At 41.9% G+C, this 65,587-nt stretch overlaps 1 protein-coding gene across 1 annotated transcript; it reads left to right on the top strand.

Moving 5' to 3' along the window:
• Nucleotides 1-5,754: 5,754 nt before the first annotated feature.
• On the top strand, nucleotides 5,755-57,336 carry LOC118378659 (protein eyes shut homolog; the record flags this gene model as incomplete). The annotated part of the gene is made up of 11 exons (XM_052502873.1): nucleotides 5,755-5,910; nucleotides 34,273-34,444; nucleotides 34,908-34,986; nucleotides 35,937-36,136; nucleotides 40,267-40,391; nucleotides 44,334-44,458; nucleotides 45,202-45,418; nucleotides 55,950-56,062; nucleotides 56,348-56,506; nucleotides 56,560-56,667; nucleotides 57,142-57,336. Coding segments are annotated over exons 1-11 (1,602 nt in total), but the record flags the coding sequence as incomplete, so codon positions are not given.
• Between the last annotated feature and the right edge of the window lie 8,251 nt (nucleotides 57,337-65,587).

The raw sequence follows: 65,587 nt of genomic DNA, 5'->3' as shown, positions 1-65,587 counted from the left end.
TCATCCTATGGGTGTTGTGATTGGTCATCCTATGGGTGTTGTGTTTGGTCATCCTATGGGTGTTGTGATTGGTCATCCTATGGGTGTTGTGATTGGTCATCCTATGGGTGATGTGGTCATCCTATGGGTGTTGTGTTTGGTCATCCTATGGGTGTTGTGTTTGGTCATCCTATGGGTGTTGTGATTGGTCATCCTATCCCTATGGGTGTTGTTGATTGGTCATCCTATGGGTGTTGTGTTTGGTCATTGGTCATCCTATGGGTGTTGTGTTTGGTCATCCTATGGGGTTGTGTTTGGTCATCCTATGGGGGTGTGTTGTGATTGGTCATCCTATGGGCGTTGTGATTGGTCATCCTATGGGTTGTGTTTGTTGTGTTTGGTCATCCCTATGGGTGTTGTGATTGGTCATCCTATGGGTGTTGTGATTGGTCATCCTATGGGTGTTGTGATTGGTCATCCTATGGGTGTTGTGATTGGTCATCCTATGGGTGTTGTGTTTGGTCATCCTATGGGTGTTGTGATTGGTCATCCTATGGGGGTTGTGTTTGGTCATCCTATGGGGGTTGTGTTTGGTCATCCTATGGGTGTTGTGATTGGTCATCCTATGGGTGTTGTGATTGGTCATCCTATGGGTGTTGTGATTGGTCATCCTATGGGGGTTGTGTTTGGTCATCCTATGGGTGTTGTGTTTGGTCATCCTATGGGGGTTGTGTTTGGTCATCCTATGGGGGTTGTGATTGGTCATCCTATGGGTGTTGTGTGTCATCCTATTGGGGTTGTGATTGGTCATCCTATGGGTGTTGTGTTTGGTCATCCTATGGGTGTTGTGATTGGTCATCCTATGGGGGTTGTGATTGGTCATCCTATGGGTGTTGTTTGGTCATCCTATGGGTGTTGTGATTGGTCATCCTATGGGTGTTGTGTTTGGTCATCCTATGGGTGTTGTGTTTGGTCATCCTATGGGTGTTGTGATTGGTCATCCTATGGGTGTTGTGATTGGTCATCCTATGGGTGTTGTGTTTGGTCATCCTATGGGGGGGTGTTGTGTTTGGTCATCCTATGGGTCATCCTATGTTGTGATTGGTCATCCTATGGGTGTTGTGATTGGTCATCCTATGGGTGTTGTGTTTGGTCATCCTATGGGTGTTGTGTTTGGTCATCCTATGGGGTTGTGTTTGGTCATCCTATGGGTGTTGTGATTGGTCATCCTATGGGTGTTGTCATCCTATGGGGGTTGTGTTTGGTCATCCTATGGGTGTTGTGTTTGGTCATCCTATGGGTGTTGTGATTGGTCATCCTATGGGTGTTGTGATTGGTCATCCTATGGGTGTTGTGATTGGTCATCCTATGGGTGTTGTGATTGGTCATCCTATGGGTGTTGTGATTGGTCATCCTATGGGTGTTGTGTTTGGTCATCCTATGGGTGTTGTGATTGGTCATCCTATGGGTGTTGTGATTGGTCATCCTATGGGTGTTGTGTTTGGTCATCCTATGGGTGTTGTGATTGGTCATCCTATGGGTGTTGTGATTGGTCATCCTATGGGTGTTGTGATTGGTCATCCTATGGGTGTTGTGATTGGTCATCCTATGGGTGTTGTGTTTGGTCATCCTATGGGTGTTGTGTTTGGTCATCCTATGGGTGTTGTGATTGGTCATCCTATGGGTGTTGTGATTGGTCATCCTATGGGTGTTGTGATTGGTCATCCTATGGGCGTCCTATGGGTGTTGTGATTGGTCATCCTATGGGTGTTGTGATTGGTCATCCTATGGGTGTTGTGTTTGGTCATCCTATGGGTGTTGTGTTTGGTCATCCTATGGGTGTTGTGTTTGGTCATCCTATGGGTGTTGTGATTGGTCATCCTATGGGGGTGTTTGTGATTGGTCATCCTATGGGTGTTGTGTTTGGTCATCCTATGGGTGTTGTGTTCCTGGTCATCATCCTATGGGTGTTGTGTTTGGTCATCCTATGGGTGTTGTGTTTGGTCATCCTATGGGTGTTGTGTTTGGTCATCCTATGGGGGTTGTGATTGGTCATCCTATGGGGGTGTGTTGTGTTTGGTCATCCTATGGGTGTTGTGTTTGGTCATCCTATGGGTGTTGTGTTTGGTCATCCTATGGGTGTTGTGATTGGTCATCCTATGGGTGTTGTGTTTGGTCATCCTATGGGGTTGTGTTTGGTCATCCTATGGGTGTTGTGTTTGGTCATCCTATGGGTCATCCTATGGGGGTTGTGTTTGGTCATCCTATGGGTGTTGTGTTTGGTCATCCTATGGGTGTTGTGTTTGGTCATCCTATGGGTGTTGTGATTGGTCATCCTATGGGTGTTGTGATTGGTCATCCTATGGGTGTTGTGTTTGGTCATCCTATGGGTGTTGTGTTTGGTCATCCTATGGGTGTTGTGTTTGGTCATCCTATGGGGTGTTGTGTTTGGTCATCCTATGGGTGTTGTGTTTGGTCATCCTATGGGTGTTGTGTTTGGTCATCCTATGGGTGTTGTGTTTGGTCATCCTATGGGTGTTGTGTTTGGTCATCCTATGGGTGTTGTGATTGGTCATCCTATGGGGTGTTGTGATTGGTCATCCTATGGGTGTTGTGTTGTCATCCTGATTGGTCATCCTATGGGTGTTGTGTTTGGTCATCCTATGGGTGTTGTGTTTGGTCATCCTATGGGTGTTGTGTTTGGTCATCCTATGGGTGTTGTGATTGGTCATCCTATGGGTGTTGTGATTGGTCATCCTATGGGTTGGTCATCCTATGTGTTGTGGTCATCCTATGGGTGTTGTGTTTGGTCATCCTATGGGTGTTGTGTTTGGTCATCCTATGGGTGTTGTTTGGTCATCCTATGATTGGTCATCCTATGGGTGTTGTGATTGGTCATCCTATGGGTGTTGTGTTTGGTCATCCTATGGGTGTTGTGTTTGGTCATCCTATGGGTGTTGTGTTTGGTCATCCTATGGGGGTTGTGTTTGGTCATCCTATGGGTGTTGTGATTGGTCATCCTATGGGTGTTGTGATTGGTCATCCTATGGGTGTTGTGATTGGTCATCCTATGGGTGTTGTGATTGGTCATCCTATGGGTGTTGTGATTGGTCATCCTATGGGTGTTGTGATTGGTCATCCTATGGGTGTTGTGATTGGTCATCCTATGGGTGTTGTGATTGGTCATCCTATGGGTGTTGTGATTGGTCATCCTATGGGTGTTGTGATTGGTCATCCTATGGGTGTTGTGATTGGTCATCCTATGGGTGTTGTGATTGGTCATCCTATGGGTGTTGTGATTGGTCATCCTATGGGTGTTGTGATTGGTCATCCTATGGGTGTGATTGGTCATCCTATGGGTGTTGTGATTGGTCATCCTATGGGTGTTGTGTTTGGTCATCCTATGGGTGTTGTGTTTGGTCATCCTATGGGTGTTGTGTTTGGTCATCCTATGGGTGTTGTGATTGGTCATCCTATGGGTGTTGTGATTGGTCATCCTATGGGTGTTGTGATTGGTCATCCTATGGGTGTTGTGTTTGGTCATCCTATGGGTGTTGTGTTTGGTCATCCTATGGGTGTTGTGTTTGGTCATCCTATGGGTGTTGTGATTGGTCATCCTATGGGTGTTGTGATTGGTCATCCTATGGGTGTTGTGTTTGGTCATCCTATGGGTGTTGTGTTTGGTCATCCTATGGGTGTTGTGTTTGGTCATCCTATGGGTGTTGTGATTGGTCATCCTATGGGTGTTGTGTTTGGTCATCCTATGGGTGTTGTGTTTGGTCATCCTATGGGTGTTGTGGTCATTGGTCATCCTATGGGTGTTGTGATTGGTCATCCTATGGGTGTTGTGATTGGTCATCCTATGGGTGTTGTGTTGGTCATCCTATGGGTGTTGTGTTTGGTCATCCTATGGGTGTTTGTGTTGTGGTCATCCTATGGGTGTTGTGATTGGTCATCCTATGGGGTTGTGATTGGTCATCCTGTGGGTGTTGTGTTTGGTCATCCTATGGGTGTTGTGTTTGGTCATCCTATGGGTGTTGTGTTTGGTCATCCTATGGGTGTTGTGTTTGGTCATCCTATGGGTGTTGTGATTGGTCATCCTATGGGGGTTGTGATTGGTCATCCTGTGGGTGTTGTGTTTGGTCATCCTATGGGTGTTGTGTTTGGTCATCCTATGGGTGTTGTGTTTGGTCATCCTATGGGTGTTGTGATTGGTCATCCTATTGGGGTTGTGATTGGTCATCCTGTGGGTGTTGTGTTTGGTCATCCTATGGGGGTTGTGTTTGGTCATCCTATGGGGGTTGTGTTTGGTCATCCTATGGGGGTGTGTTGTGATTGGTCATCCTATGGGGGTGTGTTGTGATTGGTCATCCTATGGGTGTTGTGTTTGGTCATCCTATGGGGGTTGTGTTTGGTCATCCTATGGGGGTTGTTTTTGGTCATCCTATGGGTGTTGTGATTGGTCATCCTATGGGTGTTGTGATTGGTCATCCTATGGGTGTTGTGATTGGTCATCCTATGGGTGTTGTGATTGGTCATCCTATGGGTGTTGTGTTTGGTCATCCTATGGGTGTTGTGTTTGGTCATCCTATGGGTGTTGTGATTGGTCATCCTATGGGTGTTGTGATTGGTCATCCTATGGGTGTTGTGATTGGTCATCCTATGGGTGTTGTGTTTGGTCATCCTATGGGTGTTGTGATTGGTCATCCTATGGGTGTTGTGATTGGTCATCCTATGGGTGTTGTGATTGGTCATCCTATGGGTGTTGTGATTGGTCATCCTATGGGTGTTGTGATTGGTCATCCTATGGGTGTTGTGATTGGTCATCCTATGGGGTTGTGTTTGGTCATCCTATGGGTGTTGTGATTGGTCATCCTATGGGTGTTGTGTTTGGTCATCCTATGGGTGTTATGTTTGGTCATCCTATGGGGGTGTGTTGTGATTGGTCATCCTATGGGGGTGTGATTGGTCATCCTATGGGTGTTGTGATTGGTCATCCTATGGGGGTTGTGTTTGGTCATCCTGTGGGGGTGTGTTGTGATTGGTCATCCTATGGGGGTGTGTTGTGATTGGTCATCCTATGGGGGTGTGTTGTGATTGGTCATCCTATAGGCGTTGTGTTTGGTCATCCTATGGGCGTTGTGTTTGGTCACCCTATGGGTGTTGTGATTGGTCATCCTATGGGGGTTGTGTTTGGTCATCCTGTGGGGGTGTGTTGTGATTGGTCATCCTATGGGGGTGTGTTGTGATTGGTCATCCTATGGGGGTGTGTTGTGATTGGTCATCCTATGGGGGTGTGTTGTGATTGGTCATCCTATGGGTGTTGTGATTGGTCATCCTATGGGGGTTGTGATTGGTCATCCTATGGGGGTTGTGTTTGGTCATCTTATGGGTGTTGTGATTGGTCATCCTATGGGTGTTGTGATTGGTCATCCTATGGGGGTTGTGATTGGTCATCCTATGGGTGTTGTGATTGGTCATCCTATGGGTGTTGTGATTGGTCATCCTATGGGTGTTGTGATTGGTCATCCTATGGGTGTTGTGATTGGTCATCCTATGGGTGTTGTGTTTGGTCATCCTATGGGTGTTGTGATTGGTCATCCTATGGGTGTTGTGATTGGTCATCCTATGGGTGTTGTGTTCCTGTGAATACAGTTAAATACAGTAGTATAATATTGTCCTTCCACCTCTAAATGTTGTTGTTCTTTTTAATACTGCCTGAACTATTCAGCTTCCTATAATCATTGTCATCCCATCACTAATAGTTGTTCTTGTTACTGTCTAGGTTCCACTGTAATTGCCCAGATGGATATTTTGGCACCATGTGTGACCTGGATATTAATGAGTGTGAAGTTTCACCTTGCCTTCACGAGGCCGTCTGTATCAACAAACCTGGAGGCTTCAAGTGTGTCTGTCGCCCTGGAAACGCAGGTAAAGATTATTTCAGTTTAACCCATTTTAACCCAAATTCTAAAAGCTACTTTCCCCGTTAGGGCCACCGTAGGACTCCTTTACCCCTCGGTGACAAAGAGATCAATGTGAGAGGGCTACAACTTATCAGGACCGTGGTGTGTCTAGATGGCTGCTTCATGATATCAGGACTGTGGTGTGTCTAGATGGCTGCTTCATGATATCAGGACCATAGAAGATCTAGCTGGCTGCTTCATGATATCAGGACCATGGTGGGTCTAGATGGCTGCTTCATGATATCAGGACCATAGTGTGTCTAGATGGCTGCTTCATGATATCAGGACCATAGAAGATCTAGCTGGCTGCTTCATGATATCAGGACCATAGTGTGTCTAGCTGGATGCTTCATGATATCAGGACTGTGGTGGGTCTAGATGGCTGCTTCATGATATCAGGACTGTGGTGTGTATAATCAAATCAAATCAAATCAAATTTATTTATATAGCCCTTCGTACATCAGCTGATATCTCAAAGTGCTGTACAGAAACCCAGCCTAAAACCCCAAACAGCAAACAATGCAGGTGTAAAAGCACCAAAGTCTAGATGGCTGCTTCATGATATCAGGACCATGGTGGGTCTAGATGGCTGCTTCATGATATCAGGACTGTGGTGGGTCTAGATGGCTGCTTCATGATATCAGGACCGTATTGGGTCTAGATGGCTGCTTCATGATATCAGGACCATGGTGGGTCTAGATGGCTGCTTCATGATATCAGGACTGTGGTGGGTCTAGATGGCTGCTTCATGATATCAGGACCGTATTGGGTCTAGATGGCTGCTTCATGATATCAGGACCATGGCGGGTCTAGCTTGCTGCTTCATGATATCAGGACCATAGTGGGTCTAGATGGCTGCTTCATGATATCAGGACCATGGTGGGTCTAGATGGCTGCTTCATGATATCAGGACCATAGTGGGTCTAGCTGGCTGCTTCATGATATCAGGACTGTGGTGGGTCTAGATGGCTGCTTCATGATATCAGGACCATAGTGGGTCTAGATGGCTGCTTCATGATATCAGGACAATAGTGGGTCTAGATGGCTGCTTCATGATATCAGGACTGTGGTGTGTCTAGATGGCTGCTTCATGATATCAGGACCATGGTGGGTCTAGATGGCTGCTTCATGATATCAGGACTGTGGTGGGTCTAGATGGCTGCTTCATGATATCAGGACTGTGGTGGGTCTAGATGGCTGCTTCATGATATCAGGACAATGGTGGGTCTAGATGGCTGCTTCATGATATCAGGACCATGGTGGGTCTAGATGGCTGCTTCATGATATCAGGACTGTGGTGGGTCTAGATGGCTGCTTCATGATATCAGGACTGTGGTGGGTCTAGATGGCTGCTTCATGATATCAGGACTGTGGTGGGTCTAGATGGCTGCTTCGTGATATCAGGACCATAGTGGGTCTAGATGGCTGCTTCATGATATCAGGACTGTGGTGGGTCTAGATGGCTGCTTCATGATATCAGGACTGTGGTGGGTCTAGATGGCTGCTTCATGATATCAGGACTGTGGTGGGTCTAGATGGCTGCTTCATGATATCAGGACTGTGGTGGGACTAGCTGGCTGCTTCATGATATCAGGACTGTGGTGGGACTAGCTGGCTGCTTCATGATATCAGGACTGTGGTGGGACTAGCTGGCTGCTTCGGGATTGTCTGATGCTGGAACTGGCTAAAACAAACCTTAAAAAGAAACTGTCTGCTACACAATGGGTGATCATTTTAATTAATAGTATTGTACACACAGCACAGTTCCCTTTGATATAATGTTTCAAGAGTGGTAACAGGAGATAAATCCACAGTACTTGTTTTAATCTGTCTTCAACTGTGTCTACATTCTTTTGGTCTGTTATTTCATTAGGCTCTTTAGTTTCACCACTTCATTCTGTTATTTCATTGGGCTCTTTAGTTTCACCACTTCATTCTGTTGGTCTGTTATTTCATTAGGCTCTTTAGTTTCACCACTACATTCTGTTGGTCTGTTATTTCATTAGGCTCTTTAGTTTCACCACTGCATTCTGTTATTTCATTAGGCTCTTTAGTTTCACCACTACATTTACATTTACATTTAAGTCATTTAGCAGACGCTCTTATCCAGAGCGACTTACAAATTGGTGCATACACCTTATGACATTCAGTGGAACAGCCACTTTACAATAGTGCATCTAAATCTTTTTAGGGGGGGGGGGGTGAGAAGGATTACTTACCCTATCCTAGGTATTCCTTGAAGAGGTGGGGTTTCAGGTGTCTCCGGAAGGTGGTGATTGACTCCGCTGTCCTGGCGTCGTGAGGGAGTTTGTTCCACCATTGGAACACACACACCACATTCTGTTATTTCATTAGGCTCTTTAGTTTCACCACTGCATTCTGTTATTTCATTAGGCTCTTTAGTTTCACCACTACATTCTGTTATTTCATTAGGCTCTTTAGTTTCACCACTTCATTCTGTTATTTCATTAGGCTCTTTAGTTTCACCACTTCATTCTGTTATTTCATTAGGCTCTTTAGTTTCACCACTTCATTCTGTTATTTCATTAGGCTCTTTAGTTTCACCACTTCATTCTGTTATTTCATTAGGCTCTTTAGTTTCACCACTACATTCTGTTGGTCTGTTATTTCATTAGGCTCTTTAGTTTCACCACTACATTCGGTTGGTCTGTTATTTCATTAGGCTCTTTAGTTTCACCACTTCATTATGTTGGTCTGTTATTTCATTAGGCTCTTTAGTTTCACCACTTCATTCTGTTGGTCTTTTATTTCATTAGGCTCTTTAGTTTCACCACTTCATTCTGTTGGTCTGTTATTTCATTAGGCTCTTTAGTTTCACCACTTCATTCTGTTATTTCATTAGGCTCTTTAGTTTCACCACTACATTCTGTTATTTCATTAGGCTCTTTAGTTTCACCACTACATTCTGTTATTTCATTAGGCTCTTTAGTTTCACCACTACATTCTGTTATTTCATTAGGCTCTTTAGTTTCACCACTTCATTCTGTTATTTCATTAGGCTCTTTAGTTTCACCACTTCATTCTGTTATTTCATTAGGCTCTTTAGTTTCACCACTTCATTCTGTTATTTCATTAGGCTCTTTAGTTTCACCACTTCATTCTGTTATTTCATTAGGCTCTTTAGTTTCACCACTTCATTCTGTTATTTCATTAGGCTCTTTAGTTTCACCACTACATTCTGTTGGTCTGTTATTTCATTAGGCTCTTTAGTTTCACCACTACATTCTGTTATTTCATTAGGCTCTTTAGTTTCACCACTTCATTCTGTTATTTCATTAGGCTCTTTAGTTTCACCACTACATTCTGTTGGTCTGTTATTTCATTAGGCTCTTTAATTTCACCACTACATTCTGTTGGTCTGTTGTTTCATTTGGGCTCTTTCGTTTCACCACTACATTCTGTTATTTCATTAGGGCTCTTTCGTTTCACCACTACATTCTGTTATTTCATTTGGGCTCTTTAGTTTCACCACTACATTCTGTTGGTCTGTTATTTCATTAGGCTCTTTAGTTGCACCACTTCATTCTGTTATTTCATTAGGCTCTTTAGTTTCACCACTTCATTCTGTTATTTCATTAGGCTCTTTAGTTTCACCACTTCATTCTGTTATTTCATTAGGCTCTTTAGTTTCACCACTTCATTCTGTTATTTCATTAGGCTCTTTAGTTTCACCACTTCATTCTGTTATTTCATTAGGCTCTTTAGTTTCACCACTTCATTCTGTTATTTCATTAGGTCTGTTTCATTTCATTAGGCTCTTTAGTTTCACCACTACATTCTGTTGGTCTGTTATTTCATTAGGCTCTTTAGTTTCACCACTTCATTCTGTTATTTCATTAGGCTCTTTAGTTTCACCACTTCATTCTGTTATTTCATTAGGCTCTTTAATTTCACCACTACATTCTGTTGGTCTGTTGTTTCATTTGGGCTCTTTCACCACTACATTCTGTTATTTCATTAGGCTCTTTAGTTTCACCACTTCATTCTGTTATTTCATTAGGCTCTTTAGTTTCACCACTACATTATGTTGGTCTGTTATTTCATTAGGCTCTTTAGTTTCACCACTTCATTCTGTTATTTCATTAGGCTCTTTAGTTTCACCATTTCATTCTGTTATTTCATTAGGCTCTTTAGTTTCACCACTTCATTCTGTTATTTCATTAGGCTCTTTAGTTTCACCACTTCATTCTGTTATTTCATTAGGCTCTTTAGTTTCACCACTACATTCTGTTGGTCTGTTATTTCATTAGGCTCTTTAATTTCACCACTACATTCTGTTGGTCTGTTGTTTCATTTGGGCTCTTTCGTTTCACCACTACATTCTGTTATTTCATTAGGGCTCTTTAGTTTCACCACTACATTCTGTTGGTCTGTTATTTCATTAGGCTCTTTAGTTTCACCACTTCATTCTGTTATTTCATTAGGCTCTTTAGTTTCACCACTTCATTCTGTTATTTCATTAGGCTCTTTAGTTTCACCACTTCATTCTGTTATTTCATTAGGCTCTTTAGTTTCACCACTTCATTCTGTTATTTCATTAGGCTCTTTAGTTTCACCACTACATTCTGTTATTTCATTAGGCTCTTTAGTTTCACCACTTCATTCTGTTATTTCATTAGGCTCTTTAGTTTCACCACTTCATTCTGTTATTTCATTAGGCTCTTTAGTTTCACCACTTCATTCTGTTATTTCATTAGGCTCTTTAGTTTCACCACTACATTCTGTTGGTCTGTTATTTCATTAGGCTCTTTAGTTTCACCACTACATTCTGTTGGTCTGTTATTTCATTAGGCTCTTTAGTTTCACCACTTCATTCTGTTATTTCATTAGGTCTTTAGTTTCATTTCATTTCATTAGGCTCTTTAGTTTCACCACTACATTCTGTTATTTCATTAGGCTCTTTAGTTTCACCACTACATTCTGTTATTTCATTAGGCTCTTTAGTTTCACCACTACATTCTGTTATTTCATTAGGCTCTTTAGTTTCACCACTACATTCTGTTGGTCTGTTATTTCATTAGGCTCTTTAGTTTCACCACTTCATTCTGTTATTTCATTTCTGGCTCTTTAGTTTCACCACTACATTTCTTTGTTTTAGTTTCACCACTACATTCTGTTATTTCATTAGGGTCTGTTATTTCATTAGGCTCTTTAGTTTCACCACTTCATTCTGTTATTTCATTAGGCTCTTTAGTTTCACCACTTCATTCTGTTATTTCATTAGGCTCTTTAGTTTCACCACTTCATTCTGTTATTTCATTAGGCTCTTTAGTTTCACCACTTCATTCTGTTATTTCATTAGGCTCTTTAGTTTCACCACTACATTCTGTTATTTCATTAGGCTCTTTAGTTTCACCACTTCATTCTGTTATTTCATTAGGCTCTTTAGTTTCACCACTTCATTCTGTTATTTCATTAGGCTCTTTAGTTTCACCACTTCATTCTGTTATTTCATTAGGCTCTTTAGTTTCACCACTACATTCTGTTGGTCTGTTATTTCATTAGGCTCTTTAGTTTCACCACTTCATTCTGTTATTTCATTAGGCTCTTTAGTTTCACCACTTCATTCTGTTATTTCATTAGGCTCTTTAGTTTCACCACTACATTCTGTTATTTCATTAGGCTCTTTAGTTTCACCACTACATTCTGTTGGTCTGTTATTTCATTAGGCTCTTTAGTTTCACCACTTCATTCTGTTATTTCATTAGGCTCTTTAGTTTCACCACTACATTCTGTTATTTCATTAGGCTCTTTAGTTTCACCACTACATTCTGTTGGTCTGTTATTTCATTAGGCTCTTTAGTTTCACCACTTCATTCTGTTATTTCATTAGGCTCTTTAGTTTCACCACTACATTCTGTTATTTCATTAGGCTCTTTAGTTTCACCACTACATTCTGTTATTTCATTAGGCTCTTTAGTTTCACCACTACATTCTGTTATTTCATTAGGCTCTTTATTTTCACCACTACATTCTGTTATTTCATTAGGCTCTTTAGTTTCACCACTACATTCTGTTATTTCATTAGGCTCTTTAGTTTCACCACTACATTCTGTTATTTCATTAGGCTCTTTAGTTTCACCACTACATTCTGTTGGTCTGTTATTTCATTAGGCTCTTTAATTTCACCACTTCATTCTGTTATTTCATTAGGCTCTTTAGTTTCACCACTTCATTCTGTTATTTAATTAGGCTCTTTCGTTTCACCACTACATTCTGTTATTTCATTAGGCTCTTTAGTTTCACCACTACATTGTGTTATTTCATTAGGCTCTTTAGTTTCACCACAATATTGTTGTTTTGCTCCGCTACCATCCATTTAGGACATGTTTTACACACAAGACACCGATATTGAGCTTTTTTTTGTTGTTGTTAGAGGACCAATCTAATCCTGCTTCCTGTCAGCTGGTTGGAAGATTAATTTCATTTGTCTTCTTCACTGTATCATCAATTTATCCTTTTCCATTGGAAACAGGGGAGGGTGGAACTCTCGGAGGTATTGCCACTCTGGAGAGAAACAGAAGAGCCTGACACGCATGGCCCAATTCCCAACTGAAGATGCTTCTTTTATTCTTAGACCCCTATGCGCTCAGCCTCGGCTGCTTCCCAAATAACACTGTATTCCCTGTACGGTGCACTACTTTTGACCAGGGCCCTGGTCCAAAGTATTACACTATATAGGGAATAGGGTGCCATTTTGGATGCAACCATTGTACAAGTCATTACTTTCTCCCCTTCCCTCTAAGCTGGTCTGAGGAAACAGATAGTGTCTGCCCCAGGGAGCAGGGCCAGAGGATATATTTTGGATTGGTTCAACCAACCGACTTCAGCTTCCAAAGAAATATTTGCTCTAATAAGACATGTAACAGAACTTTTTCAAGAGAAGAAAGGCAACAAAAAAGTGTGTGTGTAAAAAAGAGAGAAAAGAGGGAAAGAATGGAAGAAAAATAGGAGATGAAAGAGTGGAAGGAAAACGAGAAGGATTTGGCAAAACATTAATATGGCTTCGGTCTAGTGGTTGAATTGGCTGCTCGGGGGCTTGATCTAGGCACATAATGATTTGTAAATTGAAAATGTGTTTTTATGCAGCTGCTATAGTGTGTCATCTGCTCCCGCCAGTGAAATACTGTAACTCATTGTGTCACTTTGATGCTATTATCAAATTTATTCTCATATTGCTTCGCTTCATCCATCAGGGAAGGCAAAGCCCCTCTCCAAATGGGATGTCAACATTCATTCCAACTCGTTTCAATGGTTGACGTGAAAATATAGTCGTCAGGTGTTATAGCGAGGGGCTTTTACATTCATTTGAATACAGATTTATGGGAGAATAAATGGTGAAGTTTTCAGAATACATGCAAGCGTCAGAAATGTGTTGATGTAATGAATTTGGTTATCAGTAGGAAATTGCACATATGAGCAATATCATGCTCAAACTAAAACACATTTGGAATCTTATTTAGGTGAATCATCTACAGTGTGAGAAATATGCAACAAGGGATCTTAGATTTGGTATGCTATTTGTTTTATTTTGTCAAAAGGTAAAAAGTGAATTTCTGTCACATAAAACTAATACAGAAGTCTGATTTAAAACACTATTCAATGTCTGGTTGGTAATTATGGCCCCATGCAATCTCCAAAACATTCCTGCATGGAGTATTTTACCACCAGCACTGATGAAATAGTTATTTGGTTGTGCAAACCACAATTTGTCCAGGTGGCTGGTCTCAGATGATGCCGGATGTGGAGGTCCTGGGCTGGTGTGATTACTGGTGGTCTGTGGTTGTGAGGTCAGTTGGACATACTACCATATTCTCTAAAATGAAGTTGGAGGCAGCTTATGGTAGAGAAATTAACATTAAATTCTCTGGCAAAAGCATGCCAATTGCGCACTCCCTCAAAATTGAGGCATCTGTGGCACTGTGTTGTGTGACCACTGCACATTTAGGAGTGGCCTTTTATTGTCCTTAGCGCAAGGTGCAATGATCATGCTGTTTACTCAGCTTATTGATTGTCTTGGCAAATTAGGGATTTCCCATAGACAAATGTCAACAACTTTTAGTGTGTATGGAACATTTCTGGGATCTTTCATTTCATCTCATGAAACATGGGACCAACACTTTACATGTTGCGTTTATATTTTTGTTTAGTATATACAGTACCAGTCAAAAGTTGACACCTACTCAATCCAGGGTTTTTATTTTTACTATTTTCTACATTGTAGAACAATAGTGAAGACATCAAAACTATTATGCACACAAGCACACTACCATAAAACACAGCCTGATTATGTCAACATGTATGGAATTGTTCCAAACGTATATTAACTATACATTTGTAATCATATTATATAAAGAGCCTCAGCCTGTACTTCCTTAACAGGGGTCTAGGGAGAAGATGATTAATACATCTTGACACCTGGCTTTGTGAAAAAGTAAGAGCAATACAGGAGACAGATTTAAAAGCTGTTAGGATTCATCCCAATGTTAACCTTCTTAAAGGCTCATACAGGAGAATCCATCTGAGAGAAACAAAAGAGAGACATTAAATAATAATTGTCCAGCTTCTATCCTCAATTACCTCTCGCAGCTGGAACTTTTCAAATCCACTTAATTGTTCTATTCAGAGAGAGAAGGAAATAGGTTGTGAATGCCTGCTGAGAACAGGAGGATGGAGGATTACATGTACAGTAGTGTGCAAATTAATACATACCTACAGGAGAAAATGTACTTCCTCAAATAATACATACCTACAGGAGAAAATGTACTTCCTCAAGTTAATACATACCTACAGGAGAAAATGTACTTCAAGTTAATACATACCTACAGGAGAAAATGTACTTCAAGTTAATACATACCTACAGGAGAAAATGTACTTCCTCAAGTTAATACATACATACCTACAGGAGAAAATGTACTTCCTCAAGTTAATACATACATACCTACAGGAGAAAATGTACTTCCTCAAGTTAATACATACCTACAGGAGAAAATGTACTTCCTCAAGTTAATACATACCTACAGGAGAAAATGTACTTCCTCAAGTTAATACATACCTACAGGAGAAAATGTACTTCCTCAAGTTAATACATACCTACAGGAGAAAATGTACTTCCTCAAGTTAATACATACCTACAGGAGAAAATGTACTTCCTCAAATGATGCATACCTACAGGAGAAAATGTACTTCCTCAAATGATGCATACCTACAGGAGAAAATGTACTTCCTCAAATGATGCATACCTACAGGAGAAAATGTACTTCCTCAAATACATACATACAGGAGAAAAGGTACTTCCTCAAATGATGCATACCTACAGGAGAAAAAGTACTTCCTCAAATGATGCATACCTACAGGAGAAAATGTACTTCCTCAAGTTAATACATACCTACAGGAGAAAATGTACTTCCTCAAGTTAATACATACCTACAGGAGAAAATGTACTTCCTCAAGTTAATACATACCTACAGGAGAAAATGTACTTCCTCAAGTTAATACATACATACAGGAGAAAATGTACTTCCTCAAGTTAATACATACCTACAGGAGAAAATGTACTTCCTCAAGTTAATACATACATACAGGAGAAAATGTACTTCCTCAAGTTAATACATACCTACAGGAGAAAATGTACTTCCTCAAATTGTAAAATAACATAACTACAGACTGGTCTATTGTGTAGTAGAACTGTCCTTATTATTAGACCTACTGATAAAACTGAAATTAAATGTATTGTTACATTCCCCAGCAAGAAAACAAAATAATGTCACTCAAACAGAAGGCATAACTAACAAAGTCACTGACAACAACCAAAAGGAAACAGGTGGGGTTTTAGGAGGGGTTCTGAAAGACACTCAATGGGGAACTCCACTGAAAGTTGACTAGCAACAACAACTGGACTGTAACAGACAGCCACCATGAGTGCCCACTAAATTTGCCTAAGAAGAGGCAAACAAAAGAAAAACCCACACCAAACTTAAAGACAGGAAGCAAACCAAAAAGGTGGCGCGAAACAAAATCAGGGAAATCAGACAGACTAGGACGAGCCAACAAAAGGTGTTAACCATCTGCATCTATTAAGACAACTGGAGCACTGGGCCAGACCTTAAATAGCACCTGGGCCAGCACAGGTGTCACACATACTGACTAACGAGGTAACACCAATCGGTGCGCCCTACGTGCTAACGAACTATACGTGCTAAAGTCCAACCACAAAACATAAATGGAAAAACCAAAACCTGTAACAGTATACTGAACAAAAATATTAATGCAACATGTAAAGTGTTTGTCCCATGTTTCATGAGATGAAATAAAAGATCCCTGACATTTTCCACACGTTGAAATAAAAGATTACAGAAATATTCCATACGCACAAAAAGCTTATGTCTCTCAAATTTTGTGCACAAATTTGTTTACATCCCTGTTAGGCAGTATTTACTCTTTGCCAAGATAATCCATCCACCTGATAGGTGTGGCATATCGAGAATCTGATTAAACACCATGATCATTGCACATTCCTTGTGCTTGGAACAATAAAGGGACACTCTAAAATGTGCAGTTTTGCACACGACACAATGCCACAAATGACTCAAGTTTTGAGGGAGCGTGCAATTGGCATGCTGACTGCAGGAATGTCCACCAGAGATGTTTCCAGAGATTTGAATGTTGATTTCTCTACCATAAGCCGCCTCAAGTCATTTAAGAGAATTTGGCAGTATGTCCAACCGGCCTCACAACCACAGACCACGTGTAACCACGCCAGCCCAGGACCTCCACATCTGGCTTCCCCACCTGCGGGATCATCTGAGACCAGCCCCCTGGAAAGCTGATGAAACTGTGGGTTTGCACAACCAAAGAATTTCTGCACAAACTGTTAGAAAAAAGTCTCAGGAAAGCTCATCTGCATGCTCGTCATACTCACCAAGGTCTTGACCTGACTGCAGTTCGGTGTCGTGACTGACTTGAGTGGGCAAATGCTCACCTTCTAATGCCCATTGTCATGCCATTCATCCGCTGCCATCACCTCATGTTTCAGCATGATAATGCATGGCTCCATGTTGCAAGGATATGTACACAATTCCTGGAACTGAACATGTCCCAGTTTTCCATGGCCTGCATACTCACCAGACATGTCACCCATTGAGCATGTTTGGAATGCTCTGGATTGACGGGTACGACAGGGTGTTCCAGTTCCCACCAATATCCTGCAACTTTTCACAGTCATTAAAGAGGAGTGGGACAACATTTCACAGGCCACAACCAACAGCCTGATCAACTCTATGTGAAAGAGATATGGCATGGTGAATGAGGCGGTCACACTGGTTTTCTGATCCACACCCCTACTTTTTTTAAAGGTAAAGTATCTGTGACCAGCATATGCATATCTGTATTCCCAATCATGTGAAATGCCTAGATTAGTGCCTACATGTATTTAATGTATTTGAGTATGGAAATAGCCTAACTGTAGTACATTTATCATATAAGGATATTGACTGATTTCCTTATATGAACTGTGACTCAGTCAAATCTTTGAAATTGTTGCATGTTGCATTTATATTTCAGTGTATGTATTGCTTTCATTGTATAGTTGACTATAATTATAAGACCATCATGTTTGGATTGATTCTTAAATGGAATTTAAGGAGGAAATTGTTGTTCCTGGATTTGTTCAATACACAATCACCCAGTCATTAACATGTCAATACATCTAACAAAACAAGGGTGAACCTACAAATACCCTCTGACTTTTATTTACTGTAGCAGCTCATTTACTGTAAAGCTTGTTTTTAATTTACAATAACATATTTTCAGCTGTAATTTGATTTAAAACACAAGTTGTATGCGTGGTCAGTAAAGTAGCAGGAATATCTCGTTGTGTTTATAGAAGGCTTGCGGAAGCAGAAATAAAGGACTCGTCCAAAATGTCATGTTATTCCCTATATAGTACACTACTTTTTAAGAAGTGCACTATATAGGGAATAGTGTGCCATTTTGGGATGCAGTCGAAGTCATTAAGACTGAACTAGCAGGTCAATATGGAGGGAATTGTCACTGGCTGCTCTGAATGAGCATATTGAGACTGTTTAATTACAACATGTTAATTATCTACATTGTTCACATTCATTCATTTGTTAATTTATTAATTTATGTAGGCCGTCTGCAAAAGACAAACAAAATAGATTTAGGCAGCAAGACAGAGCTGTTAGGTTATTCATAAGAACAGTTTTCTAACAGAAGGTAATAGGGAGCATTTCTCCAGCCCCATCCTTCAGCTTTTAACCGACACTGGGGCAAGGAGACGTTTTGTTATTGTTTCAACTGCGGATTGGCCCTTTAAGCGTGGACTAATTTGACCAGAGCCAGATGACACTCTATTCCTTATTTAGTAGGGTTGGGCCATGTCAACAGCAGTGACTGTCTGACCAGGAACAGGCTGTCTTAACGTAGTGAGCTAGTTTGTAGGACTACATCATGATGAGGAACAGGCTGTCTTAACGTAGTGAGCTAGGTTATAGGACTACATCATGATGAGGAACAGGCTGTCTTACTGTAGTGAGCTAGGTTATAGGACTACATCATGATGAGGAACAGGCTGTCTTACTGTAGTGAGCTAGGTTATAGGACTACATCATGATGAGGAACAGGCTGTCTTAACGTAGTGAGCTAGTTTGTAGGACTACATCATGATGAGGAACAGGCTGTCTTAACTGTAGTGAGCTAGGTTATAGGACTACATCATGATGAGGAACAGGCTGTCTTAACGTAGTGAGCTAGGTTATAGGACTACATCATGATGAGGAACAGGCTGTCTTAACTGTAGTGAGCTAGGTTATAGGACTACATCATGATGAGGAACAGGCTGTCTTAACTAGTTAGTGAGCTAGGTTAGGTTAGGACTACATCATGATGAGGAACAGGCTGTCTTACTGCAGTTAGCTAGGTTAAAGGAGTACATCATGATGAGAAACAGGCTGTCTTAACGTAGTGAGCTTGGTTATAGGACTACATCATGATGAGGAACAGGCTGTCTTACTGTAGTGAGCTAGGTTATAGGACTACATCATGATGAGGAAAGGGCTGTCTTAACATAGTGAGCTAGTTTGTAGGACTACATCATGATGAGGAACAGGCTGTCTTGCTGTTGTGAGCTAGGTTATAGGACTACATCATGATGAGGAACAGGCTGTCTTAACATAGTGAGCTAGGTTATAGGACTACATCATGATGAGGAACAGAACAGGCTGTCTACATCATGATGAGGAACAGGCTGTCTTAACGTAGTGAGCTAGTTTATAGGACTACATCATGATGAGGAACAGGCTGTCTTAACGTAGTGAGCTAGGTTATAGGACTACATCATGATGAGGAACAGGCTGTCTTAACGTAGTGAGCTAGGTTATAGGACTACATCATGATGAGGAACAGGCTGTCTTAAAGTAGTGAGCTAGGTTATAGGACTACATCATGATGAGGAACAGGCTGTCTTACTGTAGTTAGCTAGGTTATAGGACTACATCATGATGAGGAACAGGCTGTCTTAACGTAGTGAGCTAGGTTATAGGACTACATCATGATGAGGAACAGGCTGTCTTAACGTAGTGAGCTAGGTTATAGGACTACATCATGATGAGGAACAGGCTGTCTTAACGTAGTGAGCTAGGTTATAGGACTACATCATGATGAGGAACATGCTGTCTTAACGTAGTGAGCTAGGTTATATGACTACATCACGGGCTGGATGAAAGCAGTCTACTGCTTTAAGAACTGGATAATAATATTGTTTGTTCTATCTCTTATAAAACTGTGATGGAGAATATCCTATGCCTAGGCTTAGGGCTGGGGTAGGTAACTAGATTCAGTCGCTGGCTTAGGCTATACACTTTCAGTCGGGTTATTTTTGAAGCCCCAACATCTTTAGGACAACACCTTCGTGAACTAGAATATTTGGGAAATTAGCTGCTGCTCATAACTTGAACATGTGTTAAAGTTTTTATGATAGACCTAGTAGAAGGATAGGTTATAGACCATCTGTTATGATAGACCTAGTAGAAGGATAGGTTATTGACCATCTGTTATGATAGACCTAGTAGAAGGATAGGTTATTGACCATCTGTTATGATAGACCTAGTAGAAGGATAGGTTATAGACCATCTGTTATGATAGACCTAGTAGAAGGATAGGTTATAGACCATCTGTTATGATAGACCTAGTAGAAGGATAGGTTATAGACCATCTGTTATGATAGACCTAGTAGAAGGATAGGTTATTGACCATCTGTTATGATAGACCTAGTAGAAGGATAGGTTATTGACCATCTGTTATGATAGACCTAGTAGAAGGATAGGTTATTGACCATCTGTTATGATAGACCTAGTAGAAGGATAGGTTATAGACCATCTGTTATGATAGACCATCTGTTATGATAGTAGAAGGATAGGTTATTGACCATCTGTTATGATAGACCTAGTAGAAGGATAGGTTATTGACCATCTGTTATGATAGACCTAGTAGAAGGATAGGTTATTGACCATCTGTTATGATAGACCTAGTAGAAGGATAGGTTATAGACCATCTGTTATGATAGACCTAGTAGAAGGATAGGTTATTGACCATCTGTTATGATAGACCTAGTAGAAGGATAGGTTATTGACCATCTGTTATGATAGACCTAGTAGAAGGATAGGTTATAGACCATCTGTTATGATAGACCTAGTAGAAGGATAGGTTATAGACCATCTGTTAGTGATAGGTTATAGACCATCTGTTATGATAGACCTAGTAGAAGGATAGGTTATTGACCATCTGTTATGATAGACCATAGAAGGATAGGTTATTGACCATCTGTTATGATAGACCTAGTAGAAGGATAGGTTATAGACCATCTGTTATGATAGACCTAGTAGAAGGATAGGTTATAGACCATCTGTTATGATAGACCTAGTAGAAGGATAGGTTATTGACCATCTGTTATGATAGACCTAGTAGAAGGATAGGTTATAGACCATCTGTTATGATAGACCTAGTAGAAGGATAGGTTATTGACCATCTGTTATGATAGACCTAGTAGAAGGATAGGTTATTGACCATCTGTTATGATAGACCTAGTAGAAGGATAGGTTATTGACCATCTGTTATGATAGACCTAGTAGAAGGATAGGTTATTGACCATCTGTTATGATAGACCTAGTAGAAGGATAGGTTATTGACCATCTGTTATGATAGACCTAGTAGAAGGATAGGTTATTGACCATCTGTTATGATAGACCTAGTAGAAGGATAGGTTATTGACCATCTGTTATGATAGACCTAGTAGAAGGATAGGTTATAGACCATCTGTTATGATAGACCTAGTAGAAGGATAGGTTATTGACCATCTGTTATGATAGACCTAGTAGAAGGATAGGTTATTGACCATCTGTTATGATAGACCTAGTAGAAGGATAGGTTATAGACCATCTGTTATGATAGACCTAGTAGAAGGATAGGTTATTGACCATCTGTTATGATAGACCTAGTAGAAGGATAGGTTATTGACCATCTGTTATGATAGACCTAGTAGAAGGATAGGTTATTGACCATCTGTTATGATAGACCTAGTAGAAGGATAGGTTATTATTGACCATCTGTTATGATAGACCTAGTAGAAGGATAGGTTATTGACCATCTGTTATGATAGACCTAGTAGAAGGATAGGTTATTGACCATCTGTTATGATAGACCTAGTAGAAGGATAGGTTATTGACCATCTGTTATGATAGACCTAGTAGAAGGATAGGTTATTGACCATCTGTTATGATAGACCTAGTAGAAGGATAGGTTATTGACCATCTGTTATGATAGACCTAGTAGAAGGATAGGTTATTGACCATCTGTTATGATAGACCTAGTAGAAGGATAGGTTATTAGACCATCTGTTATGATAGACCTAGTAGAAGGATAGGTTATTGACCATCTGTTATGATAGACCTAGTAGAAGGATAGGTTATTGACCATCTGTTATGATAGACCTAGTAGAAGGATAGGTTATTGACCATCTGTTATGATAGTTAAAGTGACACATCTGTTATGAAGACTAGTAGAAGGATAGTTATTGACCATCTGTTATGATAGACCTAGTAGAAGGATAGGTTATTGACCATCTGTTATAGACCTAGTAGAATTTTATTGACATCTAATGATAGACTAGTAGAAGGATAGGTTATTGACCATCTGTTATATAGACCTAAAAGGATATTATAACCATCTGTTATTAGACCTAGTAGAAGGATAGGTTATTGACCATCTGTTATGATAGACCTAGTAGAAGGATAGGTTATTGACCATCTGTTATGATAGACCTAGTAAAACATAGGTTATTGACCATCTGTTATGATAGACCTAGTAGAAGGATAGGCCTAAAACCATCTGTTATGGGCATTAGGCTACAGTAAAATAGGTTATTGACCATCTGTTATGATAGACCTAAAACATAGTTATTTATATCTGTTATAATAGACCTAGTAGAAGGATAGGTTATTGACCATCTGTTATGATAGACCTAGTAGAAGGATAGGTTATGACCATCTGTTATGTAGACCTGTCCTGAAGGATAGGTTATTGACCATCTGTTATGATAGACCTAGTAGAAGGATAGGTTATTACTGACCATCTGTTATGATAGACTAGTAGAAGGATAGGTTATACTGTCCTGTTGTTATGATAGACCTAGTAGAAGGATAGGTTATAGACCATCTGTTATGATGTCCTAGTACTGAAGGATGTGTTATTGACCATCTGTTATGATAGACCTAGTAGAAGGATAGGTTATTGACCATCTGTTATGATAGACCTAGTAGAAGGATAGGTTATTGACCATCTGTTATGATAGACCTGTGAAGGTTTTGTTACTGACCATCTGTTATGATAGACCTAGTAGAAGGATAGGTTACTGACCATCTGTTATGATAGACCTAGTAGACTGTCATAGGTTATAGACCATCTGTTATGATAGACCTGTAGAAGGATATGGTTATTGACCATCTGTTATGATAGACCTAGTGTGAAGGATGTGTTCTGGTTATTGATGTGTCTGTTATGATAGACCTAGTAGAAGGATAGGTTATTGACCATCTGTTATGATAGACCTAGTAGAAGGATAGGTTATGACCATCTGTTATGATAGACTGTAGAAGGATAGGTTATTGACCATCTGTTATGATAGACCTAGTAGAAGGATAGGTTATTGACCATCTGTTATGATAGACCTAGTAGAAGGATAGGTTATAGACCATCTGTTATGATAGACCTAGTAGAAGGATAGGTTATTGACCATCTGTTATGATAGACCTAGTAGAAGGATGGTTATTGACCATCTGTTATGATAGACCTAGTAGAAGGATAGGTTATGTCCATCTGTTATGATAGACCTAGTAGAAGGATAGGTTATTGACCATCTGTTATGATAGACCTAGTAGAATGATAGGTTATTGACCATCTGTTATGATAGACCTAGTAGAAGGATAGGTTATTGACCATCTGTTATGATAGACCTAGTAGAATGTAGGTTATTGACCATCTGTTATGATAGACCCTGAAGTGTACTAGTCCTGTTGTGTACTGTCCTGTTGTGTACCATCTGTTATGATAGACCTAGTAGAAGGATAGGTTATTGACCATCTGTTATGATAGACCTAGTAGAAGGATCCTGTTATTGACCATCTGTTATGATAGACCTAGTAGAAGGATAGGTTATTGACCATCTGTTATGATAGACCTAGTAGAAGGATAGGTTTTGACCATCTGTTATGATAGACCTAGTAGAAGTTATTGACCTCTGTTAGGTACTGTCCTGAAGGACCATCTGTTATGATAGACCTAGTCCTGGATAGGTTATTGACCATCTGTTATGATAGACCTAGTAGAAGTAGGTTATTGACCATCTGTTATGATAGACCTAGTAGAAGGATAGGTTATTGACCATCTGTTATGATAGACCTAGTAGAAGGATAGGTTATTGACCCTGTTATGATGACCTAGTAGAAGGATGGTTATCCTCTGTTATGATAGACCTAGTAGAAGGATAGGTTATTGACCATCTGTTATGATAGACCTAGTAGAAGGATAGGTTATATACCATCTGTTATGATAGACCTAGTAGAAGGATAGGTTATTGACCATCTGTTATGATAGACCTAGTAGAAGTTGTGTACTGTCCTGTTGTGACTAGTCCTAGTAGAATGATAGGTTATTGACCATCTGTTATGATAGACCTAGTAGAAGGATAGGTTATTGACCATCTGTTATGATAGACCTAGTAGAATGATAGGTTATAGACCATCTGTTATGATAGACCTAGTAGAAGTAGGTACTGACCATCTGTTATGATAGACCTAGTAGTGGATACTTGACCATCTGTTATGATAGACCTAGTAGTGGACTAGGTTATAGACCATCCTGTTATGATAGACCTAGTAGAAGGATAGGTTACTGACCATCTGTTATGATAGACCTAGTAGAAGGATAGGTTATAGACCATCTGTTATGATAGACCTAGTAGAAGGATAGGTTGTTGACCATCTGTTATGATAGACCTAGTAGAAGGATAGGTTGTTGACCATCTGTTATGATAGACCTAGTAGAAGGATAGTTATGTGTCCATCTGTTATGATAGACCTGTAGTGTACTGACCTGTTATGTACTGTCCTAGTAGAAGGATAGGTTATTGACCATCTGTTATGTCCTGCTAGTGTACTGTCCTGTAGTGGTTATTGACCATCTGTTATGATAGACCTAGTAGAAGGATAGGTTGTTGTCCATCTGTTATGATGTCCTGTTGTGTTACTGTCTGTTATGATAGACTAGTAGAAGGTAGGTTATTGACCTCTGTTATGATAGACCTAGTAGAAGGATAGGTTATTGACCATCTGTTATGATAGACCTGCTAGAAGTCCTAGGTTATGACCATCTGTTATGATAGACCTAGTAGAAGGATCCTGTTATTACCATCTGTTATGATAGACCTGCTAGTAGAAGGATCCTGTTATGTGACCATCTGTTATGATAGACCTGTGAAGGATAGGTTATTGACCATCTGTTATGTAGACTAGTAGAAGGATAGGTTATTGACCATCTGTTATGATAGACTGTAGAAGGATAGGTTATTGACCATCTGTTATGATAGACCTAGTAGAAGGATAGGTTATAGACCATCTGTTATGATAGACCTAGTAGAAGGATAGGTTATTGACCATCTGTTATGACTGTCCTGTTGTAGTAGGTTATGACCATCTGTTGTGTAGTCCTGTAGTGTTCTGTCTGTTATGTAGACTGTAGAAGGATGGTTATGACCATCTGTTATGATAGACCTAGTAGTAGGTTATTGACCATCTGTTATGTACTAGACCTGTAGAAGGATAGGTTATTGACCATCTGTTATGATAGACCTAGTAGAAGGATAGGTTATTGACCTCTGTTATGTACTAGACCTAGTAGAAGGATAGGTTATTGACCATCTGTTATGATAGACCTAGTAGAAGGATAGGTTATGACCATCTGTTATGTAGACCTAGTAGTGTATAGTCCTGTATGTGACCATCTGTTATGATAGACCTGTAGAAGGATAGGTTATGACCATCTGTTATGATAGACCTGTAGTGTCCTAGGTTATTGACCATCTGTTATGATAGACCTAGTAGAAGGATAGGTTACTGACCTCTGTTATGATAGACCTAGTAGAAGTCCTAGGTTGTTGACCATCTGTTATGATGACCTGTTGTGTATGGTTATTGACCATCTGTTATGATAGACCTGTAGAATGATAGGTTATTGTCTGTTATTGTCCTGTTGTGTATACTGTCCTGTTGTGTACTGTCCTGTTACTGTCCTGTTGTGTCCTGTTGTGTTCTGTAGACCTAGTAGAAGTATGGTCCTGGCTTGTCCTGTTGTGTTCTGTCCTGTTGTGTACTGTCCTGCTGTGTACTGTCCTGTTGTGTACTGCCTAAAACATTGTGTTAGGCTACAGCCTAAAACATTGTCCATTAGGCTACAGCCTGTTGTGTCCTTAGGCTACAGCCTAAAACTGTCCTTAGGCTACAGCCTAAAACTGTCCTGTTAGGCTACTGCATCCTGGGCATTAGTGTACTAAAACTGGCTACAGCCTAAAACATTGTGCTACAGCCTAAAACATTGGGCATTAGGCTACAGCCTGTTGTGTTGGTCCTGTAGGCTACAGCATAAAACTTGTCCATTAGTGCTACAGTCCTGTTGTGTACTGGGCATTAGTGCTACAGCATAAAACATTAGGCATTGTGTACTGTCCTGTTGTGTATTGTCCTGTTGTGTAAAACTGTCCTGTAGGTACTGCCTGTTGGTTCTGCTACAGCCTAAACTGTCCATGTAGTGTACAGCCTAAAACATGTGTATTGGCCAGCCTAAAACATTGTCCTGTTGTGCTACAGCCTAAAACCTGTTGGCATTAGTCCTGCCTGTGTACATGTCCTGGTGTACTGTCCTGCTGTGTACTGTCCTTTGTGTACAGCATAAAACTTGGGCATTAGGCTACAGCCTAAAACCTGTTAGGTACAGCCTAAAACATGTCCTGTAGTGCTACTGTCCTGTTGTGTACTGCCTGTTGTGTACTGGCTGCCTGTCCTGTGTACTGTCCTGCTGTGTAAAACATTGTCCATTGGTACAGTCATAAAACTTGTTTAGTCCTGTTACTGTCCTGTTGTTAGTACTACCTGTCCTGTTGTGTACTGTCCTGTTGTGTACTGTCCTGCTGTGTACTGTCCTGTAGTGTACTGTCCTGTTGTGTACTGTTGGTGTACTGTCCTGTTGTGGCCTGTAGTGTACTGTCCTGTTGTGTACTGTCCTGTTGTGTCCTACCTGCCTGTTGTGTGCTGTCCTGTTGTGTACTGTCCTGTGTGTTGGTGCTGTCCTGTGTCCTGTGTACTGTCCTGTTGTGTACTGTCCTGTGTTTTACACTCCTGTTGTGTTCTGTCCTGTTGTGTTCTGTCCTGATGTGTGTGTACTGTCCTGCTGTGTACTGTCCTGCTGTGTACTGTCCTGCTGTGTACTGTCCTGTTGTGTACTGTCCTGCTGTGTTGTGTACTGTCCTGCTGTGTTGTGTACTGTCCTGTTGTGTACTGTCCTGTTGTGTACTGTCCTGTTGTGTACTGTCCTGTGTGTACTGTCCTGTTGTGTACTGTCCTGCTGTGTTGTGTGCTGTCCTGTTGTGTACTGTCCTGCTGTGTTGTGTACTGTCCTGTTGTGTACTGTCCTGCTGTGTACTGTCCTGTTGTGTACTGTCCTGTTGTGTACTGTCCTGTTGTGTTGTGTACTGTCCTGCTGTGTTCTGCTGTCCTGTTGTGTGCTGTCCTGTTGTGTACTGTCCTGTTGTGTACTGTCCTGTTGTGTACTGTCCTGTTGTGTACTGTCCTGTTGTGTACTGTCCTGTTGTGTACTGTCCTGTCCTGTCCTGTTGTGTACTGTCCTGTTGTGTACTGTCCTGTTGTGTGCTGTCCTGTTGTGTGCTGTCCTGTTGTGTGCTGTCCTGTTGTGTACTGTCCTGTTGTGTACTGTCCTGTTGTGTACTGTCCTGTTGTGTGCTGTCCTGTCCTGTTGTGTGCTGTCCTGTTGTGTACTGTCCTGTTGTGTACTGTCCTGTTGTGTACTGTCCTGTTGTGTGCTGTCTGTCCTGTTGTGTGCTGTCCTGTTGTGTACTGTCCTGTTGTGTACTGTCCTGTTGTGTACTGTCCTGTTGTGTACTGTCCTGTTGTGTACTGTCCTGTTGTGTGCTGTCCTGTTGTGTACTGTCCTGTTGTGTGCTGTCCTGTTGTGTACTGTCCTGTTGTGTTGTGTACTGTCCTGTTGTGTTGTGTACTGTCCTGTTGTGTACTGTCCTGTTGTGTACTGTCCTGTTGTGTACTGTCCTGTTGTGTACTGTCCTGTTGTGTACTGTCCTGTTGTGTGCTGTCCTGCTGTGCGTTGTGGGACTTTACTAGTCATGTTCAAATAGACTAAACCATTGTTTGTCACATCATGATGTCGTCACCGTCGACGATGCCTGTCAATAATCGTCAATATATGATGCTATAGTATCGTAATATCACCCAATCATACTGCAGTGCCTTCAGGAAGTATTCACACCCCTTGACTGACTTGTTGTAGTGTTACAGCCTGAACTTAATATTGATTATTGAGATTTCTTGTCGCTGGCCTAAATAACAATACCCGGAAATGTCAAAGTGGAATTATGTTTGATTTTTTTTTTTTTTAACAATTTAATTAATGAAAAATGAAAAAATGAAATCTCTTGAGTCAATATGTTTTCAGGAGTAAATATTTGCTTAACAAGTCACATAATAAGTTGCTTGGACTCTGTGTGCAATAATAGTGTTTAACATGAGTTTTGAGTGACTACCTCATCTCTGTACCCTACACATATAATTATCTGTAAGGTCCCTCAGTCGAGCAGTGAATTTCAAACACAGATTCAACTACAAAAACCAGTGAGGTTTTCCAATGCCTCACAAAGAAGGGTACCTATTGGTAGATGTGTAAATAAAAGCAGAAATTAAATATCCCTTTGAACATGGTGAAGTTATTATACACTTTGGATGGTTTATCATTACACCCAGTCACTACAAAGATACAGGCGTCCTTCCTAACTCAGTTGCAGGACAGGAACGAATCCCCTCAGGGATTTCACCATGAAGTCAATGGTAACTTTTGAAAACAGTTACAGCATTTAATGGCTGTGACAGGTGAAAACTGTGGGTTTACTAACCTAATTGACAGAGTGGAAAGAAGGAAGCCTGTACAGATTAAAAATATTCCAAAACATGCATCCTGTTTGCAACAAGGCACTAAAGTAATACTGCAAGAAATATGGCAAAGCAATTTACATTTTGTCCTAAATACAAATGTTTGGGTCAAATCAATACAACCCATTACTGAGTACCACGCTCCATATGTTCAAGCATACTGGTGGCTGCATCATGTTATGGGTAAACTTGTAATCGTTAAGGACTGGGGAGTTGTTCAGGATAAAAAATAAATGGAATGGAGCTAAGCACAGGCAAAATCCTAGAGTAAAACCTGTTTCAGTCTAGTGAGTCATTCAGGTCCTAGGTTAGCCCAGTGAGTCATTCAGTTCCTAGATTAGCCTAGTGAGTCATTCAGGTCCTAGATTAGCCCAGTGAGCCATTCAGGTCCTAGATAAGCATAGTGAGTTATTCAGGTCCTAGATTAGCCCAGTGAGCCATTCAGGTCCTAGATAAGCATAGTGAGTTATTCAGGTCCTAGATTAGCCCAGTGAGTCATTCGGGTCCTAGATTAGCCTCGTGAGTCATTCAGGTCCTAGATTAGCCTCGTGAGTCATTCAGGTCCTAGATTAGCCCAGTGAGTCATTCAGGTAATAGATAATCCATCTATAGGGACCATTGTTATTTACTACAGACCAGGGACCCCTTGATAATCCATCTATAGAGACTGTTGTTATTTACTACAGACCAGGGACCTCCTTGATAATCCATCTATAGAGACCGTTGTTATCTAATACAGACCAGGGACCCCCTTGATAATCCATCTATAAAGACCGTTGTTATCTAATACAGACCAGGGACCCCCTTGATAATCCATCTATAGAGACCGTTGTTATCTAATACAGACCAGGGACCCCCTTGATAATCCATCTATAGAGACTGTTGTTATTTACTACAGACCAGGGACCCCTTGATAATCCATCTATAGAGACCGTTGTTATCTAATACAGACCAGGGACCCCCTTGATAATCCATCTATAGAGACTGTTGTTATTTACTACAGACCAGGGACCTCCTTGATAATCCATCTATAGAGACCGTTGTAATTTACTACAGACCAGAGACCCCCTTTGATAATCCATCTATAGAGACTGTTGTTATTTACGACAGACCAAAGAATTCCTTGATAATCCATCTATAGAGACCGTTGTTATTTACTACAGACCAGGGACCCCCTTGATCATCCATCTATAGAGACCGTTGTTATCTAATACAGACCAGGGACCCCCTTGATAATCCATCTATAGAGACCGTTGTTATCTAATACAGACCAGGGACCCCCTTGATAATCCATCTATAGAGACCGTTGTTATTTACTACAGACCAGGGAGCCCCTTGATAATCCATCTATAGAGACCGTTGTTATCTAATACAGACCAGGGACTCCCTTGATAATCCATCTATAGAGACTGTTGTTATTTACTACAGACCAGGGACTCCCTTGATAATCCATCTATAGAGACTGTTGTTATTTACTACAGACCAGGGACCCCCTTGATAATCCATCTATAGAGACTGCTGTTATTTACTACAGACCAGGGACCCCCTTGATAATCCATCTATAGAGACTGTTGTTATTTACTACAGACCAGGGACCCCCTTGATAATCCATCTATAGAGACCGTTGTTATCTAATACAGACCAGGGACCCCCTTGATAATCCATCTATAGAGACCGTTGTTATTTACTACAGACCAGGGACCTCCTTGATAATCCATCTATAGAGACCGTTGTTATCTAATACAGACCAGGGACCCCCTTGATAATCCATCTATAGAGACCGTTGTTATCTAATACAGACCAGGGACCCCCTTGATAATCCATCTATAGAGACCGTTGTTATCTAATACAGACCAGGGACCCCTTGATAATCCATCTATAGAGACCGTTGTTATTTACTACAGACCAGGGACCCCCTTGATAATCCATCTATAGAGACCGTTATATCTAATACAGACCAGGGACCCCCTTGATAATCCATCTATAGAGACTGTTGTTATTTACTACAGACCAGGAACCCCCTTGATAATCCATCTATAGAGACCGTTGTTATCTAATACAGACCAGGGACCCCCTTGATAATCCATCTATAGAGACCGTTGTTATCTAATACAGACCAGGGACCCCCTTGATAATCCATCTATAGAGACCGTTATATCTAATACAGACCAGGGACCCCCTTGATAATCCATCTATAGAGACCGTTGTTATCTAATACAGACCAGGGACCCCCTTGATAATCCATCTATAGAGACTGTTGTTATTTACTACAGACCAGGGACCCCCTTGATAATCCATCTATAGAGACCGTTGTTATCTAATACAGACCAGGGACCCCCTTGATAATCCATCTATAGAGACTGTTGTTATTTACTACAGACCAGGGACCCCCTTGATAATCCATCTATAGAGACCGTTGTTATCTAATACAGACCAGGGACCCCCTTGATAATCCATCTATAGAGACCGTTGTTATCTAATACAGACCAGGGACCCCCTTGATAATCCATCTATAGAGACCGTTGTTATCTAATACAGACCAGGGACCCCCTTGATAATCCATCAAATTGCAAAAATCGCTGAAGTTGGAGACTTTTATCTCCCTCACCAACTTCAAACATCTGCTATCTGAGCAGCTAAATGATCGCTGCAGCTGTACATAGTCTATTGGTAAATAGCCCACCCATTTTCACCTACCTCATCCCCATACTGTTTTTATTTATTTACTTTTCTGCTCTTTTGCACACCAATATCTCTACCTGTACATGACCATCTGATCATTTATCACTCCAGTGTTAATCTGCAAAATTGTAATTATTCGCCTACCTCCTCATGCCTTTTGCACACAATGTATATAGACTCCCCTTTTTTTCTACTGTGTTATTGACTTGTTAATTGTTTACTCCATGTGTAACTCTGTGTTGTCTGTTCACACTGCTATGCTTTATCTTGGCCAGGTCGCAGTTGCAAATGAGAACTTGTTCTCAACTAGCCTACCTGGTTAAATAAAGGTGAAATAAAATAATATAAATAAAATCTATAGAGACTGTTGTTATTTGGGTCAACATACCGTTTATTCACCCATCGTTAGTAGCATGCTGCCTGGGTGATAATATAGATGACATCAGCACAATGCTACAGTATAGATTCCCTAGTCAGCAGCACATTGTTGAATGGTGATCTATATTCTGCACCTCTTGCTAGAGTAAAACAGGGCTATACGTTTTCCTTATATACTGGACATACCTGGGTTCAAATACTACTTGAAGTCTTTCAAATACTTATAGTGTTCCGGGAATGCCAGGTGGGCGGGGTTTGGGAGTGCCGGATGGGCAGGGTTTGGGAGTGCCGGATGGGCAGGGTTTGGGAGTGCCGGATGGGCTGGGTTTGGGAGTGCCGGATGGGCTGGGTTTGGGAGTGCCGGATGGGCTGGGTTTGGGAGTGCCGGATGGGCAGGGTTTGGGAGTGCCGGATGGGCAGGGTTTGGGAGTGCCGGATGGGCAGGGTTTGGGAGTGCCGGATGGGCTGGGTTTGGGAGTGCCGGATGGGCTGGGTTTGGGAGTGCCGGATGGGCTGGGTTTGGGAGTGCCGGATGGGCAGGGTTTGGGAGTGCCAGATGGGCAGGGTTTGGGAGTGCCAGATGGGCAGGGTTTGGAAGTGCCGGATGGGCAGGGTTTGGGAGTGCCGGGTGGGCAGGGTTTGGGAGTGCCAGATGGGCAGGGTTTGGGAGTGCCGGATGGGCAGGGTTTGGGAGTGCCGGATGGGCAGGGTTTGGGAGTGCCGGATGGGCAGGGTTTGGGAGTGCCGGATGGGCAGGGTTTGGGAGTGCCGGATGGGCAGGGTTTGGGAGTGCCAGATGGGCAGGGTTTGGGAGTGCCAGATGGGCAGGGTTTGGGAGTGCCGGATGGGCAGGGTTCGGGAGTGCCGGATGGGCAGGGTTTGGGAGTGCCGGATGGGCAGGGTTTGGGAGTGCCAGATGGGCAGGGTTTGCAGTTTTGCGGTTATGATATTAGTTTTGTTGCGCCAGGCAAGCTCAATCAAATCAAAACGTATTTGTCACATGCTTTGTTAACAACAGGTGGACGAACAGTAAAATACTTACTTACAGGCCCATCCCAACAATACAGAGAGAAAGACAGGAGAGAAATAATAGAAAAGTAAAACACGTAATAATAAATAACTATCGTGCACAGATAATGTATTTAACAATATTTCAAATAGTATTTGATCCCAGGTGTGGTACTGAATGGCTGTGTGCAGTTGTTAACGGGATTTCCACGTGACAGCAACTGTATTAGACAGTGATAATGTGTTTTCACAATTAGATTCATCCAAGTGAAGACAGGTGGTGAGGACTGTTCCTCTGACTGTCTGATCAGGTGATGAGGACTGTTCCTCTGACTGTCTGATCAGGTGATGGTAACAGTGTGGAGGAAGATGTATTATTGCAGGGGTGAAAACACCTATAGACCTGTGGTTATACAGTGACTGGTGCCACCTTTACTGTGAGCTGAACAACAATATGTAACACAGGATTAGATATTGCACAGTCTATCCAGTGTATATGCTGCAACCTAATGCAACAAATATAACGTACATAATGTAATGTATGCCGTACTACACAATGCAAACATACACAACTTTATGGAAGCAGTCATCTCTCTTCGCCTACACTTGCGTTTCTGTCTTATTGCCGTTATTGAAAAACCTTGACTGTTTCTGCTACAAGTACAGTCATTGAAGCGAGAGAGTGTTCACCCTGTATTGATTCAATGTATTGAGGTGCATCTAAACTCAAATCAATGATTTAACCAGCCATTTCACCTCTTTCCATGATCGAGAACTCACAGTAAACATGTATTGTGTTGGTACATGTTCATATTCTATGTGCTGTATGGTATAATGTGCTGTATGTGCTGTATGGTATAATGTGCTGTATGGTATAATGTGCTGTATGGTATAATGTGCTGTATGGTATAATGTGCTGTATGGTATAATGTGCTGTATGGTATAATGTGCTGTATGTGCTGTATGGTATAATGTGCTGTATGCTGGTGCATGTATAAATGCTGTATGGTATAATTTCACCTGTATGATCGAGTATAATGTGCTGTATGGTGTTAATGTGCTGTATAATGTGCTGTATGTGCTGTATGGTATAATGTGCTGTATGTGCTGTATGGTATAATGTGCTGTATGTGCTGTATGGTATAATGTGCTGTATGGTATAATGTGCTGTATGGTATAATGTGCTGTATGTGCTGTATGGTATAATGTGCTGTATGTGCTGTATGGTATAATGTGCTGTATGTGCTGTATGGTATAATGTGCTGTATGTGCTGTATGGTATAATGTGCTGTATGTGCTGTATGGTATAATGTGCTGTATGTGCTGTATGGTATAATGTGCTGTATGTGCTGTATGGTATAATGTGCTGTATGTGCTGTATGGTATAATATATATGTGTTTTCTATGTTAATAGTGTATATGTAATTTATTCCCAGGGACGTGGTGTGAACTGAGCGTAGACGAGTGTGTGTCGACCCCGTGCCAAAACGGCGGGAGCTGCGTGGATGGTCCCAATCGATACCAATGCTTATGTGCTGGAGGCTTCATGGGTTTCCATTGCGAAACCAACTTTGATGAATGCATGTCGGGCCCCTGTCTTCACGGGAGGTAAACAACGGAAGTGTTCATTACCAGTAAAACTGTTAGTGCTTCTCCTGCTGAATATAAAACGCCAGTCCAGGGAAGGAGATGTATGTTGTTTAGAAAAATTGCAAATAAAGTGTTTTTTTTTTTAAAGGGGGAAAAAAAGAAAATGGTTGTGGAAATGGAGGATAGAAATGGTGTGTAATGGTGTGTAATGGTGTGTAGTGGTGTGTAATGGTGTGTAATGTATAAGAGTGGGGAATAAGGCTTGTGTACTGTACACACTTTGTACCTACTATGTGTCCATTTGACCTCAATTACCTCAGTTTACATTCCCATGATAAGCAAATAGTGATTTTAGATATTTGCCTTCTCTCAGTGTTTAGCCTTTTAATATACTAGAGGCCTCGACCAGAGTGGGACCTGGGACTTGGCAACGCTATATAGGCCTGTTTTGTTATGTTATGTTTCTCTCTTATCTTCCCAGGTGCATTGATGGAGTGGATGTGTATTACTGTCAGTGTGAATTGGGATGGACTGGTGCCAGATGTGAAATGAACATTGATGTGAGTTGAGCTGAGTGATAGTTGGGTATCTGGTAAGACCATCCTGCACACGGGAGTCATCATCATTACATAACATGGTCTCATTAGAATATGTTAAAATAGTGTCATTTCGCTAAACATTGTAGTTATATTTCAGCCAAACTGACAAATTTGTTATTTGTAATTAACAGTGACCTATGACTTATATTTCACTATAGGGACATAAAATAGTGTCATTTTGTAATAGTGACTGTTATTCTACAACATTCCAAAACATGCAAACCAGGAAGATCCAGATGATTAGTCTCTATTCTAATCAGACCAAAGCTGCTCCAGTGTGCCGTCTCATCTCCTTTCCCCATTCACAAGCCACATCGATTCTCCTACAGCATAAGTCAATTGAGCTACATGATCATATAAGCATTGTATAAATACCTGATTAAAAGGAATCGCCTCACCCTAATCCCTAATTGATTTTAATACCCAGCCCAGCTTCAGTAGGCCTCCAGAGAGAGCACTGGGCTGATAGAATAGAATGCTAAGGCAGCCGGAATGTCTCTCTGAGGTTCTGCTCTGGAATGTGCAATCAGAGGCTCTTATTGTCTCGGTTTAAAGACCCCATTCTAATCTACAATTCTGCACATACTCTTTTAACTCATCATCCAACATAGTCAATTACGCATTTTAACAGTCACGTTTTCATACAGGCCTATATTTTCATATTCAAGTCATTCTCTTACGATATTTCTGTTTATCTATATAGCTGTGTTAGAACCACCATGCAGTTGTGGATATTTATAGTTAGTGTTTTCGTTCATAGTAGGAGTGCTAATCTAGGATCATGTAATATCAATAATATGATCTTAAAAGGCAAAAGTAAAGTGGTCCTACATCAGCACTTCTACTCTGAGACACTATAAATACAGGCCCTAGGTCTCGTGTTTTACATGATGCTATTTCCCCATCTACAGGAGTGTTCTTCCAGTCCGTGTCTGAATGGTGGCTCCTGTGTGGACTTGATTGATAAATATGCATGTTTCTGCCTGGATGGATACACTGGAAAGAACTGTGACATTGACATAGACGTCTGTCTCGAAACCCCCACCAATGTCACCCTGTGTTTAAATGGAGGGACTTGTCTCGATGGCCAAGGCTCCAATTTCACCTGCAGGTCAGTGAATCTATTCATCATGTAGTCATGTGTATGTATAATACATACATATCAATATATACATATCTGTATATAATATGTACATGTAGAAACTTGGATTCTTTTATATATATTTTTCAAATAATCCAATATATTACAGTATTATAGCACCTCAAACATTTACCTGTTTGGATACACAGATTTTGCTCCAAGGACTCATTTTAATAATTCATAATAAAGACATACCCTATATATATATATATATATATATATATATATATATATATATACATGCGTATAACAAGTTACAAAGCCTGATACCTGTCGGCTGTAAGTGAAGTAATAGAACATTATCCAGTGTTATGATCTGCATGTTTTGACACAGTCTCTGTATTATGAGTTGAATTAAACCACCGCCTCCCATCAGACTGAAGTCACGCTGCCCCCTCATCTCTCAGATTGACATGCATCTGATTGGTTTAATGTCAGGTTGCCACAGCAACAGAACCGTGTCATGTCATTTCCTATTAACACGCTCTCCCTCCCCTGTGTGATGTATGAAGTCTAGCTCAATCAGTGGAGTCTGGTCTCACTTTAAATCAGAGGACTGTTCATAGTAATGACTGGACTGGAATTAATGAAACTAAACACATCAAACACAATGGTTTCCATGTGTTTGTTAGCGTTCCATTGATTCCAGTCCAGCCATTACTATGAGCCGTCCTCCCTCCCTTCACATTGTGAATATAGCCAGACACTGCACTGCAGTAATAGGGTGTAGATTTTCCACAGCGTGGGTCCCCTCGACGTCTTGCTGTTAATTACATTGTCTTAGCTGTAGCACATATGCTCAGGTTCAGGGCCGTAAGTCACTGTGGTCTAGTGTAAAGACAGAGGGCCGCATCCCAAACAGTACCCTAGTCCCTACATCTTCTGACCAGAGTCCTGTAGTGCACTGTAAAGGGAACAGACATTTGGGACGCAGACAGAGAAGGGCTGCCTGCCTGCTGCAGTAATGTTTAGTCTGTTATCAACAGTTGGAGGACAGTTGGGTGTCATGCTGCAGCATCTGGCTCTGTATACTCAATTATAATTCAATGTTTATTTTTTGTGAAATGAATGCTGAAGTTGTGTGCATATGCTTTACTTTCCGTATGCTAGGTTTTCTTTTTGGTTAAACAAATGCTGCATTTTTATGGGTATGCAGTATATGCCATATGTTAAAGTGATTTAGAAAAGAAGGTGTGTTCTGTTGTCTCCATTTCCTTGGTGACGAGTCACATGTCAATCTAATGTGTCTTTAACACGAAATGACACAATGTATTGTAATCATAAACTACGTGAGGGAATATAACACTCTTTCTCATTAGATAATGGATACAAGCATGGATGTTATAGGTTGTAACCAGTGACAGACTGCATGCAGTACAGTCCATTTGGTATATAGAGATCCATCCAATATTATGCGTGGTGTCAGGATTGCAACAGATTGGATGGTTGAATGTGATGTCTGGATTTGATGGCAATTCGACCAGCCTCGGGGACAAGCAGCATGGAGACAGTTTAAATTGCAGTTCCATTTCCTAGCTTGGTAATGGTTGGATGTTGGTTCTGTTCCAAACGGCACCCTATTCCCTTTATGGTGCACTTTATTTGACCAAAACCCTAGGGGGCTCTGGTCACAAGTAGTGCACTGTTTACAGGTAGGTAATAGGGTTCCATTTGGGACTCAGGTAGTGTCTCCTTGAAGTAAGACGTCCGTTCTCAATCTGCTGGTGTCTCCAGAGATTTGAGGAGTCCTATGCGAATGCATTTCAGCCACATTATTATAATACCCATGGACATGAATAGGACTTGGATGGTGAGAATGCATTCTAGAGATTGTTACTTTATGTTGTGTGTATTAAAACTGCTTTCCCCCCCCAAGCTATCACTGTCAATACTGCAGAGTAGTCTAGACCGGTTTTATGCTACTTATATGCCACTGCTATACTTAATATGGTAACACTTTACTTGACACCCAGCGTCATAACTATGTCATAATGTGTCATAACAGTTGACACAACTTGTCATAACCTGTTATAATATGGTCATAACACTGTCATGATACATATATTTAGACCTGTTATGACATATATTGAGTTATTTTATGTCTGGTTATGACACCTACATAAGAGTGTTAAAACCCACAAAGCAAAACATTCCATTACACCATAGCCTACGTGTCAACAGTATCTTTATGTTATATATTTAATTTTTAATGGACCATATTAAAGTATCATTGTAATTGTGCAAACATTGATGTCGGGCCATGCACCTATCCCAGTTCTCTGTTTCTGGTGACTGGAATGAATGTAGGAGCAGATTTCAGGAGCAGGACAAGACACCCTCTTTTAGACTGATTACTGACATAAGGACATGTACGTGACAGGCCTATCTGGATTATATGATTATGAGGGTCATAATGCTTCTTGACAGTGTCATAAAGTCTGTTTTCTTAGTCCAAGTGAAGTGACACAGGATGTTCATAATGCTACATGACAGGGAAATAAAGTGTATTTTCTACAAATGATTTAAAATATGATGCAGCATCTGGCTCTGTATACTTGTTGTTTTTAGCTGATAGGAGTGGAAGCCGGTGGGTTCGTCTGCTGCAAAAGCCCATCAGTGACAAAGACTGAGGAGCTGTGCATTCCGAGATGTCTTTCTGCACACCACTGTTGTACTGTGCCTTTACTTGCCTGCATGTGGCCCGCCTATTAGCTTGCACCATTCTTGTTATTCTCCTTTGACCTCTCATCAACAAGCTGTTTTTTTGCCCACAGGCCTGCCGCTGACTGGAAGGTTTTTGTTTGTGGCACCATTCTCAGTAAACCCTAGACTCTGTCGTGCATGAAAAGCCCAGGAGGCCGGCCGTTTCTGAGATACTGGAACTGGTATGCCTGGAACTGGTATGCCTGGAACTGGTATGCCTGGAACTGGTATGCCTGGAACTGGTATGCCTGGAACTGGTATGCCTGGAACTGGTATGCCTGGCATCGACGATCATACCAAGCTCAAAGTCGCTTAGGTCACTAATTTTGCCCAGTCTAACGATCACTTGAACAGAAACTAGATGTCTCGATGCCTGCTTTGCACACTCTTGGCATTTTCTCAACCAGCTTCACCTGCAACAGTCTTAAAGGAGTTCCCACATATGCTGAGCACTTGTTATCTGCTTTCCCTTCACTCTGCGGTCCAACTCATCATCTGATGCAGCACTCCATCACTCTCTTTCTTGGTCCAATAGCCCTGCATGTTATATGTGTTATATGAGAGAATAACCGCCTGGTATGGCAACTGCTCAGCATCTGACCATAAGCTTCCTGCCATCCAGGACCTATATAATTGGCGGTGTCAGAGGAAAGCCCATAAAATTGTCAGAGACTCCAGTCACCCAAGTTATAGACTGTTTTCTCTGCTACTGCACGGCAAGCGGTACCAGAGGACCAAAAGGCTCCTCAACAGCTTCTAACCCCAAGCCATAAGACTGCTGGCTGAACAGTTCATAAAATCACCACTGGACAATTTACATTGACCCCCCCCCTCCCCTCTTGTACACTGCTGCTACTCACTGTTTGTTTGTTACCTATGCATAGTCACTTCGCCCCCACCTACATGTACAGATGACCTCCACTAACCTGCCTGTACCCCTGCACACTGACTCAGTACCGGTGCCCCCTGTATATATCCTTCACACTGACTCAGTACCGGTGCCCCCTGTATATATCCTCCACACTGACTCAGTACCGGTGCCCCCTGTATATATCCTCCACACTGACTCAGTACCGGTGCCCCCTGTATATATCCTCCACACTGACTCAGTACCGGTGCCCCCTGTATATATCCTCCACACTGACTCAGTACCGGTGCCCCCTGTATATTGCCTCATTATTGTTATTTTTATTGTGTTACTTTTTATTATTACTTTTTATTTTAGTCTGCTTGGTAAATATTTTCTTCTTCTTGAACTGCACTGTTGTTTAAGGGCTTGTAAGTAAGCATTTCACAGTAAAGTTTACACTTGTTGTATTCGGCGCATGTGACAAATAAAGTTTGATTTGATTTGATATGTTAAATGACTTCTATGCGATATCCTTGTCTTCTCCCAGGTGTCCAGCAGGTTTCATAGGGGACTTCTGTGAGATGGACGTTAATGAATGCTGTTCAGATCCATGTCTCCACGGGGCTATCTGCCGAGACCTGCTTAACGGATACCTCTGCCACTGCAGGGCAGGTGAGTACATTAACTAAGATTGGTAACAGTTATAATGCATGACAAGGCGGTTATAATGAAGCAATAAGGCCAAAAGGAGGTGTGGTATATGACCACTATACCGCGGCTAAGGGCTGTTCTTAAGCGCGACGCAACGTGGAGTGCCTGGATACAGCCCTTAGCCGCGGTACAGTATATTGGCCATATACTGTACTGTACCACAAACCCCCCCATGTGCCTTGTTGCTATTATAAACTGGTTACCAACATAAACAAGTAAGTTTGCTTCATACCCATGGCATATTGTCTGATATACCACAGCATTCAGCCAATCAGCATTCAGAGCTCTAACTACCCGGTTTATAATTCATTCTATGACCTGGTTCATGGCTAAGTCCCTGCCACTTCAGGGGAAGGTGTTCAGGTACAGTGTATATATTAATGTTATATGAAATATACCCTGGACACGCTCTAACTGCAACTAAGATTGGTTACAATAAGTCACTGGACATGGACTGATCAGCTCAATTATAAAGTTATTCCAAGGAAGCAGGTGTTTAACAAGCATTAATGTTTTGTACACTCAGTGCCTATATATTAATGTTATATAAAGAAATATAGACACCTGGTTATTCCAAGCCTATAGACACTAAGGTTAACGTACGCTTAACAAGCATTATAAAGCTTATTCCAAGCAGACACTAAGTAGGTAAGGTAAATGTAGATTGGTTACATGTAGATTGGTTACAATAAGTCACTGGACCTATGGACACTAGATTAACTTTATCAAAGCATTAACAAGCATTATAAAGCATTATTCCAAGCCTATAGACACTAAGGTTAACGTACAGGACAAAGCATTAACAAGCATTATAAAGCATTATTCCAAGCCTATAGACACTAAGGTTAACGTACAGGACAAAGCATTAACAAGCATTATAAAGCATTATTCCAAGCCTATAGACACTAAGGTTAACGTACAGGACAAAGCATTAACAAGCATTATAAAGCATTATTCCAAGCCTATAGACACTAAGGTTAACGTACAGGACAAAGCATTAACCTATAGACACTAAGGTTATGCAAAGCATTATTATAAAGCATTATTCCAAGCCTATAGACACTATTAACAAGCATTATAAAGCATTATTCCAAGCCTATAGACACTAAGGTTAACGAGGACAAAGCATTAACAAGGAGATGCTTATTAGATCAGAGGCCTAGAAGCCTAAGAAATGAGAATTGATCATGCAGCCTTCCTCCATGGACTGGATACAGGATAAGAGACAGAAAGAACAAATGCATTTAATTCCATTTATAACATATGAAGGTGTGACCTTTCAACCCAAAACCAACCACTTTTGACCAATCAAACGATACTTGGTGGTCAGGTTTACAGTGGTCCCCATGTCAGTGTCCTTTTGGCTTAGGAGTCTGTTCCCTCACCCTTGCTATGGAAGGGGTCTTCTGAGGACAGACAGCTCTGTAGCTCAGAGCTCACAGCATAGGAATGAAACCTTTTAGATACCACAATTCGATGGGAGATGGAGGCTAGGTGGTTCGACTTGAATTCATCCGCTTAGACACAGCTTCTCATCCGTAGCTTGGGAAGAAAAATATTTCTTTGTCTTCAAACTTGTTTTGGGTTCGTTGACCTTCTAGACCTTGGCTGCAGCTTGGGTCACGTAGTCTTCCTGTAAATTATATACTCACAGGTTCTATACCCTTGGGTCAGAAGTGGGCGTACTATTCTCTGGGCGTACCAAGTTAATGAGGCATGGTCTAGATTTTATTCAAATCCAATTTTAGACCATTAACTTAACATTTCATCTTCCCCAAAACATTCTCTTTGATTTGGATATTTTCCGTACAATGTATAAACATCAAACATATACTAGGAAAACTCTTCACATTACAATGTTTTCGTAATAACGTCATCTATTAACCTTTAATAACAAAACAGAAATGATATACATTATCATATTCCATCTATCGTCATGACCACCATTGTGACTGACGGAAACCATTGTTCCAAAGTCCCTTTATTTCATGTTTAATGTTCTGAGGCTGGTTCTCCACAGTAACAGGACAAAGGAATTTGTCTGTGGCCTGAGATTTACCAGGGGCGTGAGGGGTCATAAAACCCCCCACATCTTCAGACCCCTAGATCTCTCCTCCTCTGTTGGGGTTGAGAGATAATCTGTAGGTTTGTGGTCTCCTGTAACCTGGTCAGGAGAGTCATGACAGTATTATTCTATAGCATTCGATAGTCAGTCCTCTGAATACTGTAACAGGGAGGAATATTTTGGCCCCTCAAAGGGGGAAGGGTTGACTAGTCATTTGGCATTGTCCTCTGTCTTCCAACTCCAGGTGTCAGAGAGCACATAAATTAGGGCCGAGCCTACAACAGCTGCCTCTGAAAAAACACAGAAGTACTAGTAATAATTGCGTAGCAGAGGTGAAAGACACACCTCCCAGCACTGATTGCTGATTGCCTGGCAAAGGTGAAGAAAACGTCCCTTACAATACACCACTCCCACAAATTAGCAAGACTGTTACAGAAATAGGCCTGAAACTAATCCACAAGTCCACAATGACAGTCACAAGTACAGAGCAGTCAGACAGTTCAAACAGCAATGATTAAGTAGACTAATATGTAAAACACAACACGTAAATGCAATTGCCCTACAAGACAATACCAGCATCTACTTATTAGATTAAAAAAAGACTTGCTGCTTTTGTAATAGCTGATGTCCTTCTAAACACCTAGCCTATAGCGTCATCAAAACGCCTAGCCTATAGCGTCATCAAAACGCCTAGCCTATAGCGTCATCAAAACACCTAGCCTATAGCGTGATCAAAACACCTAGCCTATAGCATCATCAAAACACCTAGTCTATAACCTCATCAAAACACCTAGCCTATAGCGTCATCAAAACGTCTAGTCTATAACCTCATCAAAACACCTAGCCTATAGCGTCATCAAAACGCCTAGTCTATAACCTCATCAAAACACCTAGCCTATAGCCTCATCAAAACACGTAGTCTATAACCTCATCAAAACACCTAGCCTATAGCCTCATCCAAACACCTAGCCTATATCCTCATCAAAACACCTAGTCTATCGCCTCATCAAAACACCTAGCCTATAGCCTCATCAAAACACCTAGTCTATAGCCTCATCAAAACACCTAGCCTATAGCGTCATTAAAGCACCTAGCCTAAAGCCTCAATAATACACCTAGCCTATAGCCTCATCAAAACACCTAGTCTACAGCCTCATCAAAACACCTAGCCTATAGCCTCATCAAAACACCTAGTCTACAGCCTCATCAAAACACCTAGCCTATAGCCTCATCAAAACACCTAGCCTATAGCCTCATCAAAATACCTAGCCTATAGCCTCATCAAAACACCATGCCTATAGCCTCATCAAAACACCAAGCCTATAGCCTCATCAAAACACCTTGCCTATAGCCTCAACAAAACACCCATAGCCTCATCAACACAACTATAGCCTCATCAACACACCTAGCCTATAGCCTAATCGAAACACCTAGGCTATAGCCTCATTAAAGCACCTAGCCTATAGCCTCATTAAAACACCTAGCCTATAGCCTCATCAAAACACCAAGCCTATAGCCTCATCAAAACACCTAGCCTAATCTCCCTGTCTCTACATGAACGTGTGTGTGTGTGTGTGTGTGTGTGTGTGTGTGTGTGTGTGTGTGTGTGTGTGTGTGTGTGTGTGTGTGTGTGTGTGTGTGTGTGTGTGTGTGTGTGTGTGTGTGTGTGTGCCCCCAAAAAAGAAGCAAAGCAGCAAATCGAAGGAATCTGATTGATATTCTCTTAAGAGGGTGGTGGATGTGAGTGAAGCTAGGGCTCACCGCACTGCAAGTACACACACACATCCCACCTCCCTCCACACTGCGGTACTCAGTCTGTGGGCTTTGTTCCTTGGCAGGTTGGACAGGCCTTCACTGTGAGTTGGACATTAATGAGTGCCTTCCGCAGCCCTGCAACCAAGGGATGTGCATCCAGAACGAGCCTGGCTACGGCTACACCTGTTTCTGTCGTCCTGGATTTGTGGTGAGGCTTACCCAGCACACTCTTCCCTTATTTCATCCTTCCCTCTATCCTCCTTCATCCCTGTTGCCTCACCCTCTTTCTCTATCTCTGTGTGAATCTCTCTCTCGCCCTTCTTTCCTTTGCTCTTCTCCACATCTGAAATGTTAGCATTTCTTTCAATATGTTCTTCATCTTCTTTCTTCTCCCAGAATGTGATGGTATTATATTTACCATCCTAGTCATGGCAGGATAAGGCAGAGGCAAAATATTTACCCTCCTAGTCATGGGCAGGATAAGGCAGTTCCATCTGGCACCCTATTCCCTATACAGTACACTACCTTTGACCCGAGCCCTATGAGCCCGAGTCAACAGAAGTGCACTACGCAGGGTGTCAATTGACAATAGGGTGCCATTTGGGCCATGTTCAGAGAGAGGTTATTTAGTTCAGTCTCCACCACTGTAGATGTCATCCGCAGGCATTTGTGATCATCTCTCCTGCTGCTACATATCATTTACACCCTTATTAAGGTGGCCTGAATCCTAATGTCCTCCTTACCAAAGCCCATGTGTGTCTCAAATTGAACCCTATTCCCTGTGTAGTGCCCTACTTTTGTCCATGACCTCACATCATAGATGGAATTATGCTAACGACTAATAAAATAAACAAATTAGATTAGATAGCTAATGTCTATATATTTGACTATTTCTATGGTCAACTAATGTTTATCTATATTTCTATAGTCTAACATGTTTTACATGTACAGGGGAGGAACTGTGAGCACAATTACGATGACTGCCTGCTCCAGCCGTGTCCGGGAGGATCCTCCTGTGTTGATGGTATCAACGAGGTCAGCTGTCAGCCAATCGAGGGAGACATGTCCTCTGTGCCCTGGGAGCCTTCTATGACACAAACCCCTCGGGGATCCCTGCTCACCACATCACCAATGTCACCAGTGTCACCGTACAGTGAACAACCAACAGGTATGGAGGTCAATCGTAAAGACCACAGTCATATTTTAATTTAACCTTTATTTAACTAGGCAAGTCAGTTAAGAACAAATTCTTATTTTCAATAACGGCCTAGGAACAGTGGGTTAACTGCCTGTTCAGTGGCAGAATGACAGATTTGTACCTTGTCAGCTCAGGGATTCGAACTTGCAACCTTTCGGTTACTAGTCCAACGCTCTAACCACTAGGATACCCTGCCGCCCCAATATAACAGTTGGGTCAGTACTTTGTGGTCAGGTCAACCGTAAGATCAGCTGTTAGATCACACAACCATACTCTGGTTATATTATAACACCAATGACATAACACCAGTGTCGCCGTAAAGTGTGAATCCAGTGGAGGCTGAACAACCAACAGGTATATAGATCAATCTTTGAACGTCTGTTATAGTTGGTTCAGCACAGCCTGTATGTGATCGTATGTGCTGTTATAGGGATATGATATAAGGACATATGTTTCCATGCTCACCACACCACTGTCACCAGTGTACTGCAAAGGTGATGAATGCAGGGTATTTTGTGTTGATAGTGTTACGGAAGCAACTAGATGGCCTATTGTTAACACTGTACTCGGCTAAGTCTAGGGCTTCATAATGGTTCTGTAACCTGATTGGATGTGTGCATTAATGTGACAAGTAAGCGTATGCAACCAGGTGTTAAATGTATGTAACCAGGGGACAGCAACCTTACCCTGGCCCAGGGTCAACTCTGTTATGGTATGTATGTATCCAGGGGACAGCAACCTTACCCTGGTCCAGGGTCAACTCTGTTATGGTATGTATGTATCCAGGGGACAGCAACCTTACCCTGGTCCAGGGTCAACTCTGTTATGGTATGTATGTATCCAGGGGACAGCAACCTTACCCTGGCCCAGGGTCAACTCTGTTATGGTATGTATGTATCCAGGGGACAGCAACCTTACCCTGGTCCAGGGTCAACTCTGTTATGGTATGTATGTATCCAGGGGACAGCAACCTTACCCTGGCCCAGGGTCAACTCTGTTATGGTATGTATGTATCCAGGGGACAGCAACCTTACCCTGGTCCAGGGTCAACTCTGTTATGGTATGTGTGTATCCAGGGGACAGCAACCTTACCCTGGTCCAGGGTCAACTCTGTTATGGTATGTGTGTATCCAGGGGACAGCAACCTTACCCTGGTCCAGGGTCAACTCTGTTATGGTATGTATGTATCCAGGGGACAGCAACCGTACCCTGGTCCAGGGTCAACTCTGTTATGGTATGTATGTAACCAGGGGACAGCAACCTTACCCTGGTCCAGGGTCAACTCTGTTATGGTATGTGTGTATCCAGGGGACAGCAACCTTACCCTGGCCCAGGGTCAACTCTGTTATGGTATGTATGTAACCAGGGGACAGCAACCTTACCCTGGTCCAGGGTCAACTCTGTTATGGTATGTATGTATCCAGGGGACAGCAACCTTACCCTGGTCCAGGGTCAACTCTGTTATGGTATGTGTGTATCCAGGGGACAGCAACCTTACCCTGGTCCAGGGTCAACTCTGTTATGGTATGTATGTATCCAGGGGACAGCAACCTTACCCTGGTCCAGGGTCAACTCTGTTATGGTATGTGTGTATCCAGGGGACAGCAACCTTACCCTGGCCCAGGGTCAACTCTGTTATGGTATGTATGTATCCAGGGGACAGCAACCTTACCCTGGTCCAGGGTCAACTCTGTTATGGTATGTATGTATCCAGGGGACAGCAACCTTACCCTGGTCCAGGGTCAACTCTGTTATGGTATGTGTGTATCCAGGGGACAGCAACCTTACCCTGGTCCAGGGTCAACTCTGTTATGGTATGTGTGTATCCAGGGGACAGCAACCTTACCCTGGTCCAGGGTCAACTCTGTTATGGTATGTATGTATCCAGGGGACAGCAACCTTACCCTGGTCCAGGGTCAACTCTGTTATGGTATGTGTGTATCCAGGGGACAGCAACTTTACCCTGGTCCAGGGTCAACTCTGTTATGGTATGTATTTATCCAGGGGACAGCAACTTTACCCTGGTCCAGGGTCAACTCTGTTATGGTATGTGTGTATCCAGGGGACAGCAACCTTACCCTGGTCCAGGGTCAACTCTGTTATGGTATGTGTGTATCCAGGGGACAGCAACCTTACCCTGGTCCAGGGTCAACTCTGTTATGGTATGTATGTATCCAGGGGACAGCAACCTTACCCTGGTCCAGGGTCAACTCTGTTATGGTATGTGTGTATCCAGGGGACAGCAACCTTACCCTGGTCCAGGGTCAACTCTGTTATGGTATGTATGTATCCAGGGGACAGCAACCTTACCCTGGTCCAGGGTCAACTCTGTTATGGTATGTGTGTATCCAGGGGACAGCAACCTTACCCTGGTCCAGGGTCAACTCTGTCATGACCTCTTGATCAGCCATTCCAAGCAGATTAGTTTATTTGTTCTAAAGATGACCAAAATAAACACGTACACAGAAGAAACAAAAGAGGCTTGCCTGAACTAAAGATTCAAATCTCAACCTCGTGGCCTCATGGTCACCAAATAAACCAGCAGCTTCACCTCTTGCCAGCTGGGACACTGACTGACCCGTCACCTGATGACGTGCTTATCAAGGCCTCCTGGCAGGGCACAGTCCTTGACTTGGTTGGTGCCTCCACCTGGGGGATGGAGTGTGGAAGTGTATCCTGGTAGAGTGTGTTGCTAACACTAAACGACCTCTCCATGTCTTATTAACAGTAGGTCAACCATGAGATCGCAGTCATATAAATACCAGTTGGGTCAAAATGGGTTATTTTATTACGCCAATGTCAAAACACCACTTTTATAATGTCATAACACCAGTGTCATAATGTCATAACACCAGTGTTATAACACCAGTCTCATGAGGTTATACCACCAGTATCATAATGTCGTAACACCAATGCCATAATGTCATAACACCAGTGTCATAATGTCATAACACCAATGTCATAATGTCGTAACACCAGTGTCATAATGTCATAACACCAGTCTCAGAAGGTCATAACACCAGTGTCATAATGTCGTAACACCAATGTCATAATGTCATAACACCAGTTTTATAATGTCGTAACACCAGTGTCATAATGTCGTAACACCAGTGTCATAATGTCGTAACACCAATGTCATAATGTCATAACACCAGTTTTATAATGTCGTAACACCAGTGTCATAATGTCGTAACACCAGTCTCAGAAGGTCATAACACCAGTGTCATAATGTCGTAACACCAATGTCATAATGTCATAACACCAGTGTTATAATACCATAACACCAGTGTCATAATGTCCTAACACCAGCACATGTAGCACCCTCTGATTTAATCAAAAAGAAAGAAAGCACAAATAAACTAATCTGCAAATCAATTCATTAAAAATGCAATACTGACAACAAAAAATAATATGCCAAACAAACTCAACTCCATATTACAAGTATGATGATATTAGACAGTAATGCGCTTCCTCACCGAGATAGAATCGAAATAAATATGTTGTGTTAGAGGTTTGAGAAACTCATGAATATATCTAAACTAGGTCACTATCTAAACAGCCCCAGTGCCCTTGGTGCTGCTGCAAATAGACTCAGAGTCCTTCTGCAGTCTGCAGCACTCCTTGGCACCTCCGAATGGAACCTTAGAATAATCAGCTACTAGTTAACCACATAGGTCTACTCAGTTCTATCAAACATTTACCAAATAGAGGAAGAAAAATGGACACTTTTATTTGTCTCGTATACCTCCATGACATACATTGAAAGCAAGCATGTGAATTTTAAACAGTGAGGAAATAAATGTGTTTTCGTTACATGTTGTCACGCCCTGGTCGTAGTATTTTGTGTTTTTCTTCATGTATTTGGTCAGGCCAGGGTGTGACATGGGTTTTTGTATGTGGTGTGTAGATAGTTGGATTGTAGCTTAGTGGGGTGTTCTAGGTTAGTCTATGGCTGTCTGAAGTGTTTCTCAATCAGAGGCAGGTGTTTATCGTTGTCTCTGATTGGGAACCATATTTAGGAACCATATTTAGACAGCCATATTCTTTGGTTGTATTGTGGGTGATTGTCCTTAGTGTCTTGATGTCCTTGTGCTGTGTTAGTATAGGCTGTTTTCGGTTTTCGTTTCGTTTATTGTTTTGTAGTGTTTGTGTTTATTCGTGTTTACGTTGTGTGATTAAACATGGATCGCAATATACACGCTGCAGTTTGGTCCGACTCTCCTTCACCACATGAAAAACGTGACACATGTTCATATCACACATACACTACATGACCAACTGCATATTATGTGGATATGTGGATACCTGCTCGTCAAACATCTCATTCCAAAATCCTGGTCATTAATATGGAGTTGGTCCCCCCTTTGCTGCTATAACAGCCTCCACTCTTCTGGCAAGGCTTTCCACTAGATGTTGAAACATTACTGCCGGGACTTGCTTCCATTCAGCCACGAGCATTAGTGAGGTTGGGCACTGATGTTGGGTGATTAGGCCTGGCTCACAGTCGGCATTCCAATTAATCTCAATGGTGTTCTATGGGGTTACGGTCAGGGCTCTGTGCAGACCAGTCAAGTTCTTCCACAACTATCTTGACAAACCATTTCTGTATGGACCTCGCTTCGTGCACGAGGGCATTGTCAAGCTGAAACAGAAAAGGGCCTTTCCCAAACTGGTGGCTCAAAGTTGGAAGCACAGAATCATCTAGAATGTCATTGTATGCTGTCACGTTAAGATTTCCCTTCACTGGAACTAAGGGGCCTAGCCCGAACCATGAAAACCAGCCCCAGACCATTATTCCTCCTCCACCAAACTTTACAGTTGGTACTATGCATTCGGGCAGGTAGCATTCTCCTGCAATCCGCCAAACCCAGATTCGTTCCGTCGGGCTGCCAGAAGGTGAAGTGTGAATCATCACTCCAGAGAACGCTTTTCCACTGTTCCACAGTCCAATGGTGGCGAGCTTTACACCACTCCAGGCTACGCTTGGCATTGCACATGGTGATCTTAGGCTTGTGAGTGGCTGCTCGGCCATGGAAACCCATTTCATGAAGCTCCCGACGAACAGTTCTTGTGCTTGCATGCTTCCAGAGGCAGTTTGGAACTCGGTAGTGAGTGTTGCAACACCTGCATTGCTTGCTGTTTGGGGTTTTAGGCTGGGTTTCTGTACAGCACTTTGGGATATCAGCCAATGTACGAAGGGCTTTATAAATACATTTGATTTGTTGCAACCAAGGACCATTTTTACCCGCCACGCACTTCAGCACTTGGCGGTCCCGTTCTGTGAGCTTATGTGGCCTACCACTTCGCGGCTGAGCCGTTGTTGCTCCTAGACATTTCCACTTCACAAAAACAGCACTTACAGTTGACTGGAGCAGCTCTAGCAGGGCAAAATTTTGACAAACTGACATCCAATGATGGTGCCACGTTGAAGGTCACGCAGCTCTTCAGTAAGTTCTACTGCTAATGTTTGTTTATAGAGATTTAATGGCTGTGTGCACGATTTTATACACCTGTCAGCAACGGGTGTGGCTGAAATTGCCGAATCCACTCATTTGAAGGGGTGTCCACATACCTTTGTATGTTTAGTGTATACTCCGTTTTATGTGGATTTGAAACATTGAGGAAAATAATTGTAATGTATTCTCTTATCACCATATATGAGACATTGGAAGCAAGGAAAGTTAACAATAGTTTAATCTCCTGCCTGGTCAAGGTCGACTGTACTTTCTGTCCCTGGACAATAGTGTATACAAACCTGATGTACTGTAGCGTTGTAGGATGAGGATCAATGAGGATCCTGTATAGCAAACAGAGTTTTCTAAAGGGACTCTATGGCTGCCTCCCAAGTCATACCCTATCCTCTACAAAGTGTACTATATGGACCAATTAGGTGCCTTTTGAGTAGTAAAACTTGTTGACAATTCTGTCACAAGTTCAACTTAATAAAAAACACTTGAGGAAGATGTCAGCTTGACGTCGAAACGTAATTCACTTGTTCTCATCCTGTACAATGGTTGCCCATAACAGTGTTGACGAGTTCACATTAAATCAGCCATGAATCCCCTTGAAATGGAAGCTTGTTGTGTGCAACAGAGAAGGGCAATTGAATTCAAGCTTCACAAAAAATAAAGTAAATTGTTCAAACATTGAATTTTTTTATTTAACTACTCAAGTCAGTTAAGAACAACGTATTTTTTACAATGATGGCATACCCCGGCCAAACCCAGACAATGCAGGGCCAATCGTGCGCCGCCCTATGGGACTCCCAATAAGGTCCGGATGCGATGCAGCCAGGAACCAGGTACTGCAGTGACGTCTCTTGCACTGAGATACAGTGTCTTAGACCACTGCGCCACTCGGGAGCCCATTTCTGGCCTGTCTATCTGTGGGTAACATGGTCGACTATGATCAATCTACTCATTTTTCCACCACAAAACACCAGAAAATGGCAAAAAAAAAACTGCAGAATCAACTCACCTGCTTTTATAAAATATATTTAAAAAGGAATATTTTCACTGTATTTAAAACAAGAGTTCAGTTCAGGTAACAGGGTTGACCTGAAAATGAATCACTAATAACAATAAATAAATAATCATCTTCAGAAATGACTGTCAAAACAACAACATAACTAGGGCTTTACATTGATGGGGAAACTTGGAGAAATGCTGGGGTTAAGTGTGTTCACATCTTCCTAGAAGTCATGAAGGATGCACAGAAAATGCTGAATTTAGTCACTAACAAGTCTTTATCCATATAAAAATTCTGATGTATTGAATTCTCCACGTGATCTATATTAAATGGCACTTCATGTGCCATTTTAAAATTCAATATTTGTAAACAATTTCTACTTAAAAGGAACTAATTTCGTGGAACGCCCCATATATGGAATATAGTAAATAAGCCAGGTATTATATGGAATATAGTAAATAACCCAGTTATTATATGGTATATAGTAAATAACCTGGTTATTGTATGTAATATAGTAAATAACCCGGTTATTGTATGTAATATAGTAAATAACCTGGTTATTATATGGAATATAGTAAATAACCTGGTTATTATATGGTATATAGTAAATAACCTGGTTATTATATGGAATATAGTAAATAACCCGGTTATTATATGGTATATAGTAAATAACCTGGTTATTATATGGAATATAGTAAATAACCCGGTTATTGTATGTAATATAGTAAATAACCCGGTTATTATATGGTATATAGTAAATAACCTGGTTATTATATGGAATATAGTAAATAACCCGGTTATTATATGTAATATAGTAAATAACCTGGTTATTATATGGTATATAGTAAATAACCTGGTTATTATATGGAATATAGTAAATACCCGGTTATTATATGGAGTAGTGCACAATATGTCACCCACCACCTGGATTCAGTCTTTAAGTAGCAACATTTGAAATGGTATTTTTTACATTGAGTAAAAGTAGAGACTCAGAGCTACAAAATGGTATATCATACATTACATTTGAGGAACAATGGGAAAGTTATTCTCCTTTTGATGTTGATCAACTTGTAAACTCACTTTTGAGAAAATGGCCTTTAAATGTTTTGGTGTCTAGTGAAGAGCTCTTCTTTGTCTTCACCCATTCAGCATCGTTCACACCCTCTTAAGCCCCACCCATCTCGTTTCACTCTCGGAGTGCACACCTGACGCTCTGGCCGATGATTGGATAACATGAAAACAGCCTAGCCAGCTCTGCTGGCAACAATTTCATTGGGATGCAGCCAATGGCTTTGTTTATGGTCTCTACAGTATGTGAGATAGAGAGTGTTGAACTCAATATAGTGGAAGATGATGGGCACCTTAAAATCCGCACACCAATCCTGGAGGAGAAGGAAAGCTTACAGCAGATACACCTCAATAATGATCGTCACAGCCCAGACCTGTTATCAATGGCTTCCACGTTTGACAGGGATGAAATGACATACTGTAAGCTGTGTTCTATGAACTGGTTTACAGTAACAGGGATGAAATGACATACTGTAAGCTGTGTTCTATGAACTGGTTTACAGTAACAGGGATGAAATGACATACTGTAAGCTGTGTTCTATGAACTGGTTTACAGTAACAGGGATGAAATGACATACTGTAAACTGTGTTGTATGAACTGGTTTACAGTAACAGGGATGAAATGACATACTGTAAGCTGTGTTCTATGAACTGGTTTACAGTAACATGGATGAAATGACATACTGTAAACTGTGTTGTATGAACTGGTTTACAGTAACAGGGATGAAATGACATACTGTAAGCTGTGTTCCATGAACTGGTTTACAGTAACAGGGATGAAATGACATACTGTAAACTGTGTTGTATGAACTGGTTTACAGTAACAGGGATGAAATGACATACTGTAAGCTGTGTTCTATGAACTGGTTTACAGTAACAGGGATGAAATGACATACTGTAAGCTGTGTTCTATGAACTGGTTTACACTAACAGAGATGAAATGACGTACTGTAAACTGTGTTCTATGAACCGGTTTACAGTAACAGGGAGAGCTAGCCTACTCTGTTTATTGTGCTCTGTTTCTACGTCCATGATTTTGGTCCAAGTTGTCATGACAATGCGCTGGTGGGGAAAAACCTTTGTTGCGTGTGCCTTGATTGAACCATTTTATGAGGTAAAAGTGTGGTAATTGGTTAAAATTGCGATCCCTACTTTTCAAGTGCAGTGATTTGACTGTTTTATGTGGTACGCGTACGGTGATTGGTAAATTTTGCAAAGGCTTGCGTAATATGAAGAGAAACGTTGATTTTTGTAAAAAAAAAAAATGGTGATTACAGAATCTTAGAATCCTGAGGTACTGATGTAATAGCAGCTGTATAAAACCCTTCAGACTTCAGTCAAAGAGAGACAGGTGATTCATAGAACACACTTCCTTGGTTCCTTGATTCCAGATCAGTTGTTAGAGCATGGTGCTTGCAACGCCAGGGATGTGGGTTCAAATCCTGTGTTGGACAAGTATGCAGTCGCTCTGGATAAGAGAGTCTGCTAAATGACTAGAATGTAAAATGTTCCTTCGTCTTGGTTATCTATGGGTTGTGTGTTTCCCTGTGTGAGGACAATCGGACAATGGAAACAGTATATCATTTTGTATACTTGTTTTATTTTTTCACCTCGACAGCTTAGTTGCTTATTGTTCTGTAAATGCCATCAGGTTGTTCCTGTTCAGGGTTAACTAAATGAGTTTGTGTTTTAATGTGTTGTTTTGACAGTTCTGCTAATTGGGTGTGTGTTTGACCGTTTTATATAGTCTGTTGGCTGTTGCGTAACCTTACTCGCAAGTCACAGAGTCGTGTATGTGTCATCGGCAGTTCATGAATATTCATGAGTTGGGGCCTGGCTGCATACAAATATCCCTGTCTCTATTTGTCATCCCAGCAGTTGGTTCATGTTCTCTGTGTTTTTGTAACTGGCAAACAGACACACACACACACACACACACACACACACACACACACACACACACACACACACACACACACACACACACACACACACACACACACACACACACACACACACACACACACACACACACACACACACACACACACACACACACATGCATACATTTGCAAGCACACAAATGCATACATTTGCAAGCACACACACACAAATGCATACATTTGCAAGCACATACACATACACAAATGCACACGTGCATGCACACACACACACACACACACACACACTCATACACACAAATGCATATTTCTTAATTGGTAAGTATTTTCTTAACTCTATTTTCTAACTGAACTGCACTGTTGGTTAAGGGCTTGTAAGTAAGCATTTCACGGTAAGGTCTACACTTGTTGTATTCGGCGCATGTGACAAATACAGTTTGATTTGATGCACACACACACACACACACACACACACACACACACACACACACACACACACACACACACACACACACACACACACACACACACACACACACAACACACACACAAACACACAAACACACACTCAAACACACACAAACACACACTCAAACACAAACACACACTCAAACACACAAACTAATGCTCTACTACAGATCTGGCCAAATTGGACCGATGTACATCAGTTACTTTGAACGCTTGAAACAATAACTCTCTAATGTTGTTAAATCTCTGGTAATGTCATATTAGACCATATGTACATGGTTTACAGAGAGAGAGATGGTTCTCTGGTAATGTCATATTAGACCATATGTACATGGTTTACAGAGAGAGAGATGGTTCTCTGGTAATGTCATATTAGACCATATGTACATGGTTTACAGAGAGAGAGATGGTTCTCTGGTAATGTCATATTAGACCATATGTACATGGTTTACAGAGAGAGAGATGGTTCTCTTGTAATGAGAGAGAATGAGAGAGAAAGAGAAGGAGAGGGAGAGAGAGTCGTGAGGAAAACTCTCAAATGAGTGAATAGTCACAAAGAGGCAGGCCCAGATGGCATCCCTGGCCGTGTCCTCCAGAGTGTGTGCTGGCAGGCGTCTTCTCGGACATCTTCAACATGTCCCTATCCCAGGCTGTAGGTCCCTCCTGCTTCAAGGAGACCACCATCGTCCCTGTGCCCAAGACAAATAAAGTGAAATGCCCAAATGACTATCGCCCGTTGCACTCAACCCGGTCATCATAAAGTGCTTTGAGAAGTTGGTCATGGCCCACATCAAGGCCAGCATGCCAGGCACACTGGACCCTTCCAATTTGCTCTAACACATCTGGACAACAGGAACCCCTATGTGAGAATGCTGTTCATAGACTACAGTTCAGCATTCAACACTATTTTTCCCTCCAGGCTCGACACCAAGCTCAGAGCCCTGGGTCTGGATACCAGAGCACAACACCTCCACCACACTGACTCTTAACACAGAGGCCACCCCAGGGGTGTTTCCTCAGCCCTCTGTTGTACTCCCTGTTCACCTACGACTGTGTGGCTTTGCACGACGCCAACTCCATCATCATGTTTGCCGACGACACCACCGTTGTAGTCCTGACGTGGACCAACACCACCACCACTCTTGTCAAGAGGGCACATCAGCGTCTCTACTAAGGCGGCTGAAGAAATGTGGCTCGCCACCCCAGGTCCTCTCCAAATACTGCCGCTGCACCATCGAGAGTGTCCTGACCGGATGCATCATGGCCTGGTATGGGAATTGCTCCATCTACAACCGCAAGGCCCTCCGGCGGGTGGTGAAGACGGCCCAGTACAACACTGGGACCGTGGCCCTCCGGCGGGTGGTGAAGACGGCCCAGTACAACACTGGGACCGTGGCCCTCCGGCGGGTGGTGAAGACGGCCCAGTACATCACTGGGACCGTGGCCATCTAGCGGGTGGTGAAGACGGCCCAGTACATCACTGGGACCGTGGCCATCTAGCGGGTGGTGAAGACGGCCCAGTACATCACTGGGACTGTGGCCATCTAGCGGGTGGTGAAGACGGCCCAGTACAACACTGGGACCATGGCCCTCCGGCGGGTGGTGAAGACGGCCCAGTACATCACTGGGACCGTGGCCCTCCGGCGGGTGGTGAAGACGGCCCAGTACATCACTGGGACCGTGGCCCTCCGGCGGGTGGTGAAGACGGCCCAGTACATCACTGGGACCGTGGCCCTCCGGCGGGTGGTGAAGACGGCCCAGTACATCACTGGGACCATGGCCATCTAGCGGGTGGTGAAGACGGCCCAGTACATCACTGGGACCGTGGCACTCCAGCGGGTGGGGAAGACAGCGCAGTACATCACTGGGACCGTGGCCCTCCAGCGGGTGGGGAAGACAGCGCAGTACATGACTGGGACCGTGGCACTCCAGCGGGTGGGGAAGAAAGCGCAGTACATCACTGGGACCGTGGCACTCCAGCGGGTGGGGAAGACAGCGCAGTACATCACTGGGACCGTGCTCCCACCCATCTAGGACATCTACTTGGTGAGGAAGTCCTGCAGCATCATCAAGGACCCAACACACTCCAGCCACAAACTGTTCTCTCCCTTACCGCCAGGCAGACAGTATCGGAGCATGAGGTCTGATACCAACAGGATCAGAGACATTTTCTATCTACAAGCCATCAGACTGCTGAACACTTGAACTGGACTGACAACCTGCACTGACAGCTCACTTTCCAGCCCACTTTCCAGCTCACACTCTCAAACACACCCCCGAACGCAGCTCACTCTCCAGATCCCAATCACCTGAATTCTGATCACCTGTTCACACACCTGTATGTCATTATCACACACTATTTAGTTTATTTCTTTGCACCCCATCATTGTGAGGTATTGTTATTCTTTTTGACACACTTCTATTCGGACCTCTATTTTCCCTGTAATTTGATCCTCCTGTGTATGCTAAATTAAAAAACTATTTGATTTATTGAATATCTGAAACATACAATACTTGCAGTGAAGCCGCTCAACAACTACATCATACCAGTCATCCAACAACTACATCAGACCAGTCATCTAACAGACTCCCATTCAACAACTACATCAGACCAGTCATCTAACAGACTCCCATTCAACAACTACATCAGACCAGTCATCCAACAGACTCCCATTCAACAACTACATCATACCAGTCATCCAACAGACTCCCATTCAGAGCGACACACAGAAGCAGCCAGGGTCAATGTCCTGCTCAAGGGCACGTTGACAAATCTACCACCAGGCCGCCAAAAAAACGTGAACCCGAACTCGAACCCTCCAAGATCCCCCCACAGTCCCCCAATAGCTGTCCCTCAACCATTCGAGACCCCTCCCACAGTCCCCCCCCCCAAGAAGAAAAAACAAACAAACAATGAATTCCAGGAAAACTCCCATTTTCAGAGTGACACACAGAAGCATCCAGGGTCAATGACGTTCCCCACCCCCAAGAACCCCCATGCACCAACATCCAAGAGAATGAACTAAAGAGAAAAAAGGAAAAGACAGAAGAAAACAGCAAACAACAGAAGAAAACATGCAAAAAAATATATATATTTAAAACAAAGGACATCAAGAACAACTGAAATCATAACAGCAATGCCTACTTTATATGTTTTTGTGCATGTCTGGCACTATTACATGTATGTGTGTGTTCTTGTATGTGTTTATTTGAATGAGAGTGTGTATATGCATGTGTACAACACACCTGCATGGCATCAGCCTCAGGCAAACCGGCATTAGTTGTAAAAACAATGCCCCTCAGTGTCATGCAAACTGACTTTTTATGATGTTATTTTTTATTTTTTATACTTTTATCTTTGACCATCATTCTATCTCCCACACAGAAACTCCACTCTCACTTGTCTCCAATTCCACATCCCAACCCTCAGCTTCTCTCAGCCCATCCCATCTATCTCTGCTGGCCACCCACTTCGGGTTTCTACGCAACACATATCTTTCAACTATGCTGTGCAGCATGACAATGATCCCAAACACACCGCCCGGGCAATGAAGGAGTGGCTTCGTAAGAAGCATTTCAAGGTCCTGGAGTGGCCTAGCCAGTCTCCAGATCTCAACCCCAAAGAAAATCTTTGGAGGGAGTTGAAAGTCTGTGTTGCTCAGCAACAGCCCCAAAACATCACTGCTCTAGAGGAGATCTGCATGGAGGAATGGGCCAAAATACCAGCAACAGTATGTGAAAACCTTGTGAAGACTTACAGAAAACATTTGACCTCTGTCATTGCCAACAAAAGGTATATAACAAAGTATTGAGATAAACTTTCGTTATTGACCAAATACTTATTTTCCACCATAATTTGCAAATAAATTCATTAAAAATCCTACAATGTGATCTTCTGGATTTTTTTCTTCTCATTTTGTCTGTCATAGTTAAAGTGTACCTATGATGCAAATTACAGGCCTCTCTCATCTTTTTAAGTGGGAGAACATGCACAATTGGTGGCTGACTAAATACTTTTTTGCCCCACTGTATATATCAACTCATACAGCCTGTACCATGGAATCGGTACATCAAAAATCTACTTGAGAACCATTTAGGGTTCAAATAAAACTTTTGAATGAATGAAGCTTTTAGAGAGAGGTTTAGTGCTTTTATATTTAATGATCTCAACCCACCCAATTCATATTAATTATATAGATATGCACGTTTTATTTTTGTCTGTTTTTTGGCTCAAATGATTTGAAAAGCGAATCATCAGGATCAGACATTGCCATAAGTAACTGAGTGAACAGAGATATGACTAAGGAGTTAATCAGGGCAATTTTTTAATACATAGACAGGTATTTACCTCTCCATGGTTGCAGGATCTTGTCTATTTTAAGTTTTCTATTGAAATTCATTGTGGAGAGCTTATTTATATATTTTGTGATATGAATACCGAGTATGTCTACTTCACCATCAGCCCATGTTATAGGTAAGCTGCAGGGTAATGTAAAAGTTAAATTTTTTTGAAGATCCAATACGTAATATTGTACACTTATCATAATTAATTACAGAAAAGTTATCTAGATCTTCAATGTGTCATTGCAGGGATCTAGCTTATGGACTTAATATAAAACTTGAGTTTTGGAATACATCGACACCTTTGTTTTTAAACCTTGGATTTCTAATCCTCTAATGTTGTTATTGGATCTGATTTTAATAGCTAGCATTTCGATGACCATAATGAATAGATGTGGTGACAGCGGACACCCTTGTTTGACTCCTCTTGACAATTCAAAACTCTCTGAGAAGTAGCCGTTATTCACTATTTTACACCTGGGTTGCTATGCATTAGAGAGACAATAGAGAGAGAGGAGAGAAGAGAAGAGAAAAGAGAGTGAGAAGAGAGCGAGATCAGGTGTGTGTTTATGTATAAGTCTGTATGTGTAAGCTAGCATGTAATTGAGTATGTGTATGTTCATATCCACTTCATAATGTTCAGTTATTTTTACAGTACCCATACCTTCTTTTTTTCGTAACCTGAAGTCCCTGTAGAATTTAGTGCAGCCATGGTGTTATGGAGCTGTCTCGGAATAGCTGTCCGTTTTGGCCTGCCTCACTAACGACACATTTTGCCTATATCGGATTTTCTGTTATCAACCTATTACCTGATCTCCCGGACAACGTTGCTAGCTTTTTCCCTGCCCCTACTGTTGCCTTTTTGGACACCCTGTGTGTGACCTTCTGCCTGCCCTCGTACCCAGCTACCTGCCTCCTCCTGTGGTCCTTTACAAATTTGCACCTGCTGCGCCCAGCGCTTGAAACCAGCTCTGTCTCCCATTGTGTTCATTGCAGTAACATTATGATCACCTGCTCTTTCCATAACATAGACTGAAAAGGAAACATGGCTGGGGCCCCACAAGGGTGCATTATCAGCCCTCTCCTGTACTCCCTGTTCACCCATGACTGCGTGGCCATGCACTCCTCCAACTCAATCATCAAATTTGCAGACTACAGTGGTAGGCTTGATTACCAAGACGGCCTACAGGGAGGAGGTGAGGGCCCTTGGGTGTGTGGTGTCAGGAAAATAACCTCTCACTCAACGTCAGCAAAACAAAGAAGATGATTGTGGACTTCAGGAAACAGCAGAGGGAGCACTCCCCCTATCCACATTGACGGGACCGTAGTGGAGAAGGTGTAAAGTTTTAAGTTCCTCGGCGTACACATCACAGACAAACTGAAATGGTCCACCCACACAGACAGTGTGGTGAAGAAGGCACAACAGCGCCTCTTCAACCTCAGGAGACTGAAGAAATTTTGCTTGTCACCAAAAACACTCACAAACTTTTACAGATGCACAATTGAGAGCATCCTGTCGGGCTGTATCACCGCCTAGTACGGCAACTGCTCCGCCCACAACCGCAAGGCTCTCCAGAGGGTAGTGAGGTCTGCACAACGCATCGCCGGGGGCAAACTACCTGCCCTCCAGGACACCTTCACCACCCAGTGTCACAGGAAGGCCATAAAGATCATCAAAGACAACAACCACCCGAGCCACTGCCTGTTCACCCCGTTATCATCCAGAAGGCGAGGTCAGTACAGGTGCATCAAAGCTGGGACCAAGAGACTGAAAAACAGCTAACTATCTCAAGGCCATCAGACTGTTAAACAGCCATCACTAACATTGAGTGGCTGCTGCTAACATACTGACTCAAATCTCAAATAATTATAAATTGGATGTAATAAATGTATCACTTTAAACAATTCCACTCGATATAATGTTTACATACCCTACATTACTCATCTCATATGTATATACTGTACTCTATACCATCTACTGCATCTTGCCTATGCCCCATGGCCTTCGCTCATCCATATATTTCTATGTACATATTCTTATTAATTCCTTCCACTTGTGTGTATAAGGTAGTTGTTGTGAAATTGCTGGATTACTTGTTAGAAATTACTGCATGGTCAGAACTAGAAGCACAAGCATTTCGCTACACTCACATTAACATCTGCTAACCATGTGTATGTGACCAATAAGATTTGATTTGATCAGAAAGCTATGATCCCTTATTGATGTCACTTGTTAAATCCACTTTAAATCATTGTAGATGAAGGGGAGGAGACAGGTTAAAGATATATTTTTAAGCCTTGAGACATGGATTGTGTATGTGTGCTATTCAGAGGGTGAATGGGCAAGACAAAAGATTTAAGTGCCTTTGAGCGGGGAATGGTAGTAGGTGCCAGGCGCACCAGTTTGAGAGTGTCAAGAACTACAATACTGCTGGCTTTTTCACATTCAACAATTTCCTTTTGTATCAAGAAGGACATCCAGCCAACTTGGCACAAATGTGGGAAGCATTGGAGTCAACATGGTCCAGCATCCCTGTGGAACGCTTTTGACACCTTATAGAATCCATGCCCCGGCGAATTGAGGCTGTTCTGCGGGGAAAAGGGGGTGAAACGCAATAACAGGAAGGTGTTCCTATATATATATAACTATATAGAGAGACTCTAGTCATAAACATCCACATAACTGGTTTCAAACAGACACACCACAAATCCTCACAACAAGAGGAACCCAATCTGGTGTTCTAATGATTCCTCCTGAAATTACAACTGACTACTGAGGTGTGTTAACAGTGTAGCACAGATCATTAGGATATTGTCAGCCACGCCAAGGGCAGATTTCTAGATGAAAAGAAACATGTTCACACAGAACTATCAATTGCTTCTCTGTGGTTTGGAGATTTGTCTTGCGATGCTTTGAGATTTTTTTTGATAATTTTTGTAATGCTAACTGCATTTTACAACTTATTTTGTGTGTTAATATACAGGAATCAAATCAAAGTTTATTTGTCACGTGCGCCGAGTACAACAGGTGTAGTAGACCTTACAGTGAAATGCTTACTTACAAGCCCTAACCAGCAGTGTAGACCTTACAGTGAAATGCTTACTTACAAGCCCTAACCAACAGTGTAGACCTTACAGTGAAATGCTTACTTACAAGCCCTAACCAACAGTGTAGACCTTACACTGAAATGCTTACTTACAAGCCCTAACCAACAGTGTAGACCTTACAGTGAAATGCTTACTTACAAGCCCTAACCAACAGTGTAGACCTTACAGTGAAATGCTTACTTACAAGCCCTAACCAACAGTGTAGACCTTACAGTGAAATGCTTACTTACAAGCCCTAACCAACAGTGTAGACCTTACAGTGAAATGCTTACTTACAAGCCCTAACCAACAGTGTAGACCTTACAGTGAAATGCTTACTTACAAGCCCTAACCAACAGTGTAGACCTTACAGTGAAATGCTTACTTACAAGCCCTAACCAACAGTGCAATTTGTAAGTAAAAAATAGGTATTAGGTAAACAATAGATAAAGAAAAGAAAAAAAAGAAAGAAAAAAAATGACAGTGAAATGAACAGTAGCGAGGCTCTATACAGGTGGTACCGGTACAGAGTCAATGTGTGGGGCCACAGGTTAATTGAGGTAATATGTACATGAATGTGTAGTTAAAGTGACTATGCATAGATGATAAACAGAGACTAGCAGCAGCGTAAAAGATGAGTTGGGGGGTGGCAGGACACAATGCAAATGGTCTGGGTAACCATTGGTTACCTGTTCAGGAGTCGTATGGCTTGGATGTAAAAGCTGTTGAGGAGCCTTTTGGTCCTAGACTTGGCACTCCGGTACCGCTTGCCGTGCGGTAGTAGAAAGAACAGTCTATGACTGGTGTGGCTGGGATCTTTGACAATTTTTAGGGCCTTCCTCTGACACCGCCTGGTGTAGAGGTCCTGGATGGCAAGCAGCTTAGCCCCAGTGATGTACTGGGCCGTACGCACTACCCTCTGTAGTGACTTGCGGTCGAAAGCCAAGCAGTTGCCATACCAGGCAGTGATGCAACCTGTCAGGATGCTCTCTATTTTGTAGCTATAGAACCTTTTGAGGATCTGAGGACCCATGCCAAATCTTTTCAGTCTCGTGATGGGGAATAGGTTTTGTGCCCTCTTCACGACTGTCTTGGTGTGTTTGGACCATGTTAGTTTGTTGGTGATGTGGACACCAAGGAACTTGAAGCTCTCAACCTGATCCACTACAGCCCCGTCGATGAGAATGGGGTCGTGCTCGGTCCTCCTTTTCCTGTAGTCCTGCAGTTAACCCACTGTTCCTAGGCCGTCATCCTAGGCCGTCATTGAAAATAAGAATTTGTTCTTAACTGACTTGCCTAGTAAAATAAAGGTAAAATAAACAAAATCATCTCCTTAGTCTTGAATCAGGTGGTCAGTTGATTCGTGGTTTATCCTTATGGCTTATGGCACAATTCCCGACATTGAATCCTAGTAACAATTCCCTGTCTTAGGTCAGTTAGGATCACCACTTCATTTTAAGAATGTGAAATGTCAGAATAATGGTAGAGATATTTATTTATTTCAGCTTTTATTTCTTTCATCACATTCCCAGTAGGTCAGAAGTTTACATACACTCAATTAGTATTTGGCAGCATTGCTTTTAATTTGTTTAACTTGGGTCAAACGTTTCTAGTAGCCTTCCGCAAGCTTCCCACAATAAGTTGGGTGCATTTTGGCCCATTCCTCCTGACAGAGCTGGTGTAACTGAGTCAGGTTTGTAGGCCTCCTTGCTCACACACGCTTTTTCAGTTCTGCCCACACATTTTCTATAGGATTGAGGTCAGGGCTTTGTGATGGCCACTCTAATGCCTTGACGTTGTTGTCCTTAAGCCATTTTGCCACATCTTTGGAAGTATGCTTGGAGGCACTGAGTTTGAAGGTAGGCCTTGAAATACGTCCACAGGTACACCTCCAATTGACTCAAATGATGTAAGATGCTTCTAAAGCTATGAGATCATTTTCTGGAATTTTACAAGCTGTTTAAAGGCACAGTCAACTTTGTGTATGTAAACTACTGACCCACTGGAATTGTGATACACTGAATGATAAGTGAAATAATCTGTCTGTAAACAATTGCTGGAAAAATTACTTGTCATGCACAAAGTAGATGTCCTAACCGACTTGCCAAAACTATAGTTTGTTAACAAGAAATGTGTGGAGTGGTTGAAAAACGAGTTTTAATGACTCCAACCTAAGTGTATGTAAACTCCCGACTTCAACTGTATATAATAACAATCCAAATGTCTTTCCACCTCAAGAAATTACAAAGTGCATCCTGAATTAATTTGGTTTCTTGTTCAATTGACTGGTCATGCTGAAATCCTGAATAGTTGTGTCTGTACACTATACATCAAATACACATTTTAAACTACCGTGTTGTCAGGATGTAAAATAAGCTTATATCCTGTGATTGTACTGGATCTCCCTTTAAAATGACTCATTAGATAGTGAGGGATGTGGTTTTAATCCTACTAATAAGATTTCGATGCTCTGTAATTGACTATGTGTATTAATGAATCATCATCTCGTGACCTTGGCTTATCAATGCCACTTTCCCAACATCCAGTTCCTAACCAGTACAGCAGTGGCTGTAATGTAGTTGTAGTGAATTAATTGTAGCTTACAGGCTCATGTAGAGGTGCTCCTGATGTGAGACATTTGTTGAAAGATCATAGAATCCCTAGAATGTTGTCAGCCAGCACACGTACAAAAAGCTCAGCCCATCACGGAGATATAGATTCTCTTCAGCTGATCACCTTGAAGCGGTTTTCCACCTATATTTGCTATTCCCAGATAAAAGTCAATATAGAGAGGTCCAGGAAGAAT

Source organism: Oncorhynchus keta, unplaced genomic scaffold (genome assembly GCF_023373465.1).
Source record: "Oncorhynchus keta strain PuntledgeMale-10-30-2019 unplaced genomic scaffold, Oket_V2 Un_contig_16491_pilon_pilon, whole genome shotgun sequence".
NCBI lineage: Eukaryota > Metazoa > Chordata > Actinopteri > Salmoniformes > Salmonidae > Oncorhynchus > Oncorhynchus keta.
The sequence above is the reverse complement of the archived record's forward strand: the minus strand, read 5'-3'. Positions and strand labels throughout refer to the sequence as shown.